The 65,150-nt window shown below is 48.8% G+C and overlaps 2 protein-coding genes across 3 annotated transcripts; both read right to left on the minus strand.

The window, feature by feature from the left end:
• Positions 1-5,519: 5,519 nt before the first annotated feature.
• On the minus strand, positions 5,520-30,125 carry FBXO32 (F-box protein 32). The gene is made up of 9 exons (XM_068672601.1): positions 29,849-30,125; positions 26,564-26,676; positions 24,801-24,850; positions 24,019-24,111; positions 17,128-17,221; positions 16,068-16,252; positions 12,643-12,825; positions 11,336-11,479; positions 5,520-10,648 (listed from the first exon to the last, which is right to left on the minus strand). Exons 1-9 carry the CDS (start codon positions 29,962-29,964, stop codon positions 10,559-10,561), a joined length of 1,068 nt encoding a protein of 355 aa, XP_068528702.1. The 5' UTR covers positions 29,965-30,125; the 3' UTR covers positions 5,520-10,558.
• Positions 30,126-56,564: 26,439 nt separating this feature from the next.
• KLHL38 (kelch like family member 38) lies at positions 56,565-63,722 on the minus strand. 2 transcript variants are annotated; one of them, XM_068672604.1, is made up of 4 exons: positions 62,888-63,722; positions 60,828-62,302; positions 59,269-59,374; positions 56,565-57,619 (listed from the first exon to the last, which is right to left on the minus strand). In XM_068672604.1, exons 2-4 carry the CDS (start codon positions 62,175-62,177, stop codon positions 57,333-57,335), a joined length of 1,743 nt encoding a protein of 580 aa, XP_068528705.1. In that variant the 5' UTR covers positions 62,178-62,302; positions 62,888-63,722; the 3' UTR covers positions 56,565-57,332. The 2 variants fall into 2 exon arrangements, with proteins under 2 accessions (XP_068528705.1, XP_068528704.1); XM_068672603.1 differs by having other exon boundaries at positions 62,858-63,721.
• Positions 63,723-65,150: the final 1,428 nt, after the last annotated feature.

The raw sequence follows: 65,150 nt of genomic DNA on the forward strand, positions 1-65,150 counted from the left end.
TTTCCAGCCCGTGTTTATAGCTCCTGTAATCAGTAAGGCTATTTATACTGTACTCATGCACTCATCACAGAGTGCTTTGCTGTATGAAATGGTCGTGGTTATATTTATCCCCGTGCAAAAACAAAGTCATCACAAACTCGGGCAGCAACGTTCGCCGTGTTTTGCCCTTGCTGTGTGCTGCTGTTTCTTCAGCAAACGGAGCGTCTACCAGCCCGAGCCACGCTCCTAGCACCAAAACCCCAGCCTGCTGTACGTCAGGAACCCCTCTGGCGTTTTTCTCTGCTTGTTTTTTTTTTGTCTCGTGTGAGGTAAACACAACTATTTAGTAAACTTTGCTCAGCTGCTACCTCGGTATACGAATACGAGGCGATGCCAGCAAAGTCCACAGGGTTCTATTAGTAGAGCTGAAAGCTGAGTTTGATCCGTTCTGCCAGAGGTACTAAAAATACCTTCTAATATGCTAAGGTATGTGTCTAGCCAGAAGATGTTTTCAAACGCCTTGTTCCAGGGAGCTGCTACGCAGTAAAGGGAGCCTGAGCAGCTCGGTGCTGAGGTGCAGAGGAAGAAGAGAAGAGGAAGGCCAAGTGCCTCCAGCCTGGCTCTAGACCAGGGGTAGCAGCACCGTGTTCGCCCCACGTTGGTCCCAGCTGCAGGGTGAGAAGAGGGGACCTGGAGGGGGTTGCAGTGCCCTACCTGCCATATGAACCAGTGGTGTTTTACTGGGAGGAATTAGATGCTTAATCCCTCATTTAGGGCTTTCTCCGTGGCCTCTGCACTGCTTGGCATGGCAGCTGGGAGAAATGGGCTGGGACTGCCTTCCTCCACCAGTGTCCTGCTCCGAGAGACTTTGAGGGTTTACACATACTCATGGAGAGGGACTAAAATGAAGGCCCTCAGAACACCTGTGTCCTTTTCTATTCAGATTTCCACCTTCTCTGGAAATCAAATGCCGTTTCTGGTTGCTTTAGACAGTCTGGCAGGGTGTACTTACCTCCAGCAGAATACATTTGTGAAAAAGACAAGTTCGTGATTAATGCAGAAAGATTTCTTCCCCACCACAGGATGAGCCACGTCTTAAAACCTTTCCTTCAAGAAAAGCTGCTGCTGACAAGAAATTACTGACCTCCATTACTCATGCTGCAGCGCCCAGCATCTAAAAGTCATCTATTAATTATTTGCACGTAATGTGTGTGCATGTGCCCTTATCGCTCCCATGGGCAGTTGGCACCTCCTGAGAAATGCTCACACCTTGGCTGCTGCTGCCTGGCAACATTTACGGGATTTTGGGCCAAAATTTGCAGCGCTGTTAGTCATTTTAACTCCCATTGTTACCCCATCACATAGCCCTCTGGAAACGTTTCAAGATTTTATTTTTATTTTTTTTTTCCATGCCAAAGCTTGGTTCCTTTAGGAAGACAACCTGGCAGTGGAAACACTGACAAAAGCACAGGCTAATGCTGTGTTGCTTAACATCCTTTCTTTAGACTGCTCCATCAGGGGGAGTTGCTTGTTTGGTGTTGGGTTTTGTTGTTGTTTTTGTTTTGGATGGCACTAAAGAAGCCATAAAATTAGCTACAGTACTGCTTCAGGGATTTGCACACTTCAGCCACATCTGCCTTCAAAATAAGAAGAGGATCACAGTAAAATGAAGGACAGGAATGGCGCTAACCCTGCTGCCACCAGTCGGGCAGGGCAGGCTGGTGGCAGGGCAAGGCCTCGCCACTGTGCCTTGGGGACAGGGGTTTCTGGCAGGCTGACAGCATGCACAGGGACATTTGGCTCAGGCAGAACATTTCAAACGAGGGGGATGAGGAGCATGAGATAAACGGGGTCCCATCCTGTATTGTAGCAGAGGCACTGCCCTGCTGCCCGCTGGGGCCAGCAAGGCCTTGGGCTTTCCTGAAGGTGCAAGCAAGGGAAATTTGCATTTTCAGGGTTTCTTTCTCAAATAAAGACGAACTGAACTCACAAATACTAAAAAACGTTGAGGCTCTAGCCTGAGGAGAAGGGGTTTAAGGTGCCCAGGTGTGTTACAGACTGTGAGGCCTAGCACTGAGCACGCAGAGGCCATGCTACCTGCAGCTCTACTCTGTGTGTGTGTGTGTGAAACCAGTTACCCAGCCTCTTTTCCTTCAAATGTTCACAAGAAGCAAGGAATAATAAAACACAGCTTTTCCCCAGAGAGCACAGGAAAAGAATTACTGCCTGGGTGTAGCTGGGGGCAGAGTCTGGCTCGTTATTTTCTGCGAAATAATTCTCACGGGGCCTTGTGGAAACCCAGTGTGTTTTTTTTTTTTTTTTTTTTTTTTTTTTTAATTTTTCCTTCATCTTCTACTTCCTTAAACTTTCACAATATAAAATACTTCACCCAGTCCCATGTTAGCTAGGAGAGAAAAGGTTAAACTCTCCTTTCATACCCTAATGTAATTCATTTCCTGTTTTTCACAACTGTCTAGACACAGATCTAACGAGCATTAACCCTGAGTCCCACCATTGGGTTAAAAATAGCGGGTTTAAATATAAAAGGGTGTAGTAAGGGAAAGATTGTAGGTTTCTACCTACTGCCATGAGCCAGCTATTTTAAACAAGAACCATTTAATTGGTTATAAGCAAGGGGAAAAAAAAAAAAAAAAACAACAACAAAAACACACCAACAAATAAAATGACTTCAGTTTCAGAGGTTTAAAAAGGCTCATGGTGGTGTTTACTTTACACACAGACAACGCAAGCGCTGAGGAGCAGTGGCACAGACAGCTCGATGCCCCTTCAGGAGTTACAGCCGTCTGGATTTACACCTCCAGCCACATCCAAAAAAAAATATAAATAAATTCCACTTAGGCGAGAGAGCTATAAAAAGACTGGAAGAAAGTAAGTTGAGAGATAGCCTGTGTTGAAAACCATGTTCAGGTTCTGGTGGGAAACCAAATTACACATGGTCATCCATGGGCAAAAGGCCCCGCAAGAGTGCGTGCCAAGCCCCAAGGACAAAAGCTGCAGTTACTGCAGTACCCAAGGCCTTTTGCCTTGGCAAGGCAAGGGCCAAAGTGCCAGTGCACCACAGTATTTAAACACTCACTCACTTGTCAATCGTATTCTCAACAAACTTAGGCTGAGCGTTGGCCCAGGAAAATCTCCCCTTGGACATGCCGCCTCCTCAGAGGCATCTCACACCACCTGGGCTGTGGTATCAGAGCAGGAGGCGGAAAGAAGATGTCTGAAGTGTAACACGGTCCAAAACCCTCTCAAAAGAGTGAGTTTTGCCTCAGGAGAAAAGGCAAAGAGAAAACAAGCAGCTGCTCCACGACCCAGAGCTCAGACCAGTGGGGAGCACACAGGGTTCAAGGCAGCCACAAGCAGCTCGGCACATGCACCACCCCGACAAAAACTTACCCACAGAGTCATCGTTTTTGATGTACTTGATGAATGAGCCTACTCTTGCTGACATTTTTAACTTGACGGCCAAAGCTCTTTTAAAATAAGTCAAAATTCATGGTGTGCCTCGAAGGGGAGGAAATCACATTTCCTGAGCTGATTGCATTTGTCCATCTATAAACACAAAATGCAGAGGGCTGTTTATTTGTTTTGTAGAGCTGGGGGTGGGTGTCCTTCCTGTTTAGCCACTCATTTTCAACAGTTGCATTTTGTAATTTCAGCAACAAACAACAGAGACCGCTGTGACAAAACACAGTCGAGCTGGAAACTCCGATGGAGGCATAAAGAGCAGCCAGCAGCTCTTGGTGTGAGGGGCTGGACGTGCCACCTCGGCTGCAGAAGTTGTGTTTGGTTCCTCCCCTTCTCTGCTATGAGTTCAAGGCCTGTTCTGACCAGGACCAACGTGATCCAAGAAAAACATATTAAAATGACATTAGTTTGTTTACTTTCTACTAAAAAGCACAATATAGTACGCATCAAGAAATGCGAGGGGTGAGCTGATGTCCTTCCAGCTTCGGAAAGGCCTTTGAACCTATGCGAGTTATTTATAGAGCCTTTTAGAAAACAGCTCTCTTCTAGTTTTGCAATTTAACAAAAGGACCAGCTCAGGTTTTGTCAAAAATAAAGCAACCCTCTAAAGGGTTCTCTGGAGCTCAGGCCATATCCCTTAGAAAAAAGAGAAGCGGGAAGTGATGGCTAATGAAAATTGGGGCAAATAAGAGTCATAACCCTAAATTCTGTTGTGCAAATAGTTTTCAGAATGCTTTTGCCCCATTTCTACTTCTTCACTGGGCTTTAAGGCAGGTGGTGAGGGCACTCCAAGGAGCTCCCTGAGTAATTGTTTCACTAGAACTAAGCAGGTGCCTATGTTTGACCAAGGCAGGGCTTCCTTCATGCTTCAGGCTGCTGGACCATCCATAGAATCACTGAATCATCTAGGTTGGAAGAAGCCTTCAAGGTCATCAAGTTGAGTCATCAACCTGACCTACCGAGTCCCATCCCCAAACCATGTCCCTTAGTGCCACATCCAAGCATCTCAGATACCTCCAGGCATGGAGACTCCACCAGGCCCCTGGACAGCCCATTCCAGGGCTTGCTTCTGCTCCAGTCCCTGTGAGCTCCTAGAAGGTTGGAGGTGTTACAGTGACAGCACCATGAAAACGGGAAAAAGCACAGCCAGACCTCTGTCACCTAAAGGGACTGTGGACTCACCTACCCACTCATTCCTAAAGAGACCAAGTATCACCTTTATAGGATTTAGTCTACTAAAATAAGTAGAATTGAGTACTTTTAAGAAGTTTAAGGGCATTTGAACAACTTTCTCACTGCCTTGCTTACGACTGGCAGGCTGTCCCACGTTCCAAAGACTGGGGATGCAACCCTCTAACTACAGTCCCGATACAGCATAAGCACAGAAAGACACATGCAACTGCTCGAACACTCTACCTGACAGTGAAAATGAACTGGAAAAATAACCATCTGCTTTTTAGTCTCATTTTCATAGCTGCTTTCCATGCAGCAAGTCATCCCGTTTTACCAAGATAACTTCTCCCATCCCAGCCCGAGACATATTTGCCTTTTCTATTATTATTTCTTCCCCAATTTACTGAGACTCCCTTCAGCGGGCTCCTCGCTTGCATTCCCTCTGGCCAGGAGCCTGGGTCTGAGCGTTGCAGTGCTGACTAACCAGATGCAGTAACTGGGACGAAAATAAAAATAAATCAAAGTCACTTGGATAACATGGCTAGAAAAACATTTCTGTAAGCCAGGAAGTGAAGCTATCAGATCAGTGCAAGCACTGGAGATCTCTTCTGGAACAATCACTCCTGTGCTTTGGTAGAGCACAAATTCAAGTGCATGAGCTGCAGGTGGGCGCTGGTTTTACTGGAAGCAAGTGCTCCATTCACCTCATTTTCCTTCGAGTTGCAGTGAAGTAGCAGCTCCATCCTGGACGTTCCCCATGTGCCTAGTGCCATGACAGCCCAAGTTCTGGATGTTCCTGCCGAAGAGTTTCTGCTTACAGTCACGAGAAGCTCAAGGCTGATAAGGTCAACAACTTGGAAGCAGTGAGACAACCAACTCTGTGGTTCACATTGTTTGAACATTTATTGCAATTCAGTGTCAAAAAATGTTTTACAAAAATACATTACTGTCTGCACAGAACAGCTGTAAAAATCAGGGCTGAACATGCAAGGGAAGAGGAAAAAGTGTGCAAATTTATAAGGAAGGATTTTAACCACACAGTAATATTAAACAGAAGTCGTATTATACAAGGGATGCCTTTCACTTCATATCATCTCTACTTACAACTGTAAAGAAAAACAAAACAGAACACACTCTCTTCCATATACAAGTATTTATAGTTACTGCAGATAGTTCCTAAAGATGAGCATATTTGCCATTTCAAATTAAAATGCTCCCTTGGTAGCAGACCTGTTCGTGCTCCGCACCGCTCGTAATAGCTAAGGAAATGCAAGGTCTGCCCTCGGTTGCCCTCCCAGGGGGAGGAAAGGCAATGCTTGGCCACTGGAGGGGGAATCTCTCTGGTGTTCACGATATTAATACAGCAGCCTACCTATGGCAAAGACAAGATTTATCCTCCCTAGGGCCAAATCCTGCAAGGCCTATTTGCTGCCAGTGAAATCACTGGAGGAAGATGGGGGATAGAAATCAGGCACTGGAAAAGCAGCTCATGTCCCAACAGCCACACGCTGCCAGCTACACGGAGACCTGGTTGCGTCTTCGGGGCCTTTAATGAGCATCATCACGAGCAACGAGCTGCAAACAGCAGCACGGGCAGAACATTGGAGTCCCCAACCTTGTAACTGGCAGTCTTCATCAACCTGAGCAGCCATCAGCTCCGCTGGGTCCCTGCTTCTGCTAACAGGCCAGCTAGGAAGAGTGGCATTTTAATTTAAAGCTAGTTCTTTTTTTTGGCAAGGTGCTGATCTGTGGGGAAGCTGTGCAACAGGTTTCTGAGAACAACCCCAGCACCTGGTTCGCTGCACTGAACAGCGCCTAAGCGTGAAACAGCACGTCTGATCGACTAGCTACATAACAGAACCTGAAATGTTCCTGCTCTAAATCAAATTTCAGTTACTAAAGGCCAAGGAGCTTTCCGGGCAGGAAAAGCTGGTGTAGTACCTGTGTGTGTTCTAGGAGGAGAGAGATTTGCAAGAGCAATCAAAGTCAAACAAACAGGAACACAGACAGCTCAAAACCTGGGGGGCAGAGAAAAATGATAGAAAAGATATTCTCATATACAGAAAGTGGCAGGGTGCAATTAAATGCTTACATAAAAAGCGATGTCTTCAGAGCAATAGAAGTTCTTCTAATCACTTCACAAAACAAAAGGACCTAGAAGCTTTCACAACTGGTAAAAGAAACCCAAATGATGTAAGAGGAGGTGCACACATTTTAGGATCAAACTTCACCATACCGTAGTTAATACAAATGGCTTAAGGTATGTACAGCTGAAACGGTGCCTCTTGAAGTGGCTATCACATGAAAGCAAACTCCAAACACCTGCCTCTTATAGAAAGCTGGAACAGGAAGATCTCTCCCTTTCTGAGCCTCCTCCCCTGCACGGATCTGTTTTTCCTCTCCACGGTGCCATGCTCCACACCACTGCACTGCTTAAAAACCTCTGAAGATAAAGACATTTCTTTGCATACACTGGCAGCAGAAAAAAGAGGAAAAACCTCCTTTCATAGTATACGAACCGATGCATTTTTAATGGGAACGCAGCCACCAACTTGAGGATGAGATGCTGTTTGAAAAGAACACTCGATTTCCAAAACACAAACAGTAAAAGCCTGTTTTCCATTCACAGTAGGCTTTGCCAGAGTTGTCCTAAAATCAAGGTCCTTTCTGCGAGAGAGCAGCCTTACACCATCCTGTCTGGGGTCCTGAGCTATCCTGGCTGGTTTCGCTCCTCTGCCACCCAAAAAGCCAAGCAGATGCACTTGCACTGCTAAATCCCAATCATTTTGTTTTCAAGTGGTTAGGCCGAGGTATTTGTATGCAACAGCATTTTGTTTTAAATGCACAAAACAGAACTGCATCTCACACAATACCTCCCTGTACCAGCCACTTGAGGAACAATGAGCATCCCAAAGAGGTCAGGGTCTGCTTTGACAGCTGCTGGAGCTGTAAGATGGTGACGGAGGCAGTAGCTGACTGAGGCCTATTCTGCTTTTTGTTCAGCCGGTTTTGTTCTCCAGCACAGTGGTTGCTTGGTTTTCTGCTACTTGGGACACCAACAGCAACATCCCAGGGCTCAGGACAAGCAACACACAAGTGCCTGGATTAGCAGATTGATCTTCAGCAATCTGACCCTTTAAGCTCTACCCAGTGCTACAAGAACACTAATTGAAATTAACTTTTGCAGATAGAAGCCTCAGTTGTACGTAAGTACAGCATCACCTGTGCTCTCTGGGCAGGGCACATGGCATAAACTCTGCTCAAAAGAAGTGAAGGACTCACAGAGGCAGCACTGAGAGCTGAGGGGTTCCTAGACCACAGCTAAATTCTGGGGTTTTGTCTTGTTGTGCAGACTGGATTTAAAGCCAAGCTTGAAATTCACCCAGAGCAACAACCTCATTGTTGGGGTAAGTGTCATCTGGCAAGCACAGCCTCAGCCTACACGGAAACCCCCAGCAGCTCAGGCCACCTCCATCACAAGAGGTTGACTCACTGCAGAGGGCAGGGGCAGAAGAACTACAAACCAAACCACTCCTGCGTCAGAGCTGGAAGCAGGAGATGGTGATGGTGAAGGTCATGCGAGTCCTCTCACTACCAGGAAAATTAACAGGAGTCTCCCAAGACAGTGGCAATACTTCATGCACTTGCAGGTTCCTGTCCTTAGCATCCTCTTTCGAGGAGGCGGATTTCAGCCTCATCTACCCGCTGACATCAGTGCGGGAATGAAAACAGAAACCCGCCTCCCTTACTTGTGAGCATCCCCCCAAAACAAGCACAAGATGATTTTCCCAAGGTATCAGCTTTTAAATCACTTTCAGTTGACATGAGCATAATCAACAGGCTTATTTTTACCAGCAAACTGACGGAGAGAGCATCAACACCAAAACAGAATTCCCTATCCCAGGTTTTCTCCTCGTCTCTGGATATCGCCAAGCTCTTGGCCATGGCTAAGGGCTGCGCTGGCTCACAGAGCTCTCTAAAAAAGCAAAAACTTGGGTTTGCTGTGGGAAGGCAGGAGAACAGCAGTCCTTGTCAGCTTTTTCCTGCCTTTCCCCTTCCCAGCCTTCTTCCCCACTGCTCCATCTAGAGGCAGCTTTTTTCCCCTTTTTGAGTTTCTCCCAGGGTATGCAAAGTGATTTAGTTTGCAAAAACGCAAATACTGTCCATTTTTAAAAATACAAACAGCTGCAGAAAAGTGTTGAAAGTCAGTTATAAAAACGTTAAAAAAAAGGAACAGAATATTTAACAATATTAACTCAAGTAGTTCTTCCTGAATTGTCCTGAGTACTCCTCTTCCTCAATTCTCTGTACATGGTCAGACACAACCCCCTAATTTTCCTCCTGAGGTATCCTGCTTCCACGGCGCACAACAGAGGAAGTGCTATACAGGAAATCTACTGGCAAATGGCAAAAATCTTCCAACGCAGGTTTTCAAATGGTTATATGTGAGCTGGAATCTTCTAGTTCTGCCATGGTGCACGTAAGGTTACACTTGAAAAGATTGAGAGCTAAATCACGGCCACAACGATGTCAGGAGTTTGGCCACTTGCTCCATAGGACTGGAAACTCTGCTCTAGGCTCGTCCTAAGAGATCCCATAAAGAAGGCCAGCACTGGAGGCAGAAGGGACTAGACTGGGTCTTTGTTTCCTTGGCACACAGATAATGTCAGAGGTTGAGTGCCACATTGGAAATCCCTCACTTTCTGCAGCCTCGAGTGCTGTTTTTAGCAAAATGCTGGCCACTTTCTTTATGGTCTCTCACCATCCTAAACCCCACTAGGCTGAGATTAAGCAGAATGCTGCCAGTCTTTCGAGAATTAAAACCGCGTCACTTCACTAGACTCAACAGCCCAAATCTCCCCACGAATTACCAGCTCCAAGATGATTTAATTCACTTGACAGCAGTGGGAATACAGAGTGGTGTGTGGATGTTGGAAAACCAGGAAGACACGGGCTTGAACCAGAGTCTAACCTCACTTGGGAATTCATCCAGTGCAATTAACCTAGCGGAGCTGATATGAATTTATGTTGCAAGATTAAACCCAGTCCTTTGTTTCCCTATAATAGAACTTCCTCCCTTTTAGATAATCTTCACCCTCGTGACTTCTCTTCCCTTTTACTTAGTCTTTCATAAAACCAACAAATTAAAAGAGGATGGAGTAAAGTCTTAGGTATTTATACAGTGCCTATCATCTAGGCATTCAAGCACTGAGTAGAGCAAGAAAACTAATGTAAAGAGGTAAGCATTAATGCAAGAAAAGATGCTTACTATCACAAACGTTTCCCTTTAAATCATTGTACAAAATACAAAAGTTCACATTGTACACTGGATTTGTTTGAAAGGTACTCAATCTGTTAGAGGTAGAAAGTGGTATGGTGCGATTCTTTTGTAAGTAGGCTAGAGTTCCATGCTAAGTATTTCAGAATGTCTCCTTTTTAAAAACAGAAGTATTATTAAACTTGTCACAGGGATATTTTTCATAAATACTTTTAAAAACATCATATTTATAAATATGTATGCTAAATAAAACCAGATGGAGAAACAGTTCAACAGTCCTAGCCTCATATTGCTTTCTCTCAATTATTAGAAACAAACCAGAAAAGTTCTCAAATGGTTGCGGGGCAAATTCAGTTTTAACTTCTAAAAACGAAAATGAAGGTTTTGCCCTGTATCTTGTACTCTGATCATAAAAAAGGGACTCTGTACAACATGCTGCATTTATACACCAGTCCTATGGAATTCTGTATTCCTTAAGTGCTGCACGTCAGCGAGCAATTTCACCTTTCATCTCCGAAATCCTCTTGTTCCTTGACTCAGGAGCTTCACACAAACATGAATATTTACACTATTTACAAACGGAGTGTCCAAGCTCAGTGGCATAAAGTGTCCTGTAAGAATCGCGTGAGCTGCGGTGAGCCAAGTTCAGAACCTGAACAAGTTGATAAAGTCTTGCGGGGACAGAGAGGTGGAGCACGTCTCTGGGTTGTTGGCTGTGCAAGGGTGATCGGTACCCTGGGAAAGGAGAAAACAACTCCATTTAGAGAGACTGCAGAAAGGGTGCCAGGGCACCTTAGTGCCAACTGAGTGCTGCCACTCTGCCAGACATCCTGCTTGCAAACAGAGCGGAGCCCAAAATATTTCCACTCTCGCCAAAGCAGACAGCTCAGAACTGGGCTTCATATTTTAGGGGTTACTGTGAAGTCTGGGGAAATGAAACCAGAAAAAATCCAACTCACTCTTTCATCCTATTCTCTGAGGCACCACAGGGCAGAGGCTACCATCAGCTACAGGAGCTTAAATCTAGAGATGTGCCGTGGATAGCAACACAGAGGCCAGCAGAATCGTGTTGTGGGCTGTTTTACAGCCATCAGCTCTCATTCTCACTAATCCCACTGCCAAGACCTTCACCTCCACATGATGGCTGGCAGGGGCTGCTGGCAGTGCTAATGCAATTTGCTGCGAGTATCCTGACAGCATGCCCATCTCACTCCCCTCTGGCTTTGACAGCAATAACTTGTTCAGTGTAGACAAAATCGGAACCCCTGAAGCATAATGAAAGGGTCTTAAGAGTTGAGGGAGGATTGGGATGTAGGAAAACACCCAATTATGCAAGGCAAAGGAACTGCAGCTTCTTTAGGGTGCTGCAATCAGAGGAAGCCCTGGGTGCCCAACCAATTTTACCCCCCCACCACCTCCTACCTTCCAGGAGAGGATGTGGCAGTGCCTGCACAGCTGCAGCGTGTCACCGTACTGCTCCTTCCGTGGGTAACACCTGATAAGCTTGAAGTACATCTTTTTCCAATCCAGCTGTCCCTTGTCAGATAAGATTAGCCGTTTACGAATCTGAAACAAATAACATGATGGTAACTGCGCTAGGACAAAAAAAATCATGGTTTGTTCTTTCCACCCATCTTGTTCTCTCCCTTGCTTTAAGTTTAAGTTAAGCACCATCCCTGCCCATCACGTAACAGTTTCTGCATAACACCAGGAAAATTCTTGCTTTGAATGCTCAGCTCTAACAGGCCTCCTGATAGCAACTGCCTCACCTGATACCATTAGCAGGGTCCAGCCTCATTTCACGATGACTACTCTATGAAAGCCTGAAACTCCGGGAGCTATTTCATACTACATTAGCCACTGTTTCAGGCTGGCAGGGAAGTGGAACTGCATTTAACAGTTTCTAAAGTTCAGGTCAGTTCTTTGTCACATTAGCTTGTGAGACCTCCATCTTTCTTTTTGGGTTCAGTAGCTGCAGAAATTGGATTTGAATGTACTCTTTAACAGAAATGACTTCCCCAGAGTCACTTCCAAAGTCAGATCCAGAGCGAGCAAACAAAGCAAGTCAGCAGGGGAATCTGGCACATGTTTCCTGAAGTGCAGAGATCTGATACAGACACCCCACACATAAACATCACCCATAAACAGAGAGGTGTTTGTTTCTTTCCATTTGTTTTTAATTTTAGAAGACCCTGGGCGATTACCAGCCTGCAAAAGGCCAAGGATCTTTACACAGGTACAACTTGGGTAGCAGCAGGGCTGCTTTCCACATACTGTCCTGTCACTCACAGAACAGCTCAGAGGGGATTTCTCGCTCTAAAGGGCAGGAGAGTTCAACACATTGCTCACAAACCACATCCACAGAGATTCTCCACGAGGGTGTCAGTCCTTAGGACACCGCAGTTAAGGCTGGAGCTCGGCCGCACGTTTTCCCTGCACACGTGGGGCGAGCAACCATGACTTGCAGTTGTTGCCACCTGGATTAGGGCTGCAGAAGTTCACCCTGTGACTAATTCCTGAGACTCCTATTTCAGGAATCGTTGCTGGGGCATGCAGAACCCTCTTCATAAATCATCTTTACAGCCATTCTCATACCAGCCGGCGTTATCAGCTTGCAGCACAGCCCACAGATCCAGAAGATAGTCAAGGAAGAGTGTCCTACTCATACAGATTCACTTGCTAACAGGTTACAACAGGCAACTGATAGCGATTTGCACCTCTCCTCGTACCTGTCTGTCTGTGAAGTGGTACTGGCAGAGCTTCTTCCACAGCAGCCGGTCTTCACTGAGCACTTGCAGGTCAGGAGCCACTTGACCGAGGCTAACCAGGTCTCTCCCATCGCTCAGCCGCTGCATGATGTTTAATTGTAAACAGAGTGGCAGGTCTGTCAAAGTGGTTCCTTTAAAGGCAGGCTGGGGAAAAAAAACAAAAAAAAAGCAAAATTGAGCTGGGAGGAAGCTGGAAAACCAGTACTTCTAACTTGCAGGTGAGTTACTGCTTTTTAAATATTACATTTCACACTCAAAATAAGCAGCAGTTCCTTCTTCTGAACAGAGACATTTGACCTTCCTCCACAGCAAAGAATTTGAGGTATCTTCAGTGTTGTTTCAGCTCAGATCATCACAAGATCTCACTGCAACCACAGTGGTGGCCGATGAACCAGGATTTTCCCTGCAGGGATTCCAGAGGCAGTGCTGGCAGGGCTACCCCTTCCTCCGAACGCTTGAAGAACCTGCCCCTTTCCCACCAGCCGCAGCTTCGCAGGCTGTTCAGCCACATCAAAGCACGCTCTGCAGAGCCAAAGCCACCTCTGCTCCCGTTCACCTTTGCCTGGTCTATAGAGGATTATTTTACGGGTCTGCACAGCTCCAGGACAAACCAACTGCAACGGATTCACAGATCCTGCACCTGGGGGCGATCCAAAGCATCAGCAAGGACCACAACCTGGGCTCGAGCCGCTCCCAAATCAGCCCCAGCCTTATTAAGGCAAACGGCAGCTTTGCGGATTGGGCCCCAAGGAAGAAACAATATCCAACAGATGTGCCAAGTTGCTCGTTTACCCTGCGCAGGGATGCTGCTATTTTTAAGCTGCAGAGTCACATCGCCCGCCTGGCAATTGGCAGGGCTGTTAACCGTTTCAAACAAGAAGCACGTGGGCCAGCAGCAGCAGGGGAACGCCGTGTGAGGCTGCTTTCAATCATACGGCCCCGTCTCCAGCCATGTGAAACCGCAGGGGCACGAGGAGAACTGCACACAAACAGCTCCCACCTTCCCCAGGGACCAGCCTGCGCTGCTGGTGGTCCACGCAGCCTGGCTGGTACCTGCAAGAACCCCTCTGCTGAAGCCAGGCATCATTTTTGGGTGGCTCCAAAGCAAGGCTGAGGTCTGCTTCAACCTCTCCAGAAGGGTTGAACCATCTCGGCCACCTCCAGAGGGTATTTGTTCCAACACCAACCTCAAACAATTGTTCTCCTGTTCCCATTTTGTGCTGAGGGTTAAGCTGGGAGCACACTGCCTGGCTACAACGCAGATGTTTGCTTGGTGCAATCCACTCGTGTACTTGGAAATGGAAAAGGAGGCAGAGAGCAGCACTCCATCAATTCCTGAAACCCATGAGTTGTGTCCTCGCTCGCCAGTGCAAGCTGAGGTCACTTTTAGGGGCAGGAGGAGCGCACCGCAGCCTTGGATCCCCTCCCGGTGATCTCCCCACCACGCTGGCTTTTGCCCTCTCCTGCAGACAGCCCACACAAGCTCCATCAGGGCAGAGCAGGCAAGACTGTGCTCAGAGGCTCTTGGTTCAGCAAGGGGGGGAAAAAAAGGCAAAATCAAGCAAGCACACGCTAATGTCTTATTTCTGAGGAAGCCAGTGTGACTAAAACAACTCCATACAGGTTTTCTGAGTCAGAGCCAAGGACTTATCTGCTACTTCTTTTCCCTCAGTACTCCTTTCCAGGACTTTTCAAACATTACTTTCTTTGGAGAAAGAACACAGATTAGATCAGAGCAGATCATTATGTTGTCACTTTCTGGACAGTTGTTTTTGTGCCTTTTTTTAATACAACTCTAGCACATACTCAGTGTTTTGCAATTTTTCTTTTAAAAACGGTCTGTCTTGGCTGTTGGGAAGCTTTTTACCCCCTCCAGAAATACCAGAAGCGCTCAGTGCTGTAAGCATCTGGCTGCACAGAACTGGGCTTGTTCTGCCTTCCTCTCACCTCAGGTTTTGTTTTAGTTTGACCTGAAGCCACCTTCAGAGGTGTGAATTTTTTTTTTGCATGCTCTCCACGTACTTTTATTATATTTTAGAGAAGTGACTGCAAACCTACGCTAAGTGTGCATAAAAGGCACACTTAGAAGTTCTCTTCACAAGCACATTTTGATGCGATTTTATCTGGGCAGGCAGAGCTTTGAAAAGCTTATGGGAGTTTTTGTAGTCGATAAAGATGAGGGGAACAAACCCATACTGTATTATGGAGTTGAGCAGGAGGACCAAACCTGTAGGGTAGCGGGGAAACAGATGCCCCAGAAGAGCTGATCCCAGCAGTGCCCAGGCACTGAGCAGCTCCCCAGAGCTGGGCACATCCCACAGCAGGGCAGAGACCACCACCACCTAAGGGAATGTGGATTTTGCAGTTCTTCAAACTCCCTGGGACCTCCCAGAGTTTATCTTCTCCCAAATCCTTCTGCCTGTATTGCTCTTTACAACCAAAGGATTGGAAACTGTTTCTTGATGTTCCCAGCAAACACAGTCCTGAAGAACAATGAAAGCAGGACTTCTACTCAACTCTTGTTAAGTACCTTTCTGGTTGACCCACCAAGGAAAAAAGCGCTTTTAAAATCCCCTCTGGCCATGCTTTGGTATGGCCAAGTGGGAATTTCACAGCTCAGCTCACTGTAGAAGACTCTTACAACAGACACATTGACAGAGGGGTCAGCAAGCAGGAAGGCTTTAGCATTTCTGGGGAGTGAGCACCCACTCAAGGTGAAGTGGAGCAAGTTCACATTCAATTCACACACAAAGCCAGGTTAGGAATTTATCAACTTCTTGTCTCTCCCAGCTCCACAGATGCTGCTGGAGGACCAGATGTTGTGAAAGCAGGACTTGTCTGGCTGGAACAGGCAGCTCCAGACTACTGGAAGAATCACTGATGTTTTCAGCCAGGAAGCATGAAGTTATGCAGCTATTTGGAAATTTGCATTTAATTTACAGATTAAACAAATCTAAAAACCTCAACTATCTGATAAACAAAGTTTTGAGGGCAATTTCTCAGATTTCGAAAAATTGAGTTGACTTTTCATACCAAGGCCTCATCTCTAAAGACTCTCAGGAGGAGGAGATGCTTCCTGCCCAGCTCTGTTCACACAGAGCCTCAAGACCAGAAAGGAGTCACGCCACCAGTAACGGTGAACATGATCCCACACTGCATGCACTGAACTGGCTGGGGACATGTAATGGCTCCTAGTGCTTTATTTTGAATTAAGGGACTGAAGTGATTCAAGGAATGCAGCCAGTTATTTTGGCAACTTCAGGTCCTTCTGCAGCACTCTGCCTGCATCGGGAGTACAGTGAGATAGTCACCCAGATGAAAGCTGCTACATGAGAAGGTTTCATGAAGGAGCCACATTATTTTTAGCCTTTGGGATTCGTGCTTACCCTGGTGATCTGAATGTTGTTCAGTTGCTGTTGCCAGTGGAGAATCGTCTCCATCCTGTGCACCCACATGTTGATGTTTCCAACCAGGACAGACTTGCCGACCCGTTGAACCAAAGTGCAGAGGGATGTGTAGAGGGTCTGCAGCAATTCCCGTATTAGCCTGATGTTCTGCTGGTCTTCAAGGACTTTGGGGTGGAACAGGAAAAGTTAAAAATGGAAGCTGCCCAAATCCTTTTCTGAATCTACATGATTCTCAGGGAAAAGTTACCTGCTGTAATCTCACAGGCCAAGAGAGCCAGACTGTGCTTTTCTTTTGACAGAAAAGCACTTAAATATGAGCCAAGCACAGCAGGTTAGAGAGCAGATGGAGATCTTCCCAGGATAAGCAGATGAGGTACCCATCCTTTCTAGAGCGCTTCCCATTTCCCTCGCTGGGAAACCAGCCAGCTTTCCCCTCTGCTACACGTGAGAGGTTGTGTGTGTGCCTCTCCCCCACCACCCCAGCTGAAATAATGCTCATCATCTCCAGCCTCATCATGCGTGCACACCCCAACAGGGTGCTCTCCATTCCCAGGCTTCAGTCAGAGCTGAAGCACCAGGAAGGGAAACCACCTCTCAGCTGCAATCCAGCCTCACCAGGAGCCCGAGGAGGTGAAGACAGCTCTCCAGTTTTACTTTCCCCTGGAGGAGAGGGAGCACTTGATATTGCAAACTGGAGACAAGGCAGCAGAGGCTGCCAATGTGTCAGGCTGGGGGGAAGGAGCCTCTTCTGCAGTCAGAAATAGGATTCAGAAGGATGCAGAAGGAGTGGTAGCGAGGGAAGTAGGAGAAGGAGGAATCGCCTCCCAGATACCTACCAAAATACAGAGATTTCCTCCCACTCTCCCCACTCTACATAGTCCTTCCCTGACAAAAAGGAAAGTGGAACTGAGCGACAGAAATAAACAGGGCTGGCCCCTCTTCACCCATCTTACACGGGGTATCCCTCAGGATGCCGCTCATGCTGAGCACACCGCATTAATTCCAACTCCTCCTCCCCCGCAGCGTTTCCATTTCTTACCTTTCTGCACCACTTTCTCCAAGATGTTCATGTAGTTTTTCTGGGCAATGCCACTCAGTGACGTCAGCTGAGACTTCGCTATCAGCTCCAGCAGCTGTGGATAAAAATAGAAGTGGCAAGCCTTAGAGAGCAGAGATACCTTTCTAATCTTAACTCCCGTCACATGACACAGCAAAACAGTCCGGGCACTTGTTTGCTGCATGAAAATAAAAGGTAGATGGAGCGACAGCAAACTAATGCACGGGGGGGAAAAAAAAAAAAGCAGAGGAGAAATAATTAAATCCACACAGAAAGGGGTGGGGAAAAAAAAAAGCCTTCTAATGATACTGGGGAGAAAAATTTGGTTTCATGGCTCAGAGATGCAGGGAAACCACAGAGCAGCGCTCAGGCTGACAGCATCTATTCACCCCGAGGAACAATGAGCGGAGACGTCACCGTCCCTCGCTGGGGTATAAACAAGCAGTGTCATGAGGGAACACGAGCGAGCGCTGGTTTGGATGGGGATGTTATTGATGGGGCAGTAATGAGAATCAGACCCTGCAATTTACGTCAAACGCCTTGGTTGCATGGGCTTTGTCAGAGCGCTGTCACCACGATGGAAAGGTTAAGGGCTGTATTAAAACCAAATAATTCCCCCCCCAGCTCTAACAACCCCTTAATCCCTCAACACTTCTCCCCTCTGTGCAGTTCCTGCAGCTGTAGCAGTCCCAAGCCATCCACCTCTCCCTGTTTGTCCTGTTTACTCCCCGTCGAACCAGGGAAATCTCACTTTTACTTTCGATTGCCATTTGCTTCCTGTCCCCGACTGCCTGACCGAATGCTGGATTTGGGCTGCAGTTGCTGAAGGAAGCATTTCCCCCGGGACAGATGCCCTCTCCTCCCTGGGCTCTCTGCTGGTGCAAGAAGAGTCGTGGAAGTTTCCTACGGGTCATGTTCTGCAGAACATGTGGCTTGTGATCTTCCAAGCCTTCCTCCCTTCCCCCAGCATTATATAAATACAGGCTGTCCACATGTCGTTCCATTTGTTTTGGATGTACATAGCCTTCTGTTTTAATTTAGAAGGGAAAGGAAAAACCTTTTATGCCACAAATCAATCAACACGTTACCACATGACTAGCTTATTAATCCTTTATCGTCTGGAGCTACGCTATCCCATGGCTGGCACCGCAGGGAGTACAGGGAAGGTGCAACTACTTGTGTCAAGTAACTAAGATGTTTTTTTGATAAGACTCGATAAGTCGTGAGCTGAACTGTTCGCCCCGTTTTAAGAATGACAGGAATGCATCCATAAAGTTACCGGCAGCCTGCCATGAAGCAGAGAGCTTGGGGAGAGGAATTAGTGCAGCCGTTTGCCCATTCTGCTCGTCTCAGGCATGTGACTGCCAGTTAGCAGCACTGAGGTCGCTGAGAGTGAAGTTGCCTTCTTCAGTTTAATTTCCAGGCCAACACCATCATCAGACAGCGTTGAGTTTACATTCTATGAATATCTTACACCTCGCGTGACTGAAAAAGTGAGGAAAAAGCATTGCACTAACTTCTGTGAAGGGCAGGCTGCCTGTTTTCTTGCCTCATTTTGTAGGGACAAGATACAGGAGAGCTGTATAGCGTTTGGTGCACAGAGCAAGATGGCCCACTGATGCCTCTCAGCAAAACAAAGACCCCAGGTACTCTTAAAAACAAGGCAATCTGCAAGGTGCTTGTGATGTCTTAAATCTTTTCCTAATTTCTGAAGATGCTGGAGGAAGTAGAAGAAACAGCATCCCAAAGTAACCTGCGATACTCTGCTTACATTAACCTATTTAGCCTCCAGACCTTTGATTATAATGACCAACTTGCCAGACTCCATCTGTACATTAGGCGCACACGCACACAGATCAGCTCTTGTGCACAAACAACTGCTGCCTCCAGATTGCACCGCTCAGGAGCTGGCACAGGGACAGCTTCCTCCAGGCTGGGTGTTAGCGATGTTGTGCCCATGGCTGAAAACACTGAAATATGCCCAGTGATAAGCATCACGTAATGCAGCACTGTAAGAGCTGGAAAAGCCAGAGCCATTCTTTACAAGGACCGAAGATAAAAATCTCAGTTCCTTGAAGAACACTAAATTGGTACAAAATTCAAACTAGACAAACAGACTCAGATTTGCCTTGCCCGTGTTTATCAAGGTTCAATTTATGTGCAGTGAACCAGCTCTGATGTCACGTGTCACCTCCCTTCCCCTGCAGCAATAAACACAGGATGAAATTCCATATGAAAACTATGTTGTGAGTACTTCTAGGACTACTCCACTCCCCAAAGGCATTTTTATTCCTCTGTCCTCATATAATGCATACAAAACAGGTAAGGGATATGGTTCAGCCAGGCTCTGACCCATCCACGCCCCATACACCGCAGTGAATCAAGGGTCTTTTAGCACTGGCACAGCCCCAGAGTACAGCCTCATTTAATGGACTGCCAAATTTGGGTCTACGGTGTGATACAAATCAATGTTGTCACTTGCATAATACAGACTAAAAGCAGACTGATGGGTTCAGATTAATGCTGAGTAGGGCAAAAAACAGCGGAGAGCTGCAAGCATGTTATGATGCTGTTGCATTAAGTCCAGCCCACGCTCAGCTGAGAGGGACAGATGGTGGGGAGAGCACAAAGGGAAAGGTTAAGAGCAATTTTAAAAGGCCTGCTTTTCAGAAACACTAAGTAATTGCATTCCAGCTGATTTTAATTGGAGCTGCAAGTCTGTAACCCCTCCTGGAAAGACGGCATTAGATCCCAATTCCCTCTTTCAGATCCTCAGAAGTTGAAAAAGGTGACTGGGTAGCTACCCCTAGCAAACCCTTCCTGTCACCTTGCCGCTATTTGGTTTGCTCTCGGGGGTCTGCACCAGCCAAGGAGGAAAGGCAAGAGGTGCAGTAGGTTATTCCAGAGCATCTGCAGAGCTGGCAGGAGACAGCAGCTTCCACAGCAGGGCAAGATCCTGCTCACCTCCCCACACCAAGGGGATGGGGCTCCTGCTCAAACCCCACTAGCTCAGGGAGCACAACAGGCCTTCCTCCCCACACGGAGAGAAAAAAATGAAACAAGTGACACACGGCAGGGAAGAAGGGCCCCGAAATTGTGTTGTTCTGTACTCATCGTTGTGCACATCACTTGCAGGCACCCCACAGCCAGCTGGTAACTTCTGCCATACTCCTGTGTAGGCAATCCAGCCCCATATGGCCCACAGGTCCTAAATGGCTTACAGCACCCAGAGACAGAAAGGCCTCTGCAGGCCTGTGCTGCACTGAGGAGGGCATAACTTGGCCTCAAACCCAGCAGTGGTTAAAAATCACAAGACTCAAGCTGAGAGAGTGTAAATCCCCACTAGAATACCCCAAACACCTGCCATAGGTAAGGAGGACTGGATCCTGTGGGATCCCCCAGCTCCTCAGGGCTGGGGCTCCTCACACCTGAGCTGCTTGGAGAAGCTTACTGCAATGAAAGTTTCCTCCTGTCACACCCCGTTCTCACAGCCCTTCACTTTTTGTGGCTGAAATGTCACGTTGGCTGTAAGCTGGGAGGTAGAACAACAGCAGGGCGAGTTATAATGATTTACAGTGCAGGTGCTGACAGATCTCCATGAGGCAGCATTGAGCTGATATTCTTTCAGCACAGCATAAATCCAGGACTCCTGGAGCTAAGGGCAATAAAAACTTAAGAAGAAACAAATTTAAGAGACTACTTTAGCAGGCTGCATGCTGTCTAGATCATGTTATTCCAAGAGCTGTGCCCATGCAGCTTAACCTGACCTAAGCTTTTATGATCAGAAACAGCACCTTCCCTTGAGACATTACTACACAACCATCATATGACAAATCTTTCTGAAGGAAACAGCCTGCAAAGTCTCACTGTCATCTGAACAGAGTGTTCCCAGAGGAGAACCAACAACTTCTGGGCTGCAGGCACTCGTCTCTGCTTATATTGTGTACACTCACAGGAATACTTCCAGTCTGTTAATTCTGCAAGAGCAGAGAAATCAGGACTGCTTCAATATGGAAAAGTTTGGGTCTTCTGGATCAATCAAGCACCTTCCTTATGAGCTCTAAAAGGGGAACATTTTCTTGTAATGGGTATGTACATGCTATAGTTCAAACAGCCAAGCAAGGACCAGGTCACAGCACTAATACCTGTGCTTGCACTTCCAGCACTGTATCAGCACTGTCAAGACAAGATTGATTTTGGAAGATTTCTCCTCCTTCAGTTACATGAGCTCACCAGCTGCAGTTGATGGTACCTGATCATGAAAAAAAGTCTGACAAGCTTTCCAGCGCTCACAAATCTACCTCACCTGGAAGAACCCGTAACAGATCAGTGCACTGTTAGGAACTAAGAACTTAATCTGGGAATACCTTAGACTTCTGTAAAACAAAATCAGTACTGAAAACACTACAACACTGATGTTCAGAGACATTCACAAGGGAAAGCTTTGAGAAAGGCCAGAGGAAGCTGATGGTCAGCCTGAAAGCCTGTGTTAACAGCAGTAATGTTATCTTCTTTCTCTACTGATAAAGTTTGGGTATAGCCAGCAGAGTTCCAGGTCTGTAGCCATTTCTCTCCCTTCTTTCCCTGTGGGCATCCTCACCCTCATTCCAACTCAGCTTACCTCCTTGGAAGGCATTTGCTTGATGAAGTAAATACTGTGACATTAATCAGATCCTCTGAGCAACGGGTGGAACCAGAGAGAACAAGGAGAGGGAGGGAAGGGAAAAAAAATCTGCCTGCCAATATTCGAGGCATTTTCCATGTGACAGATTGCTCATCTGTGTGCTCTAGGAGGCCTGCAGTTTGCAAAGACCCATAAACAAGATCCACATCTAGGCAGAGCTTTTCATGAGTGAATCTGGCACATCAGGCATTTTTTGAGCTACTATTCACCAGAGACTTGGCTGATACAACCTCTTCATTTAAGTAGTCAGTTTTATATTTGATCCATGGTACCAGGTTTAATATCTTTTTTTTCCTAAATCCACCAAACCACACGTCAGCCTCAATTAGAAAGCTTCATACTTCTCCATAATGCTGTATCCTTAGAACTACTTAGCCTTAAAAGCTCAGTTTGTAGAAACAAGGATAAATATTGACTTCCATACAGAATACTACTTGGGACACATGGCAGGTTGGGTATGCTTTTATGAAGTCCTCATAGGAAAAATGAAGAAAGAAGTCAGCCTGAGCATCCCACCAGGCCACAGCAACTACACTGAAACCTGAGTTTGCTCTTTAAGAAATTTCATGGGCCTCCTGCCCAGTCACTGCAGCCCTGTGAGATAACTGTCACATTGTGAGAGCAGCAGGAGCCCATCACATGGCAGAGCCTGACCTAAGGCTGTACTTACCACAAGTCTCCAGAGTTTTTCATGGTCATAAGGTAAAAAAATCTGCCAAGGTAATCCTTGGAGCACCAAATACATGTTTTATTTTTTCTTCTTTATCTTTAAAGGGTTATTGCCTTGGCACAAACTAACTGCCCTAAGGATGACGTAGTGGTGTAGACATCCACTATCAGAAAACAGTGAGTATCTGTCCTGGCAACCACCTTCTCTGTGCGAGCAGGAAAACAAGCTGTCCCAGAACTCACAGAGCTGGGGAAGCCTGAATTTCAATGGACCTGTATCCTGCTTTTCCTCTGGCATCATCCCTACTCCTCACCACCACTGTGGCACCTCACCCAAGCAATTACCATTTTCCTTTCTGCACTGTGGGTGGGTAATCACCCCTCACTGTCTGTGCCCTTCCCAGGGTGACAGGGTTTTCACAGGCTCCTGATCACCTAACCAACAGGTGAACTGAAGTGAACTTGCTCAGATCATTTCTTCCTGACTTCCCAGGACACTTGACTCAAAGGGAAAGCAACACCACTGCTGCTTGCTTCAGAACCTAAAACCTAAACAGCTGGTGCCTCATCAGTGATTAACAGCTGACAAAATGTGAAAAGGAGCTGTTTATAAACAGCCCCAAGCTAATAACAGGGTTTTTTTAAGCTTATTAAATTCCAAGACTTGATAAGCATTCTGAAATGTGAGATCAATTTGCAGATCACATGTACATAAACACACAACCACCTGCAGCCCTTAGGATAGGGGATACCCCAGAACACCACCATTTCTTGGTAACCCAGAGGGAAATGAGAAGCCCTGATCTGTTACGAGAAGTCAGATTATGAGGAACCTCGGCAGAAACCTGGGGCTGACAACTCCCTCCGACTGAAAGCATCAGGGCTAACAGAACGCTTCACCCACTGAAACTGCTGCCGCTCAAGATTAAGAACAACCATGATCCTCAAGTCCTTCATTCCAGCTTCTATGAGGTTCAGCCCATCTTCTTATTCCCAAAACATGAGGTCTCTCCTTTATCACTTCACAGGACACCACCCCCCTCAGCACTGATGCTGACAGGTATCTCAGCCTCCTGTGCACAAAGAGGCCCCCACAGCTCTGTGGCCTCTGCGGAGCCCATGCTCCTCCTGGGACTACAGGAACTGCATTTGGAAGCAGGACTTAAGATACAGTAATTAGAAACAACTTTTCTTCTCCAACATGAGTTTTATGCATAACTGAAATTATGTATTACCTGAAACTATCAACAGTTCACTATAACTTAAAATATTAGGATTGCTGGAATAAGGACAGCATAACCATCTTTTACATCACCACCACATCCCTCTCTCCCCATCTCAACAGATCTGAGCATTGGCTTTGGGTCTATCCACACATTTTCCATCAAGAACTTGGCATAGCAAGGCCCAACATCCCCACGTGCACCTCTTCTTTGCTGGTGCTTCCCATCACCCGACGGATGCTCAGTTCAGAACCCTCCCCACCACCACAGCAAGATAAGCCCTGGCCTTTCACTCACCCTCACGACATAGTTGAATCTCCTGGAGTCCAGGATAGCACTGGAGAAGTCAAGCCTGTTGAAGGCTTCTCCCAAGGTGCAGTAACCATGGCGCTAAGAAAAAAAAAAAACAGTCTGGGTCATGTTTTGGCAGACAAAAGTCCAGACAGCATCAGGAAGACGTGACCCAGGGGAACTCAATTTAGCAAGCTCATGGGTACAAAGCATGGGACTCGCTCACAGCCCGAGGAGGCAGTCCCATCTCCCATGGAGCCGCACTCACTGACGTCAAGAGTGGGCACGGTTCAATGTGGGTTATGGTATTTTCCCAAAAGTGACACGAGCTCTATTCATGACCCTTAGATAGCTCGGATCCATCCCTCCAGAATTTACGAGGGAGAAGGAGCCTGACATTCCTGGGGCTCAACATACAGCCCAAGTTCACAGAGGGTGGTTTCATGCAGCCGCTTCCCTCCACGAGCCCAAGCGAGCCGTTGTGATGAATTCCAACGATTTTCCATGTTAGGACTGTGCTGGGTGAAGGCCAAGAACAGTATTATGGCTTGGTCCGCAAATGGCTTTTTTTTTTTTAAACCAAGGGAAGCAAACAAGTCATATTTTAAACACATGTATAGAGCCTTGCGCAGCAAGCCCTGGCTCCCTGATTAGGGCTTAAAATCATTACTGCAATTCCAACCACAAGCCAGATCTTCCACTTATCTCTTAAGAGCTTCTGCTGATTTATATCAGCTCGCTATCTTCCACCGGGTGGAAAAACAAAAGGGAACAGACAACCTACTCACCTCTTTTGTGCTCCCCTTATGAACATAGATCCACTTCTCTTGGTGGAAATCTGTTTAAAAAACACATTTTGCTCAGTTAATTTTACTCTGCAGAGGGCCAGATCTCTGTTCTGCTTACAATGCTCGCTGCCCTTTTATCACAAAGGGAGTTTTTTTTGTTTACACTGCTGAACTTGAAACCAAAACTAGCAACTTGCTGAGCTGCTTTGTTTCCATACTCCTTCATTTGAGACGACAGCCCTGAGCCTTAAAAAGGGTTTATGTTTCAGCGACAGAGCTCAAGACTGTAAATGTTTAATCTGCCAGCTACAGATATACCATAGCACCTCCTCTTCTTTGGTACCAAACAGAAAGCGTGGCTGACAGCCAGGTTCTGTTGTTATTGATTTTATTAACTATTCATTACCTTGGATACAGGCTTGGGATTGAATGTCAAAATTGAAGTTGAGCAAAAATGTCATGAGACATCAGGCATGTGGGAGAGAGCTTTTAGCAGTGAGGTCAGGCTCTGAGGAGCATGCTTATGCTTGCAGCTAACTTGCTAAAAAAGAAAAACCTATTTGGGACCCAAATTTTCCTATTTCTAATTGCCCCTCCCTTCCCTCAGAAATAGGAGTTGTCCCATCTGTCCCCCAAAATAGCCTCCCTGTACCCACCACATGCTGCTCCCTCAGTCTGCAGCAGTAACAGCAGTTGCATGGCTCAGCCCTTTTCCCTCCCCACTTTCACATGGGCTCTTGACCCTTCTTTCACCACACACTGGCAATTCAACGGGTAATATGAATAAGAAAACCCCATCCTACAAGACTCCTTGCTTTGAAGGACATGCTGTGCTCCTGGAACCCTTTTCCACCTAAGGACACAGTGATGTATGTCTGCCTGGTACTGAGAGCCCAAGGACAAACCCAGCCTCAGCTGCAGGCATGCAGATCCTGCATCAAGCCCTTTCAAACAAGGAGGTCACAGCAAAACCCAGCCAAAAACTGTCATGGTAACATTTGTTTGTTCACACAGAGAGCCGAATGCACAGAGGGGCCAGCTTTTGGCATCTGCTTCCAAAATCCTGGGGGATCCACAGTGAGCTAATACTAGTGTGGGAATGGTAACTCATTTCCTCTGTGTATGTTTACATTTGGAGCCTTTACCAGCTCCAGTACCTATCTCGCAATCGGACCAGGACTTGCAGTCCCCGCAGGATCCCCACGTTATCCCCCAGGGTGCCATCTGAGACCCCAGCCGCTCGCTGTGCACAAAAAGATCTCAAAGCTCCCATTGTTTTGAGCAAGCTGAAGAAGTCTCGGTTCATTTTTCACGCGCTCTGCACGCAGAGATACAATCAAAGCTCACGTTCAGGCTTGTAGCCTCCAGTAACGTCGATTAGTGCTCCGCATGCATATGGAAGGGAAAATAAATTTAGCCTGTTGTGCACGAGGAAGTCTACAGGGGGAAAAAAAACTGGAACTGGTTCATTTGAATGTACCATAGGAAAAAATTACCCTCCTCCTGACAAATACAAATGACAAAAAAGTTGAACACAACAAGTACAACTCCTCAGAGCAGGGATTACTAACAGGGGCATAAATCTTCACATTAAGCTGTATCCAAGTTCCCTACTTAAGTCAAACATGGGCGCAAAGCCCTTTGAGATAGTTTGGAAGACTTCTCAAGCACCATCCAAAAAACCCATAGATCTGAAGCATTTTCCATTCTCCCCCTGCAACAACTTAGTTGAAAAAAAAAAAATGCCCAAGCAGACATCTTACACTGAATCTTGGCTTTGTTATTCAGCAGGTCCTTTTTCCTCTTCTTGGCAGCAACATCATAGTTGAGGCTGTTGAAGAGATTCTCCTTGTTGTGATCTTCCTTTTTACAAAAGCTGTGAATGATACAAAGCAAGGATTCTAGTTATTTCTGCAGCCTGCTGAATATATCTCCTATATCTCCTGCAAGGAGAGAAAACACAGGTTTTCATCACAAATCCTGAAGCTACCTCGCTGCAGACCATTCTAGAGGCTGCACGCAGGTTTTGCATCCAATAACGTTATTTTTCAATGAACCTCCAGTGCCCCATCTCTGTGCTGGAGAAAGCACACGTAACAGACAGGAGCAGGCAGAGCTTTTTTTTTCCTCCCTTTAACTCCCTGTTTCTGTGCTTAAGTAACACCACTTCCTCCTACTGTAGGTGGTAGATCCCTGAGACAGATTTCTATGCCAGGACATATTTAGGCATCTGACGACACAGATGCACACAAAGTATTAACAGAGTCCCTCCAAAACATTCTGCTTTCAAGCAGACAGGAAAAGCTCAGCTGAGGTTCAGACTTAACCGGTGGTTTCCCGAGCCCCAGAGAGCAGTGACTGTACAAATTAACAGCTAGGATCTCTCATCTAAGGCTTCATCTTCTGTATTTGCTGGAGCTTTGCTTTCTCATTAGCGGGGGGAGCTGTAACCACTTATTTTGAGGGCAATGAAAGGCTAAACGAGCGCCTCGAGATCGCCGTGTTCTGCAGGCCTGCAGATCAGCAGGATGCGAGCAGCAACGTGAAACTGAGAAGTCCTTGGGCAGCTGCAGTGCAGAGCCCGGGGTGGGCAGGGGAAGGCAGCACCGTCCTGGAGCTCTTGGCTCCAGCTCTGGTCCCCCACCAGAGCCCCCACACGCTGGGTGAGCAGGGATGCCCCACAGGTGCCCCAAAGGCAAGCGATGTATCTGGGAGATGAAAAAGAGCTCTAGCAGCTCGCAAAGGATGGGAAACAGCTGCCTACAGACCCAAACCCTAAAAAAGAAGGGTCTCAGGCACCTCACCCATGGCAACACTGACCCGGGACACCCCTGGAGCTCTGGCTGCTGCTGCACCCCGCTGCTGCTCGCGGCGCTGAGCTTCCTGTGCTGCAGCCACAAGGACCCCACGCAGCCAGGCTGCTTCCTCCGCAGCCCTCTTGTTTCTTTTGAGGCTAAAGAGCGTAAACACGAGCACCCCGCAGCCGTGCTCACACCTGACAGCTGATCAGCACACGAAACCTGCAGGAGAAGGCTCCTCACTTCTCCCCGCTGCTCAAGCGGATTGCCAGCCCAAGCCTGCAACCAGGGGAGGGAGGTTGGTGGCTGTCAGCAGGGTCACAGCACTGCTATGGGCAGGGAAACAAATGCAGGTGGACAACACTCACAGCACAGGGACACTTCCACCAGCTCAACTGGGCAGTCCCCAGGGTCAGAAGCTAGATGTGAGACCAAAACTTCTCGGCTGCTCGCTTCCCCTGCCTGCGCTGCTTCATGCTGGGGGACCAAACCCAAACAGCACACGGCAGTCAAAACCATTTGTGAGCAGTCCAAGCTCCTGCTTTATCAAAGCCGCACAAAAATCGGGAGTGGGCCAGGCGAACATGCCCAGAATCCAAGCCCAAGAGCACGAGAGATCTGCTTTAAATCTGACATGTCAGCAGCACACCCCGGGCTGTTGACTTCCTACTGAATGACTCCGTAACCCGAAGCCTTCATAACAGCAGCGGTGGACGGATTCCAGCATGGGAGGCAGATTGTTCCCCTGTCTGTGTACTGACAGATCTCCGAATTGCTCTCCAAGGAGCCTGGACAGGTTGAAGGGTCAGGCACCGGGACCTCACACCGCACAGACCTCGGTCCAGGACTCTCCTCTCTTTTGACCGAGGAAGATGCCTAAACCCAGGCCAAACCTCAGTGTTCCCAACGCGCTGACTCCTGCCAGCCAGACATTTTTCTACCTATTTACAAAATAGCTGTTTCGCATTCTGAGCTTGATTTAGAGCTTGCACAAAGGAGGGGAAGATAAAGAGCCACCGCGTAAGCCTCCTTGCACAACAGGATCTCACCCGTGGCTCACAGCAAATCCCCCGTTTGCTCCGAGCCGCTGTCACGTACATTCCTGTCCCCTCGCAGCCAGACCTCACTGGGCAGAGCTGAAAACAAGGCACAGCTCTGCAGGAAAAGGGTGTTTTTGACAGGGGCGATCTGGCCAGGACCCATCGCACCCGTACCGCTGCTTCCTGCCCTCAACCACGCAGTTTCACAGCGCTTAAACCATCCCGGGGGGTTAGTCCCTCTGCAGTCAGATTAATCAAGCCGCACATAAGGCGAGCTTCCCATAATCTGGGGGGAAGATTTATGGCTTCAGACACATCATACTCCTCCAGCTCGGGAAGCAGGAAGCCTAAGGAAGGGTTTGCTGCTGGAGAAGGAAGGAGGGAGGGCAGGTTACCTCCAGAGCTCCCCCGTGAAGGTAGTAGGTAACAAGGAGATTTTCAGTGGCACTCCTTACGGGCAAAACCCCACAGCCAAGGGGACAGCAAGTGTGACATTTCCTTCAAGGAGGCTGAGGAATAAAAGGCTGCCGTTGCCCAGCCTATTTCCAAATTACAGCACACCCCAGAGTGGGGTTACAGGGGGCTCTGCAGCTCTATTTCTGCAGGAGACAAGCCTCGGGTGGCAGCATAGCCCCTGCCCCAGCCCAGCAGGTACAGCCCCAAGGGACCCGGGGCTGCTTTGCCCCCCTGTCCCCAGCAGCAGGGGAGCCGGGCTGCGGTTTGGGGCCGTGTTTATTCCCCGTGCTGCAGAACCAGAACGCTGCCTGGTGACTCAGGGCTGACTCCCAGCATGTGACGGAGCCGGGAGCCTGCGCGGCTCCGGCAGGGTTTTAGGAGAAGGGGAAGCGCTGAGAACCCCAAACGGGGCTCAGCACCTCCCTGAGCGGCGCCAGGATCAAACCCAACCCCAAACACCCCAAAAATCAACATCCCCTAAGTCTGCAGTGCCCTATACAAGCCCCTCAGGCAGCCGAGGGGGGCTTTTCCCCGAAGGGCGACGGGTCCAGCCCGCGACTCCCCACCCCATACCCATCCCCTATAACCCCCCAGACCCTGGTGACCCTCAAACCAGCGCCCCCATCCATTTTGGGGTGTCCCCCCGGGGACCATAACGGCGGCTCCCCACACCCTGCGCCCTCTGGCGGCGGCTGGGGCCGGGACCCAAAAAGGGATCGGGACCCCAAAAGGGGGGCACCATCGGGGCCGGTACCTGCTGATGTCGCCGACGAAGCCGCCGCTCTTCTCGTCGAGGAAGCGCGTCCAGCCGTCGGCCGTCTTCACCCAGCTCTGCCCGGGGGAGCGCCAGTCCTGCCCCAGGAACGGCATGGCGGCTGGGATCGGGATTAGGACCGGGGCTGGGATCGGGGCTGGGATCGGTGCCGCGGGGTCTCGGTGCCGCCGGGTGCCGGCTGCGGGCGCGGCGTTGCCGGGCGCTGCTTTATGGGCGGCGCGCCCCGTGTTGCCGGAAGCGCGGCCCCGGCCCGGCCCCGCCGCCGCCGCACGTGGCCGTGTTTATGGGGGCGGGGCCGGAGCCCGGCAGGGACGCGCCCACCCGGCTCGGAGCCGCGCCCCCTTCGTGCCGTGTGCAGTGATAGGGCTGTGGGGGCGGGGGGAGCTCACCTGGCCCAGCCACCCCCTGCCACCAATGTCACCACTGAGCCGTGTCGCCAAGCACCACGTCCAGCCTCTGCCCAAACACCCCCAGGGACAGGGACTCCACCACCTCCCTGGGCAACCCGTCCCAGTGCCTGACTGCTCTTTCTGAGCAGAAATGTCTCCTCATTGCCAACATGAATCTCCCCTGGCACAACTTGAGGCCATTCCCTCTGGTCCTATCACTGGTTACCTGTGAGCAGAGACCGACCCCCAGCTCCCCACAGCTTCCTTTCAGGCAGTTGCAGAGAGCAATGAGGCCTCCCCTGAGCCTCCTCTTCCCTCCACCAACCACCCCCAGCTCCCTCAGCCGCTCCTCACAGGACTTGTGCCCCAGGCCCTTCCCCAGCTTCGTAGCCCTGCTCTGGGCACGCTCCAGGGCCTCGATGTCCTTATGGGACTCAGGGGCCCAAAGCTGAGCACAGCACTCAAGAGGCGGCCTCACAGAGAGAATTATATACAGAAAGTTTTCTAACTGTATGTTCCTTACGTTTGCATTGTGTATCACCACATTTTATTTTATGTATGTATGTTTTATGTATGTATGTTTTATGCATGTATGCTTTATATATGCATGTTTGCAAAGCACTATGTTTATACATATACACATACAGCTATTCATATAATACTACAGAGGTGAATACCCATAGCACAAATATTTAAAACCCAAGATTATACATGACAATATGTATGGACATCTGTAAGCATAACTCATTGGGTACTTGTTAGCAGAGGCGTTGCAGAACATTAACGATTGCCACCTTGCAGTCCAGCCCAGGCTGTGGTGCACTGACAGCCACCGCAGCTCATTTTGCAGACACAGGGCACTTTGTGCAGGTATTGCAATGGAGCTGCCCAGTGCTGTGCTGAGCCCGTCTCCACACAGGGAATTTGTGGCGGAGGGGACAGAGCTGCTGCTCTGCTCCTCAGGCTGAGGGAAGGAGTGAGCAACAGGCGCGTGGGCTGGGGAGGATCAGCTGCCCTAATCCAGCCTGCACCACCCACGCTCCCTGGCTGTGCTGCTCACTGCCATGGGCATCTGGCGCTTGCTAGCGCTAGTGCTGTGCGTTCACCCTCGATGACAATGCAGGTAACAGCATTGAAGCCCTGGGGAGGCTGTGCAGGTCGGGAGTGGTGCTGGATGCCTGCAGCTCCTGCATGCTGCTCGCACCTGCATGGCAGGGCAGAAAGTGGTCGAGAGCTGCGGCGAGCCTGAGCACAGGCAGAAACTAAAAGTCAAGTGCAAGGGCACCAGAGTGAGCTCTCTGGGGCAGCAAAACCCTTTCCTTATGGGCCAGCTATTTTTTGTGTGAAAGGGGATAGCGTTTAAGCCGCAAGAGTGCTTGGAGCTGCAAAACAAATTGTGAGTGTGTTTCTTGTGTGATTGAAGCATCCTGTGCCTTCGACAATTGAGCACAGCTGCAATAGCAGCGCTGCAAGTGGTGCTGCCCTCCATCTGCAAGGTGTCCCCGGGGGATAAGGGCTGCAGGGGCTGAGCCCACTTGGGACGAGGACAGCTCCTAACAGTGGGACCATGTCCGTGTGCCCCAGCGCCTGCAGTGTCTGCGTCCTGCCCGGATGAGTTCAGGCGGTTTGGATCCATGCCACTGGAAATACCATCATCCTTTTAATGAGGGTCATTTGGCATCTGCACTGTAGGTCGGGTTCAGTCTGCAGGAAGGGACAGAGAGAGCAATGGGTGCTAGGGAAAGCAGCCACAGACTGATTTGTGCTGTCTCTTTTAAAAGCCATTGTGGGCTGGGGTGATAACCCACAACAGGTAGCTCAGGCTCTGCAGCTCTGCCTTTGGTCCTTTGGACATTGGTGTGCAAGGGTTAGGTTTTGTCTAGAGCTTGTACATCTATAGCTGATGATGGCTCCGTGCTTACAGATCTGAGAAATGGCATTAGGGGCTGGAAACGGGGATGTCCAGCCTTGAAAGGAGAGCGTCCTCCTCCTGGCCCCAGTGCACAGAAGTGCTGCCTGGTGTTCACAGGGAGCCTCCTGTGTGCTGGTTTGTGCCCATTGCCTCTTGTCCTGGCACTGGGCACTGCTGAAAAGCACCTGGCTCTTCTCTTTGCACCCTCCCTTCAGCTATTTGTACACATCGATGGGATCCCCCCTGAGCCTCCTCTGCTCCAGGCTGAACGGTCCCAGCTCCTTCTCTCAGCATCTCTTCGTAGGAGAGGTGCTCCAAAAGCAGCCTATCCAAAAGCATCGAAGCAGCCTCTTATGCTTCCTCCTAGGGGTCACACACCCCAAAAACCTCTAACTTACACCTTTAACTGCACAGCCTGGGGGCACCTGGTAAGGACTTCCCCACAGTGGCACCCCGACTTGTACCTGTGGGTACACAGCCAGCACCCACAGACACCGCGGGGCCAAGCTAACACTGGAGTTCAGCTCCGAGAGAGGAGGTTGGCACCAAGGCAGAGCATGAGGATGTTACGTGAGGGCAGTGTGTGACAAAACCCAGCAGCGTTGTTTCGCAGAAGTGCAGCAGGCACTTGGCTGCTGGCTGTGAGTCACTCGAGTGCCTGCAGGTGAGTGGGCTTTGGGGGAATCGCCGATGTGGCAATCCTGTCACGAGCAGGGAAATCATGTCTAAACTGGAACCAGGAACCCTCTTTCAGAGCAGACTCTGGGCAGCAAACCCTACTGAAAGGTGAAGAGCCCCCAGGAAAAGTGAGGGGTTCACGGTGGCATATAGGTGAGGGCCTGGTGTGTGTTAGGGGACCCTGCCCACACCACCCGATGGAGAGAGGTGAAGAACTCGTGCTTGGCTGCACGGGCACCTCAGGACTGCCTGGAAAACACTCCACGTGCAGGTCCTGGTAGATATTTCTCCAGAGGAACCACCCTGGGGGCCACCCAAGGCTGAGTCATGGCAGGAGTTTGTCTCACGGAGTCACAGCCACAGGATGGCCGAGGTTGGCAGGGCCCTCTGCATTTCGTCTGGTCCAACCCCACTGCCGAGCAGGATCACCTGGAGCACTTTGTGCAGGATGGCATCCAGGCAGGTTTTGGATATCTCCAGAGGAAACCCCAAAACCTCTCTGGGCGGCCTGTCCCAGCACTCTGTCACCTCACAGTACAGAAGTGCCTCCACATATTCAGCCCCAACCTCCTGTGCTGCAGTTTGTGCCCACTGCCTCTTGTCCTGTCACTGGGCACAGTTGAAAGGAGACTGGCTCCATCCTCTTGACACCATCCCTTCAGATATTTATACACATTGAGGAGATCTCCCCTCAGTCTTCTCTTTTCCAGGCTAAACAGCCCCAGCTCTCTCAGCCTGTCCTCACGTGCCAGGTGCTCCCATCCCCTAAAATTATCTTAGTATCTCACAGGGATGCTCCACAGGAGCCAGTTTTCTGCTGTGAGCCAGGAACAGCCACCTCACCAAGGGCTGAGGCAGCTTTGGTTGCTTCCTGAGGGCTGGGACAAGCCTCGGCAGCTCCACAAACCCTCCTCCCCGCGGGGCACCGAGTCCTGCCTGCGAGGTGGGCAGAGCACTTCTCATCTTCCACGCATTACCTGGTGGGGATGAATCCTCACACCAGGCACGGGTCTCGTGACGCCTGGCAAAGAGAAAGAGTTAACGAGGTGGTGAAGGCCCGTCAAAGGGTGAGCGAGGCCACAGCAGGGATGAAGTCACTGCAGTTCCTGCCTGGCTGTCCCGTGACCCTCAGACCTTGCGTACTCATCAGCTTGGCAGCCGGCGGTGCAGGATCCAGCCTCCCTGGTGGCAGCAGGCAGGCAGCCCGGGAGGAGGTGCTGGGCATTGCTCACCCTCGGCAGCTGGGATCAGCGCTGGTTTTCCCCAGCGAGTCACTGGGTGCGTCCTGTGGTGCTGGGGATGCTGAAAGGCTGAGGGAATTGGCTCCCAGTGGGATTTGGGTGCCAAATGTTATCCGTCACCTGAAAATTTTCACCTTCTGAATGGGGTCTTGATGGTGGATTTCGGGGCGAAAGGGCTGTCGGTGTGTATCTTTAGAGAGGACTGAAGGGCAAGGATCTCCATCTCCTCGGGAGAAGCCCACCCTGCTGTGGCTCTTTAGGAACCAGAGGGCAGCGAACAGCACCGCGTCCTGGGCAAACACCTGCAAGCAGCTTTGGGGAGAAAACTCCCAAGTAAGCAGCCTTCAGGAAAAAAAAAAAAAAAAAAAAAAAAAAAAGGAAAAAAACACAACTAAAACAACGCCCTTGATTTACCTCAGCTGGAAGAAACGCACCCTGCAACACGGAGTGAAGTGGCTAGGACAGATAACACGGAGGAGAAAGCCGCAGAAGTACTGGCAGTTCCCCACGCAGGCAGGACAAGCAGCAGGGTGCTGTCTGAAACCGGCCAGCAGCAAAACTATGTCAGCAAACTGGCTGGGAAGAGGCAGAGCCCCAGGGGCACGTGCCGTGGAGAGGGAATTAGAAGGGTATCCGGGAATTCTTGCTTGCTGGTCGCAAGCTGGGCACGACGCAGCTAATGGCAGGGGTGGTTTGGTTTCACAGAAAATACACCTCTGCCATCTCAGAGGGTGTCTTTGCCTCCTGCCCGCTGGGTTCAGGTCGAGGTTTTGTAGCCAGGAGCTTGACATCCACTCCCACAAGGGAGAAGAGGAGAAGTGGAGCGCTGGGGTGGCAAACAGCCAGCAGTGCCTGCACTGAGCCTCGGTGATGCTCCTGAAGCTCCCAGGGTGCTGCACCCCTCACAGCTGGGAAAATCGAGTCAGGAGCGGGGTCGGTTTGGGCTGGCTTTGTAGTGTGGGTCGTGGCTGACTTCCTAGCATAACCAATAACCTCCTGTCATTACCCTGGGGGCATCACACAGTGGCCATGCCCTTCGTCCCTCCTGCCCTTGTGGCACATCACAGTGTGGCTCTGCAATGGGGCTGAGGGCTGTTATTGGCACGCTGCGGTGTTTGCTGTGGCTTTTGGGGTTGATGTTATGTGGCCCTGCAGTCTCAGGGGGCCCAGCCTGGTGACCCAGATTCTCCTCTATTTGCCCACTGCTCTTTTTCTCGGGCTTCAGTTTTGGAGGTTCCTTGTGTTTTCCTTTTCCTGCCTCCTAAAACTTTTGGAGGCGGCAGGATGGCACTGTTCAAGGGCAAAGCCTGCTGCCTCGTACAGTCTTACAAGGAAGGTGAGGGCACAGACGGAGGGAACAGAGTGTGAAATTTCCACCCTCCTGCCTGCCTCGCAGCCTGGAGAAGGCAGCTGTTTCCATTGCGTGGAGGCAGGGCACTTTCCGAAGGTGGACCCAGACAAGGGCTGGGAAGGTGCCAGGGGGCTGCAGCCCTGCCCATCGGGCACGCTGCCCGCTCCGAGCCTCCCTTCGACACCATGGGGGGGCTACCTGAGGGAAAGCCCTTCCTGCTGGACCACAGAGCACATCTCCCCCGTCCCACAGGCTCAGGAAGGAGTTGTTTTTCTCACCAGCATTAAGCAAAATGCAGATTTCATGGTTGTGCTATAAAAGCCACGCAGGGGAAGCGGATCGGGAAGTCGCTCCTGGCTGGATTTGGCCATATCCCTTTGCTGATCGTCCTGCCTCGTGTGTGTTTCTAACACAGAGGCTAGCCCAGAACTACCCGTTTTACAAGACACCTCATTTTTCCATGTACAAGACAGCTCTGCTCTGCATCAGCAGCTGCTTTCCACAAAAGCCTTGACCGCTTGATCTCCATCAAGAACCCACAACATTTTCTCAGGATGCTCTCCTCCACGTCTGCAGCAGGCTCCAGCCTGGGTCACTCTGTATTCTGCTTACCTAAACATGACCCCGACAGCATCAGTGGGATGCAAGGAGCAGCGCTGGCTGGCGGGGAGCATGGCACCAAGCTCCCGGGCTCTGCTGGGTGGCCAGCGAGTGACACAGCCAGACTGCAAAGGGCAGTGGGACAATTTGCCACATGAAAGCTCCCGGGAGTGGGGGAGCCTTGTTATTAGAGATTTCCGATTCTGCCTGTTGGTAGGACGCACGGCTTTTCCTAAACACAGCCTGTCCAGCTGCATTCCTGAAGCACGCATTCTTTGCCTGCATAGCTCGACCAGAGGGTGGCCAGGAATAGCGCTGCGGCTTCGCGTGGGACCTCTCCCAAACACATCTCCAACCGAACAGGGCCGCTTGGCCCGCGTGCTTGAACTTGGACCGAGCAAGAAGAAGAATTGTAATTACCATTGTTTGGGCCATTTTTTACCCATCACCACCTATTCTTTATTCTTCACATCTAAGACTTACACTTCCAGTCTTTCAGCCTCATTTTCTGTTTCTTGAGCATCCGATGGGTGCTGTGCAGGAACTGCTGCTCCCTGTGGTGCTGGTGAGGGACAGCAGAGCAGCTTTCTTGGGTTTATACGGTTAAGGCCTGCTGCTGTGCAATAGGAGGCACTGATTTCCCTAAAGCCACATAGCTGGGATTCAGCTGGCTACTTGTAGCCACAAAGAATGCTTGGCTGGGAGGGCGACTGCCTGCTCTCTGATTGTTATCGTAAGTCTTGTGATAGCTGGCTGGCTTTTTTGACAGCCCCACTTTCTGGAGCATAGTTTCGGGGTGAGAAGCTCAGCTTTTGGTTCAAACCAGACTGCATATGAGCAGCCCTGACAGTTTCAGGGAGATGCTGCAAGGGTTGTCCCGTGTGTTCAGCCATGGCTCAAAATGCAAAAGGCAAATGCAAACCACTCAGTGCTTTGGCCAAGAAGCCAATAATATAGATATATGTTTATTTAAGACTAAGCTGTGTTTTTTGAGTACTTGGCACTGGCAGTCCCGGGGAGAGATGTTACTGTGCCAGGCCTTTTTGTTATGGAGAGGCTGCCCATAATTTGGAGATCCAGGGCTGCAGGGATCTAAGTGCCCTGGCACAGGCAACAAGTTCTCCCCTTCGCTCCAGGAGGTGCTGAGCAGGGCAGAGCCACCACTCCTGCCCAGCACCTTGAAGACCTTCAGTTTTCCGATCTTCTGCTGAAGACCACGGAGCCTCTGAGCTTGTCCCAGCCGATAACATGAGGATATCTCTCAAGGGCTTTGGCTTCACCCCATCAGGCTTGCTGTAGCTCCAGCAGAGGCGACGAGTTTGTAGCTCAGCAACCACAGCTTTTAATTCTCCTTCTGTGCTTCTCTTTGCTGTGTGCAGATGTAATCACAGCGGTCAGCCCTTCCCTTCAGCTTCCCCCTTGCTGCCTTGTGATGTTTACGTGGTGCGTAGCGTTCTGCAAGCCTCAGATAAACAGAAATAAAAATCAGTGTTGGTTTGCTTTATAGGAATAACCCCCCGAGTCAGCAGCCACTCACTGCTTGTAACCTTTAGCTCTCTCACCAAGAAGTGACTTTATAGAGGAAACAAACAGTATCGGCTTCGGGTTCCCATGTGTCACACTGTTTTCACATGAAAGCATGAACAAACTGAAGGCAGCACGGGAGTGAAGCAATAAAGCATCTGGGCTTTCTTGGCCAGGAATGGAATAAAGCGTGCCTGATTTTTCCAGGAAGCAAGTGCATTTGCAGAGCAAGTGCCAAGGAGTCACAGCAGCATCTTCGCTATTACGAGGATGGGATTTTCGGCACACACTGTGCCGAAATGATGACGGGCAGCTGCTACACTTGTAGGCTCTCATGGTTTTTCTACCAGGCAGTGGGAGCCCAGCCCCTGGAAGATGCTGTAAGAAGGGAAGCAGCTCAGAGGCAGCCCAAGAGCACCTCTCCAAGCTGTTTTCCATCAGTCCAGAGCTGGTAGCTGCAAGGACGAGGGACAATGCTGGTACCTGCAACAGGACGAATGAAATCAGGAGTTTGAGTCCATTTTTCTTTGGTTGTAATTTCCTCTTTTATTTATTTATTTATTTTTTTTATTTTATTTTTTTCAGTTTTAGTTGGGAAAGAGGCAGTCTTCTTCTTGTAAAACAGAAGGGAGATCTAAGCAATATCAAACCCATCTTTATAAATATCTCTCCAGTGGCTTGATCCATATTTTAAACTAAAAACTGTGCAGTAAAAAATGCAACTTGCTGCCCTGAGGGTTTTCCTTTCCAAAAGGCAAGCCACTTCTCTTGATCAGGGTTAAAAACGTAACCACGCACCCTTGTGCTGAGTTGCTCATCTCACCTCTTGGCAATGGGCAGAAGCATGTTTTGGAGAGCATCACTGGTTCCTTTCCCAAAGATAGAGGTACAAGCTGTACCAATCCCTTGAAGTCACAAAAGGGCCCCTTTAGACTTTGGCAGGGGTCCAGGCGCTTGGAGCTGATGGAAAAATAATGAATCCCTGCCATAGTAAAACCGAGATACGGGGCCGCGTAACTCAGCACACTCAGCAGGATCATAATTCAGGAGCCCAAGCAGGCCACCTGCATGGCTGGAACATATGTATATATCTGTTTATGTATATATTTGGCAAGAGCTCATGCGGATTAAGAGTCCTTGAGCTCTGCAAAAACAGTTAGGTGCTCTACTCAGCCACCACACATCCATCCTAAAGGGAAAAAACAGTTACCTGTCAGCCCACTTTGGCACGTGGTAAGATATGTGAGCTGTTGTGTTAGGTCTAAAGGCCAGTTCAGGAGAAAATTCTGTCCCCTGATCCAAAACGCATCACCTGGCCCAGGACAGACCCTTTCTCTGGCTTTTTGGCAGCTGAGCTGAGTTTAACAAGTCCCTGCGCACAACGAGAGCTGCAGCAACGCGATGGATCCACTCTCTTCATGTGCACCGGCTGCAGGGTGATGCAATCTGCCTTAAACTCCTTAAAATAGGTCAAATTGCCTTGTCTTTCACTGGGGTCAGAAGTGTGCTCAGGGAGGGTCACCTGGGCTCCGCTCACAGGCAGGAAATTGTTAAACTTCCATGCACTGGAAGGAGCCTGTCGGTGAGCCTGTCCAGCCTGGTCTTTGGACTGCAAAAAGCAGGACTTGCCTTTTTTTTTTTCAGACCTGAACTCTCCAGTGTGATTTCCCACCTGTATCGCATCAAGAAAGCGAGTCTCCCTAAGTTTGCATTTAATTTTAAGCTTCTTCTACTCTAACACACCGCAGGTTTTTCCCAGCCCAGGTGGGACGCAGCAGAAGGATCTGAGCGTGCAGACCAGACCTTGCTGCTGCCAGAACGGCTAACGCGGCCTCTGCAGCTGCTGCTGGCGACTTTCCCAACTGGTATTAGCAGAGCAGGTTTTGTTCTTTAAATTTGCAGCCCGTGTCCCTGAGGAATACCCTAACTGCTTGCTCGGTAAGCTGCTTGCTCGGTAGTTGCCTTCCTCCAGCCCTCTTGTTGGGAGGCAGATCTGGTGGCCAAGCACGAAGTGCTTCCCAGCAGATCCCGTGCTATTTATCGTCGAGTGCTGTGCAGGGTGTGCCGGCTTCTCAAGGGTGGCCACTGTAAGTGCACCAGCTGGAGCACAGGGGAAGGGAAACGCTTCTAGGTCCAGGCTGAGCCATCAGCTATTCCACTGAACTGGTGCGAGAGCTCACCACGTTCGTGTGTCTGTTCAATGTCCAACGAGTGCTGCAGCAAAATGAATTTTTGTCTAAGGTAGTGTGTGTAGCACAGGAGAATTAGGAAGCCTTGAACAGGTGGCAGCTGTCTGAACAGACAAGTTTTTAGGCCTCTAAGCTCTAAAAATACATGAGAAGGCAACTGCTTGCCTTAAACTACGTCAGCCCAGCCTTTCCCTCCAGTTTCCAGGTGCTGCAGCTCACCTGGGACAAAGCAGCTATCGCTGACCCTCTGTAGAAGCAGGCTGTGCTGTCATACCCAGGTGTAACTCTTCCAGTTCAGTTAGGGCATTGTAATGGTGTACACAATATACAACCCTGCAATTCAGAAAGTCAATTTATAACTTTTCCCATAAACCTGATTTCACAATATTTTTGGAACGGGCCTTCCCGCTGTCTTTTGAAGAAAATATTTGAGCTGGAGGGAGAAAGAGAAGGTAAATTCAACTTAAAATCTCCAGACCTGAGATCAGCCCTGAATCTTTAATATCACCAGTCGGAAGGCACTTTATCTTCTGGTGTGGTTTCAGTGTAGCTGCAAGCTTGTGGGAATAGCTGAAACCATGAGAACAGTTGATCCCATTTATCCCATTTCCACCCATCCCGATGCTGGGGTTTGTGTGGGATTACACTCAGACATGTTTCTCAAGAAAAGCCAACTGGGGATATACCACTCAACTCCCTTATCTTGATGGATCTTCAAAGCCATCCCCACCCCAGATCCCCAGCCTTATCTGGATATAAACAGAGATGCTCAGTGCATCTCCGGGACATCTTTCCTACATGTTCAGGCCGAACAATAATCAGCTGTTTTGGCAGCGGAAGTTGGTGTAAAAATGGAAATGCTGAAAGATTTGTAGGCTGTGGAGAGGGGACAGAATGGAAAGCACAGATGGAAGCGATTCCCAGAGAGAGGGGACATGGGGGGTCAGTCATGCTCCCTGTTCATCCTCCTTCACTGGGGTGCATGGGGTCTGCAGGGGGCATTGGTGAAGACTTTGGGGTTTAGATGTCAGTTGTACCACAGATTGTGTGCCACCGCGGTTCCCTCTAGAAAGAGGAACCCATTTTCTCTCCCCCAGGGGCTGAGCTACGGAGAGCAGAGCATTACGGTGCTGATCTGACTAAGCTGACATAATAGGCTTCAAATAAATAAGTCGTAGGCAGGCAGTAATTGCAGGAACACGGGCTTAGTGGTGAAAACACAGATCGCCACAGGTATGCCCCGGGTGCGGAGGGCATTGTCCCTTCCTTTCCTCCTCGCCATGTAGAAGTCCGTTTTATAATTTACAGTTACAGCTTGACTGGCACTGCAGACCTGAACCAACAGATGAAACGAAACCTGATAGCCCCTCCCTGTTATTTAAAATAATATTCCAAAAATATCCCCCTGTTCCCCAGGCATGGAAAGCACAAAGGGCAGAAGAGGACACGGCCTCCCAAATGCAGTGACGCCGCCTCTTTTTCCCCCAGCTGTAGCTTGGCCATGTTCTGACTGTCCATACAACGTACAAACGTTTCTATCTTTAACTGAAGAAAGGAAAAAGAAAAAAGGGACATCCCCTATTGGCAGGCAAGAGGGCTGTCTGCAACGCTTCCAGCAGGAAAAGGTTAAAATCGACTTTATGGCATTTTTGTTGTTCTGCTTTTCTGTCCTTTTCTATGGTTTGTCTTCTCGGCCACAGAAGGTCTCCTGTGGTTCACCAGCATTAAGGACTCTCCTTATACACATTTTTTCCATCTCCAGGGGGGTTTTGGTCTTTACCAGTGAAATGTCTCAAAGAGTTGGCAGTATAAATGCATTAACTACAGGTTCTATAATGTTTAACACATATGCAAAAAAGTCAGTTCTGGACTTATGCCCCTTTAAATGTAAACCTAATTTTCTGACTAACTGTATTCATGGATTGAATTTACTTTATTCTATAAAATCTAGCAGCAGCAGCCAGTCTGTTAGAAAGATTTTTATTTTTTTTTCTTTTGTACCCCCTAGGAAATGCAACATGGAGCTGATGTGTAGCATCATGGCCTGGACGAATTAACCTGGTGTAAAGGACATTTAAAACAGCATAAAATGAGGCTGCGCTTAAAAGCTGGTGCAGCATTATTCCTGCAGTTAAGCTGACACAGTGTCACTGAGACCATCGATCCGGTTTGCTGGATTACCAGAGCAGGATAAAAACTCCAATTGGCAGAAACCAGAATTTCAACCCATGATTTATTTCTTGGAGTAACTTCCAAGACTGAAACCCAATTCTGAGTACAGGAGCCCACCCAGTCAGTGGTTTATTCCCTCTGCTGGGAAGCGATAAAAGATGTCTCTTTTACCAGCGAACCCGATGGACATCTCTTCTCAGAAAACTTAATTGTGAACATCAGAGACATCGTGATATGTAGTGTTCATCTCCCCGGCATGTTGGACAAAAACAGCCAATCCATAATAATAAGGTAATTGGCTGTAATTTATCATGTTGAGCAATCTGGCCCCAGAAATCATCAGACAATGCACAGGAGAAGTCAGCCCCTAGCACATGCAGCCACAGCTTGTGTTAGTGCTGCAGGTGGTACCAGAACTGCCCCTGGCTCAGGCAGATTAAAACATTATCCTGAGCACACAAATGTCGTGGATCCACCCAGACCAGGATTTGGAGCGTGGAGGAATCCTGCTGGTCTCCTCTTTAGTGCTCCAGCCAACTTTCTCTTTCCCCCAGATAAATGCCCCGCAGATCTAATGGCAGAATTTGGCTCTCGAGGCTAGAAATCTTCTACTGTAGCACAAGCAGTATCCTAAAATAGAAAGAAAAATGAGAAACCAGAAATGTTTTCTTCTTTCAAAAGTTTCTGCAGGAAGCTAACAGCGAGAAACCGCCGAAATGGCTCACTCCCAGTTACCTCTCCTGATCTCAGAAGCTCAAAAGATCTCTCGTCCTGAGGTCCAGAGGGACCTTGATCTTATGCCTGTGGCTCTGTATCACTAGAAACCACCTTAAGGTAACTGAGCTCAGGATCCGGTCTTTCTGTATGAATCAGTTTTAGGGAAGCTGACAGCTACAAATCCCCGTGTTTTTGTTCTGATGAAAACAGCCTGAAGATCTAAATTTAACAGTCGATTTCACAATACTCATTTTGGACTGTAAGTAAAATCACCCTTGAAAAATAGCATATAATAGGAAGAAATATATTCTCTGGATGCTTGAAAAGCAAACCAAGAAAGCAAACAGGACAAATTTATCCTCATTCACAGCTTAAATTGCTTCTGATGGAATAGCTTTCTGCTCTCTGCTCGGGATCTCGGCATGAATACTGTGAATAAAAATGTCAGTTATAGAAGAGATTCATAATTCCTGACCCCATTTCAGAGGGAGATACAGCACATATCTGCACAGTGTTCTGGTCAAGGGAAACAAAGCCTGCAGATCAGATCTGAGATGGGAATTTTTAAAAATTTATTTATTTTTTCACATTAACAAGACAAAATATTTTTCCAAGATAAAAAAGACTCCTCATGCGCAGAGTTATTCTGATGAATTTCCCCATGTGGACAAGTAATCACTATCACTTGCCCCACAGTCACATTACTACCCTTTGACAGTGTGAGGAGACCATAAAGTGGATGTAAATATAATTTATACTTTGAGAACGGCATATATCACCCCCACATTATGAGGGTGGGTAAGCGAGTGTGGGGCCTCTCCAGTGAAAATCTGCTCTGAAGGGTGACAAATGGCATCTTACATTTGCTGCTTCCTGACTGCATTTGAAGCAAGATCTGCTCTCACATAAGTCGACGTGGACAGAGAATGCCCTGCCTCCTGCTCCTCCTCGTGCCTTATCAGCAGCTCTCCAGGCGCCACAGACACAGACGCGCAAGTTTGCTGGAGAGAGTAAGATGCTCATGTGTCCTCTTGGAAGCATGATTTTTATTTGGGAACATCTAGGAAAGGGCTGGAATTTAGCCTGAGCCTCGGGTGCCAGCGGAGTTTGTCAGCCCAGTATTTGGGAAAAAAGTCATCATGCTTATAAACTGGACACAGCAGAGAAGAGACACCGAGAGAAATTGCACAGAGGCTTTTTATAAATGGCCATCCAGGGCAGAGGTATGGCCCAGGCCACCCTCCTGGGCCTGATCTCAACCTCCCCCATCTTAGGGTCCTTGGGGTGCCATCCAGGCCGTGAAGGAGACTCTTCTCAGGTCGGTAGGACACTTAAGCCTGCAGGGAGACCAAGGCATCCTCTTCTTGCACATCCTTCAAGGTGGTCATCTCCAAAGCTGCCTGCCCACTGGTGGTTGGTGACACCTGCGTCCCACCACCTCTACACACATCTTCTCTCCTAGGAGAGCTCCTGCTGGCAGGAGGGTTGGCTCTGCAGCACTTGGGGTGGCCGTGGCAGGCAGCTAGGTGTGGTTGGATGAGCAACACTAATGGCAGAGGAATGCAACATGCCCCCGGGCCTACGGGGCGGCCTGCACGGCTGGGGCATTGCTCCCTCTGCCGCGTGATGGGTGAGCAGGTGGAGTGGCATGCTGCTGCTCTTCTCCTGCTGTCAGGGCTCGTCTTGAGAGGTGGTGTGCTGGTGCAGAGCATGATGTGTCCTCAGGTGTCCCGCTGGAAGGTCCATCAGGCTCTGCCTGGGTGATCAGCTCTGCTCCTTGACCACCCCTAGCTCCTTGGGAGAGGAAGGGCTTGGTAAACTTCACCAGGAGGAGATGAAATAGGGCTGACAGTCTGTTCTGTGGTCATGTCTGTGTGGTGATCCCACCCCATGTAGCTGTGCTTCATCCTGCCTCCCTACATCCCACTTCTGCCTCAGATAGCAGCCTGCTCCTCAGGACACAGATGGTAATGACAGCACCTCTGCACATTGGACCTCAACCTCACCAGTCACCTGGACCTCTGGAAAATTTGGGGCTTGACTCTGCCTTGTCATATTCACACTTACCTAAGACAAGGAGACCTTTCTCACTTGAGTTCTGTTTCTTTCCTGAGGACAAATACTCCCCACTACAATAGATTTGGCATCTGCTTTGGAAAACCTGTGGGCTCAGGTCGGAGCTTCAGCCACTGGTAGCCCCAGGCTGCCTCTGTAAGACCTGTGAGCCTGGAGAAATTTGCCTACTCCTTGTGCTAAAACTAGAGTTAAATTCTTCAGAACAGTTCAAGGTGAGGCTGTTAATGAAAATTAAGAAACATCATATGTCACGAGAGTTGTCATTTTGTTGACAAAAGCAAGCTCATCGGATGGAGTTAGTCCGTTTAACCTCAGTTTAGCATCAATGAGGCTTTGTTGATTTGCACATGCAGAGGATTTGGCCTCGGCACCCAGTCCATATCATTTTGTAGCAGATAATGAATGCAGAATGTCATGCTTGCTTTCCCTGCTCTTCTCTGAAGCTGCAATGCTACTGACCTGAAAACATTTTCCCACTATTAAACTTTCCATCAGGACACGAGTCCTTTTTAAGATGATGAACAACACACGCTGCCTTCTCTCTGTGTGGGAACAGCTTTACTGTACCAAGAGGAGGTGTGATCTTGACTTCATGTCGCTAGAAGGAAGGCGGGATAGTGATTTCTTGTGGCACTGACTCATACATGGTACGTTTGCACTCCTTTTCACATCTTCCTCCTGATCCCGTTTTAGGCTGCATTTCCATTACTCCTCCACCCTGGGGGAGGAATCCTCAGCCAACATAGCTCTAACCCGGAAACCACAGAGGATGAAAAGACCTTTCATAGCAGTAATGATGCCACGTTCCTCTCCTCTGCAGCTGCATTTTGAAAACAAAAGACTAGGAGGCAAAGTCGCCGCCCACAAGCAGAACTTGCAGCTCCGCAGCCATCGGGGACTGGTGCAAATGGGCCTAATGCAGATGCCGGAGAACATAATTCCTATTGACACGGGGGAACAACAAAAACCAAAGCTGTAACCTAATCTAGGGTGAGAACAATGTCCATTTTTGTATATTTAGCCAGGACAGGCTCGGGCCATGCGTTGAGAATTTAGCTTGGCCCTAAAATCTTCACATATTTGCAAACTGTTTTTTGGGTCAATCAATTGTAAAGACTGGGGAATGTCTGCAAAATTTGTGGGGGATGCACTTCTAATTGGTTGCACCTTGTTAGACACACGTACCTAGGTACATATTCCACCTCTATTAAATATTTCACCTCCTCATCAAAAAGATACGAAGACCTGTGGAAACACATGCAGTAGGTAGGTGTTATTTCAAACAAAGTGTAAAAGAACAGGTAGAAGTCTATGCTCTGATGACTTCTTTTTATGACGATGTTTTGCTAAGCCAGATTTACCCGTGTGCCTGAGGGCTAAGTGCTCCTTGGGTCTTGCTTCTCCAGTTTTTGAACTGGCAAAGGGTGGGTGATTGACATCAGACAGAAGGCCTGATTTCATCAAGGCTTTGGTATGCCACTTGCTGGAAAATCTATTCTGATAAGTGCCACCCAGTGTTATTAAACATGGCACTGAAAGATAAACTACATCCCTGCCAAGGAGCTGCCGTTGTGGACTTGTTTGCTCTCTGCTCGTACAGACAGGCCTGATGTTAGTCATTGATGGGAAAAGGTCAGTGGGACTAGGAAGGGCCTGGCTGCATCTGGCCTTAGCTGCTGAAAGCCCCAGCCGCATAGCTGCAGTGTAACTAAGTAAGCCTGGTATGTAAAAATCCCTCTCTTCCTTCTCTTGGACAGGCTCAAGAGCACAAACTGGAAGTAAAATATGACCTAGAGCTGCGTGGTATTTTGCGTGCACTTGATGTCTCAGTGCCCATGTGAGGGGAAGGATGGTGCAGAATCAAGTCAGTGTCCATGAGATGCCTCTGGGCTCCTGACACCCCTTTCCTCTACCTAAAGCTGCCTGAAATGTCTGTGGAAAGCCTTTCTTAGCATTCCTAGGGACTGTGTTTCAGACCTTGTGCTATTTGTTTTCTTCTTCACCTGCTAGGAGTTCACTCCCATAGCTGCCTAGGGGTTGATAATCTCCTCTGGACAGCAGTGCTCTGCTTGGGTTTCTGTCACTGCCTCTGTGTGACTTGTCCTCTGCTGGCCAGGCGCTTGCAGGGTCATGTGGGGCACCCACGCTGGGATGGAAACACGGGAATGGGTCGTTTCTTCTGAGTTGAGCAGGCTCACAGCTGTACCACCCAAAAATAAGGGCATCATTTCAGACAGCATTGGCACTCCTGAATGTGTTTGTCTTCTCCAACGTGCGAGGTAGGGAAGATATATTTTCCCCCCGGCATGGAAAGGAAACAGGAGAACTGAGACACCAACGCCCACATCTACAAAGGTATTTAAGCACTCGCTGGGATCTGGGCACCATTTCCAAATGGTTTGTTGATAGTCACACAGTCTGGGACAGCAGGTGCCTAAACCCATGTTTCCAAAGTCCTAAGCTCCAGCCCTTATCGCAGGATCGGGTTTCTCCAAAACTCCTTGCAGGACCAATCCTAGGAAAGGGCTGATGTTGCTGGTGCCAGTTCCTCTGGTTACTTTCCCCGGTGCCCCATGTCCCCAGGCACTGACCCACCTCGTGCCGTGCGGGCTCCTTGGAAGGGGAGCACTCAGCGCCCCGCGGCGCCCAGCTCCTCTTGTCCCCCGTGGGTGCCATGGGGAACCACCTGTTGCTGTAGATCTGGTGGCGTTTCCTCATCTCCTCCGCATCCCCTTTCAACTGCTGTAACTACATCTGTGTGACCTGTTCCCCCTTGCTATGCAGAAACTTGGGCAGTCACACGGGGACATGTGGGGTCGCGTGTACTCCCCTGACCTCGTAAATATAGCACAGTCAGTTTATTCCAAGAAAGTGTGGTTTGCATATGGTTTCCCTTTCGTTATTTTGGATGTAGCAACCTGTCAGCTAGAAGGGCTCCGCTTGCTCCCTTAAGCAACAGCAAGTCAGTACCCGACCTGTTTGGAAAAACATAAAGGAAACAACAGGGATCTGGGGAAATCTTCTGATGCAAGATGCTCGCTGAACTGCATGTGACCCTCTGAAGAGACACATTAGCTTAAAATATTACTACATGTTATTTAGTGAAGATAAAAGAATATTAGAGAAAATATACAAGGCTTGAGGTCAAAGATCCCAGTGCAGTCCATTTCCCATTGAAATCGAATGGCCAAAATGAAGAGGTCAGCAAAAGTTTGCTTGAATTTGGACTGAGAGAAAACAAGGGAAGCTCTTTGCTCACTCCAGGGAGTGCTGTTATCAAGAGGATCTCAGCATAACAGACCGAGGCCAGGATTTTCATACGGAGTTAATTGGTTTGCTTGCCTCTCTTGAAGCACGCTGAGCAGAGCTGCTTTTGGGAAGGTGTGAGAAGCCACGAAGCACCCTGGAGACCCACGTTGGTTCTGGAAATTTTAACCAGCACCCTGAGGCTGATTTGCAATATCTGCTGTCAGATTGAACTCCAGGAGATAGATGAAGAATTTTTGACGTGGGCAAATGTGGATGAAGTGAATGCTGTTGAACCTTTTCAGTGCCCTCTTGGGCATCCCCACTCAGTGTCCCTTTTTTTGCCAAGACAGGCACACAAAGCCCAAAGAATGGAGATGCCTCCTGCTAGTTTTAAGATTTTGGGATGCGCTGAGCTTACCAAGGCAGGTGGTGAGACCTCAGGAGTGGTGCTTGGAAGACAAAAAGGTTGAAGGACTCCTGCAGTTCCCAAATGCTACTTTGGAACTGGAGAGTCAAGTACTGCCAGTTCCTAGAATCAGCTTAAAGTTAACAGAGCGATGGCAGGTGCCCAAACATCCTCGCAATCCTCCATTTGCAGGCAGATTTCATCACAGAACAGACAAAATAAAATGGTTTTTAAAAACAACACATCCTGCAGGTCTCTGTCCTTGCCACTGACGATATGAAATGAAAACTACCAAAAAAGAAAGGGGGGGAGAGATGAATTCTTATAAATAATGTAATTGGATAACCTTGAAAGTGTCAAGAATGTGTGAGACTTTGATGCATTTTTATCCTTTTAAAATAAAACAGATGCTGAGGGGAGGTTATAGGAAGGCGTCTCAGGAAGGCTGGTGCAAAATATTGAAAGAACTGAAAAACTTTTTTTTTTTTTTTTTTTTTTTCAAGAATAAAGGAAAGGTCTGGTCCTGTGTACGTGGATGTAGTAATGTATGCTATGGAAATAGGGTGTTTTGGCACGACCTGCAATTGCAGACTTGGAAATGAAATAGGTTTATGGAGGTTTATGAATGAAATAGGTTTATGGTTTATATGCGTATTACTCTGAATTTTTAATAAAGATTTCAGATGACCTCAAAGGGATGATTCTCAGGTACCTGGTGGGAGACTTTCATGAGAGACAGCATTTTTCAGACTTTATGGACTCCTTCATGATGCCTCTGTGGGGTTGGTAGCATCCTTATTTGAGACACAAAAGAAGTGATATGTTTTGTCCATGATCACCCAGCAAGTCCCATTCCTTCTCATTTGACTGATGATGCCACCTAACTCTGCTGCTGATGTACACTGACAAATTAAATCTCACATCCACTAGTAGTGATAATAGTGGCAAAATATTAAATAAGTTAAGAAATGGATGTCAGGGGAGTCCCACTGGTGTACCAGGCGTTGGGATTAACGTCTGGCTCCAGAGGGATGCTTTGTACTGCCCTGAAAGCATAATCTAGTCCCATGGGTGGATAAAAAGCAGGAAAGTGAGAATAATGCTCTTGAGTTTCTGCCTCCTTTGTCTCCATCCCTGTCTTGGGCAAACCTCTTCCGCTCTCTGAGCAGTTAACTGAGCACAGATCTCACTATTCTCCTCCCTATGGTTTATTATGAATTTATTAAGAAGAAAAACCCAATCCCTTCAGCAATGAAAATTACCCTCATTTGTCTATAAATAGGCTTAACCTCTTAAACTGTTTCAGATGCTGCTGATTCACCAATCTGATCTAGATCTTCAGATGTGCTCTGCTCCTACGGCTCCTGGGCAAGTGACTCAAGCTGTCTGCAAGTGCAATATCCCGCTGAGCCTCTGCTGGCCGTGTCTGCACGTTTCTGCTGAAACCTGGGCAAGGGATTTTCTCCTGATCAAGGTGAGCTCACCAACCTCCTGCAGCCCCAAGTGCTCTGCTGTATTTGCATGAAAATCCGTGTATTCGCACTAGTCCAGCCACAGATCAGCAGAGGAAAAACATGTTCTAGAACCAAGGAAATATGATAAAGGCAAAACACTATGGATTTGTGTGATCCCTTTCACAGCTGTATTTCCCTTCCCTGCCTGCCAAGCCTAGGAACATCTGCACTACCTGTCACCTTACCTTTGAATTTGCCTTGGAAATACAAAAGGGAAATGTCCAAGTTATTTCCAGACAACCTATACGGCTTTTATAGCTTGTTCCTGGAAATCAGAGAGCCCTGGGCTGTCTGAGTGTTCCTCCCTCCTCATGCACTGTAAAACATGGGTTTTCAAAAACAGAAAAGATTTACATTCCCTTTTTTAAAAATTATTTTTTATATATTTTTTTCGCCAGTTCCAGGAATTGTCCCAACCCTTTCTTGTCTCTTGTCTGATCCTGTTTTTGGGCTGATCTGTGGGAAGGGCTGTGGGTCAGGGAGCCACTGGGAAGAGCTGGGTTTTGGCTTCAGTGTACTTCAGTTATCCAGGTTAAGGTGTAAAGTGTTGCTCTTGCCTAATGCATGAGCTGGATGCTCTCAAACTCCAGCTGATGATGCTCTGAGGATCATCTGTGTTCTCTGCTCTGAGTCTGTTGCAAGGTTTTTGGGGTAAGAACTGGTGTATTTTATGTTGCCATCATGAAAAAATGGACTCTCAGCTTGAAGTCCGTGATTAACTGTACATATTTCCTGCCTTTAAAAACATAAGATCAAGCTTGGAAGGGCAAACACACTTTTTGCTTCTCTGTCAGCTGCATTTCACTCTGCAAGCACCCCTTCTTTCACTGGGCGTTTTTCTCCTGAAAACACTTCCAGAGCCCTGTATGACTGGAGAAGGAACAGACCGCTTTGACTGGCATTTCTTCGAAGTTTCAGCGAGTAAAAAGACAACTCTTGTAGGCTCTAAACAGGGCATCTCGGTTGTGCAAGACCTCTCTGTTTTTGTAGAATCATTCAATCATTTAGGTTGGACAAGATCTTCAAGATCATCAAGACCAACCACCCACCTGACCTACTGACTCCCAGCACTAAACCATGTCCTGGTTCAAGGCTTGAGCTGGTGCCCAGTGTAGCTGCTGGGATTTTTCTCCTCAGGATGCCCTGCCCATGCGTGTTCTCCTTGCACGAGCATGAGTTTGTTCATCCCACACGGGGAACTGTGGGATGCCATTAATCCAGCCGCAAGCTCCTCTGAAGGGATGACCCAAGGCTGAAGCGTGGCCTGAAGCCCAGAGCTGGAGGCACCACAGGCACAGCCTGGGTGACAAAGAGACCTTCCAGCCTTCTGCCCAGAATGATCCCTGGGAAAACACCTGGCAACGGCAGAAGAAGGAGTTGTTCTCTGCCACTGGCATCCTATCTGTGAACCTGAGTGTGCAGCAGTGGCTCAGCACTTTGTGGGTCTCTGCCAGGTGGCACTGGGCAATGGCCACACACGCCCCGACCCCCGGGGCTGGCTTCCCGTGTCACACTTGCTAATGCTCCTCGTGCTAAAGGCAGAATTTTCCTGCCAGGGGCCATGCTCTGCAGTGCTCAGGCTGTCTCTAAGAGTAAGAGCCCTACCCAGGGAACAGATAAACAGAACAATGTTTGAGCCTCTGGTACTCTTTAATGTCATTTGGGGGGAAATATATGTGTCATAACAACATAAAGCAGGCGTATTTCCCTTGCTTTTCGACCCGCCTAATGCCAGGGTCCACGTCATTTCGGCATCAAAACAGATCCAGCAAGTGCATGGTGCCTTTGCTCACCCGGGCGCTGCCCGTTTTGCCCCCTTGGTACAAATTTACCTCTTGCCTTCCAGCTTTCCTTGCCCCTGCCAGCTGATGTCACATCTGTTGTGGTTAACGTCTTCGTTTTCATTGGAAACCCTTGGGAATCAGGCCCTTATCTCCACATACCATGCACATCAGAACTGTTTAATCAACCCTATTAATTCCAGAGCTGGCTGTTGAGCTGGATAAAACCTCCCGCTCTCCCAGCACTGAAGGTTTGTGGCCAAGCAAACAAGCAAACGTTGCAGCAGCCTCCACACAGTTTGCTCGCTGCTCCTCTTCACTGGACACGTCCCTCTGCTGTCCCCCTGCTCCTGCAGAAAGGCATCAGGACTCTGCATGAAAGCTCAGGTTGGTTTCAGCTGTTTTGTGGACCAGGAGCATCCCACCAGCTTGAGAACAGCTTTAAAAGTTGAGTCCTTGGTGCTGTTCCTGCTGTCCTGGGCAGTCGTTGCCATCTCAGGGCACCAGCAGAGCACATCTGCCACAAATTTTGGCCTAAGAAGGTGCCCAGGAGCAGGGAGAAACCTCAGCAAGGAGCCAAGACCAGGGCAAAACTGGTCCTTATGGCTGTGGTGGAGCTGAGCAAAGTGATGTGCCTCTGCCTTGACCCCACGTGTCCACCTTAGGGAGGTGTGGTGGGACAGGGCCTGTTCATCAGGTCCAAGAAACAAGCACAAGAAGATTAGATATGGGAGGATGGGATATGAGAGGATGGGTTATAGATAACCCATCACAGGGTTATCCTGAACAGGTGAAGAAGTGGAGCAGATTCTTTCTTCACCTTCAGCTGTGTTTTACCCCATGGCTTGCCCCCAGCAGCTGTGGGGATGCCTTGCATTGGCAGGCACCACGAGGGATGAACCGCGAGGCCCAGGCCCGCTTGAGACGTGCTGCTCCTTGCTCTTCTCGGAAGCAGGTCTTGCAACACGACAGCAGCGCAGGCAAACAAAGAGGCATCCAGCAAAGTGACAAGCGGCAGCTGGAGCACGGGGGGTGCCTCGCGGAGTGACAGGGCACTCGGGCTCCGCGCCGCCCTGCTGCTGTTTTGGAAATCTCAACAAACAGAAGAGGCCGGATCAATCTCAGTGCCCTGGCACCAGCCCTCAGCAGTCCTGCTGACTTCAGTGGCAAAGGCAACCTGAGATACCTGTTCCCCCCAATGCACCAGGCTTCGTTTGTACCCTGGGCAAGCTAGCCCGAAATAGCTGACGAAAACATCATTAGCAGCCCGCTAATTAGCAGGCCTCAGCTCCTTTGCTGGTGCAAGCTTGCACCTAGGAATTTGTGCTCGTTTGTGCCGTGGAGAATAAGGCTGTTTAATTTCCGTGGGGAGCTTTCAAGCAGCTGGAAAAAAAAAAAAAAGAAAGAAAAAAAAAAGTATGGATGTTTATATTTTGAAACAGGGATTGTTTTTGCCGCTGTCAATTATTAATGGCTCTCAGGTCAGGCTGAGGAACAATGCCAGGGATAAGTTACCCTGTAGGCTGCTCAGATGTGCTCTGCCCAATTGTTTCCTTCTCAGCTACAGGATTCACCTCGCGGTGAACTCCTCGACGGCTGGAAAAAAAGGGCTGATGAGGGGCTGAACTCGATGTGCCCGTTTATTTATGCAGCAACAGCTTTCCTACTTTGTCAGGTGTGTTTAATCAAGAAGGAGCAGGAAATGCGTTATAATTATAAACACATATTAGCGCGCAAGGAAAAGGCTGCCCTCGGAAAGGATTGTGTTGTTTGAGAAATGGTTGCAGTGAGAAAACACAGGCTTAACCTACGAGGCTCTTTGCTAAGATCAAAGCAAAGCTGCCTACCGCCGCAAGCTGCCTGTGCGGCGGGGTCCAGCGTTGAGAGCGCAGCAAGGGAAGGGGAAGAAAGCTAAAAAGCAAATGCTATCATCTCCTTTCTTCTTCTTCTTCTTCTTCTTCTTCTTCTTCTTTTTTTAATATATTTTTTTTTCCTGAAACTTTCCCCCTAGCATAAAAAATGACTCAAACGCTAAATATTTGCTATAAAAAATTAATAGAATTAGTGAAGAATCCAGCTGAGAACACAATAATTAGGGCCCGATCCAAAGCCCGTGGAGAAATTCATTGTTTTCAGCAGGATCTGGCTCGGGGCCCCGGCGAGCCGAAGCAGAGATGGAGTTAAGGCACAGCGCTGGGACAGCCTGCGTCTCCCGCAGTCTTTCCATGTCACCCTGCCCGAACTTGAGCACGTTGCTCAGTGCTGAGGCCAGAGGACGACTCAACCCAAGCTTGCAATCTGGCAAAAAGCAAATATCCTGCTGGGCGGGCGGTAGGTAAGATGCAGGAGGGCTTCGCTGCTCTGCTCAGCCCCGCCAGGCTGAGGCAGGGCGCTGTGCTTAAGTTAAAAGAAGCAAAACAAAACAAAACAAAAAAAATGACAAACTGGAAATTGTCCAGGGGAGAGCAACAGAAATGATCGGAGGTCTACAAACATGACTTATGAGGAAAGATTGAAAGGGCTGGGTTTGTTTAGTCTACAGAACTTGGAAGTGCTAATAAACTTTAAAGATGTAAAAAAGTATATGATACTACAAAGGGTAATCAATTGCCCTCTCCCTGGGTGGGGATAGCTGAATGTATAGCAAAGAGGATTTAGAATAGCTACTATTAAAAGCTAAGAGGTTAATAAAACTCTCCCGATATGTTAGGGAGTGAGCAGAGAGTCTGTCACGGGAGATTTTCAACGTGTTAGATATGTACCTGCCACGAGGGGCTGGGAACTCGCTGTCCCAGAGAGCAGCCTGCTTTCAGCCTCTTCACCCTACAGTTTCCATGATCTGGAGACTGTCTTGGGACACCCAGTCATGAGACCTTGGAGGTGCTGAGCCTTCACAGCCCTCCCTGATTTGGAAAAAGGCAACAGCTGCTCAGCCCTTCCAAAAGCTGTCCCCCAAATCAAGGGTCCTTTCTGAAGACATTTTTTATTTTATTAAATACCTGCTTCCATGTGGGGCCGTGGTCATATTTGTGGAGCAGGTTGCTTCTCTCTCATGGGGGTTTCCCATCTAAGTGGGCTCTCAAATGCTCAAATGTTAGGACAATGAGACCTCTGGAAAAGCATCTGGTGGCTCCAGCGGCTGCCTGCCCTCACCCAGATGCCTGCCTCCGTAACGCGCAGCGTGGTGCTCTCATTTCAACCCTTTCCACAAAGCCCTTGGTCAGAGTTTGCATCAAAGCCACAGGACAGAAGGCTCTCAGAAACCACGCTTTTTATTTACTGCCCAGGGAACACAAATTCATTGAGTTATGTGCATGAGGAGAGGAGCCTGTGAAGGGAAGGAGCAGGGTTCCCAGCTGGAGCAGAGCCCTTTGCAGCACAGGGGACATGGGGGTGACAGGAGGCTCCCTGAGGGCTGGGGGAATGATGCTGTGCTCATCGCTGCTGCGACTTTGCCTCCTTTTTGCACTCCCAGTTCCCTGCCCAGCTTCAGCTGTGCAAGGCACTGTTTGGCCCCCGCATGTACACCGAGAAAATTGGTGGTTATACGATACGGGAATTAAACAAAACCGCTCTGCTTCCAAGTGAAAGCCAATGGCTGTGGCAATGGTTTGCAAACACGGGGTTATGACCCCAAATCGGCTTTTTTTTTCTTGGTTCTGGGTACAGTCACGAGCCTGGCAGGGATCTGTGTCAGCTAAAATGCATGGCAGCGACTGGCGTCTCCCGGAGCCTTGGAGCTGAGTGGGGTCACAACAGGAAGGGCTTTGGGAAGGCGGTACCGAGGGGTTAGGAATAAACATCTCCCCTGGGCAGGCTTTCCATAATTGGCCATGACAAGGCTTCTTTCTCCAGGGAGCTGGAGCTGGCCTGTGAGGAAGCAGAATGAATCATTGCTCTGGTCCAATTTGGCAAGTGCTGTGATTTAGCCCTGCTTTGCACGGGAGGAGATGATGATACAGGCTGAAAGGCAGGAGAAGCCTAGCCAAAGACTTCCGAGCTGGGGGATGAGTTTGGGTTCCCACTCATTTTTTGCAGGTTTACTCAGATCCTTAGAAGGAAACCCTGGCAAAAACTGCTGGTACAAAAACAATTCCCTCTATCAACAATGCAGAGGGAACAATGGGGACTCCTCAACGCAAAGCTCGCACAAACAATTATAACCATTTTATTTTGCATTGTTAAAACAGCAGTGGATATCCAAGTCCTCCTTCCAGTCCCCTGCTTCGTTAACTATTTCTGTTAACCTCCTGCTCCCAGACACAGATTTACAGGAGGCGATCACAGTGGTTGGAGTTGGTGTCCTGCAAGGTGGTGATGACCACATGCATGGTCGTGCAGCCTTCCGCAACGAGGAAGGTATTGTGGTTTCCTTGAGCCACCTTATGCCCTCAAAAAAGTCCTACCTTCTTCCAAGCACAAGGCAAACAGGGTGCAGTTTATGCCATTCCTTTCTGGATGTTGGTCACCAATGTGATCTTAAAAGCTCCTTACTATTTCAGCAGTCTTACCAAGCTTGCTAACCTGATGGTAGTTCACAGCCTGTTCAGTATCTGATGATTAATCCCCTCCCATTGAAAATATGCAGTTAGTGGCAGAACCCCACAAAAATACTGGTGGAGCCAGAGCTGCTTTGCCAAGTGGCAGACTTAGATTTGCTCTTCTTGGAAAGCCGGTTTCCTGTCACTGGCGTTTTCTCATCACTGCCTTCCAGTGGTTTGGAGAGAGGAGAAAGGGAAAAAAAGAGCTCCTCCCAAATACCGCTGCTCTTTTACATCCCCTCCCTCCATGTGCTCCCTCTGCTATTCCAGATTTCAGGAATGACATCACCTGAAGAGCTTCCTAACCAACCCCACATGCAAAGGGAGAAGCAAGCTTCCAGGAAAACAAGAGCCCTCCAAAAAGAAGTCACAGACAATCTTTATTTCCATTATCCCTTCTCCTGCTCCTTTGGAGTGCAGGCAAACGAAACACAACTCTTTACTGCACCATGAAACAGAGGTAGCTCAAGAAAATCAAATGTGCATCTTGTAATATGAACATTCAGACCAAAGCATCAGCCTTTTTCTAATTTCTCATTTGATGTCATTAAAATTCTATGTCTTACAAGACGATTGCTGTAGCTAATGCAGATAGATGCTACTGGGCTGGCTACACAACCAGGGCTTGGGGCTTCCTATTCCAAATGCTCCTGCCATTGGACATGGAAAGCTTGGTCAGCACTGAGCAGCAAAGGGCCGTGCCATGCAGCTGGGAAGTTCTGCTTCTTCACATGCTAACATAAATGCAGGTTACCCAGATCTCATGTTCTCTGGAGGTGTCAGCACTCCTATTCACCTTTCATTTCAAAGTCTTCACAAGACCAAATCCTGCTCTGGGTTCTTGCCCAGTATTTTTTTGGTTTTCTGCTGAGCTGCTGGGTAAGGCCTCGGGGCTGGACTTCAGCAGCACCACACACAATACCGGTCAGATGGCTATGGTACAAACACAAAGCTCGTGACCTTTGTGGCAGGGCACTTGGGGAATGACCAGCCCCACTGCTACCTTCAAGAACAGGAGTCTGTGGGACTCCATAAGGATTCCCCACGTGCTCTGTGCAGAGCAAGGTGGGTCCTTTCTGGGAAGGAAAACACCAGGAATGTCCTGGGATGCACCAAAAGTCATTCAGAGAAGGTTAGAACAAGGGACGCACTGGAGTGTAAGGCACCCATGGTCAAAGAGTTTGTGTGGCAGTTTTCCCTTCGTTGTCCATGTGTCCGTCTCTGGGTCGTAGCAGTCCAAGGAATCTGAGTCTTCGATGGTGTTGTCCACAGTGAGACACCGTCCTCCCGTGACATACAGCTTGTTCTTGATGACAGTGGCCCCGTGATGCATGCGCCTGTCCTTCATGTCTGCACATTTAATGAACTTGTTGCCTTTTGTATCGTAAGCAATTATTCTCCGGGTGTACCCTAAATGCAAAACCAGAGGTGGAAGAGACAGATGGGAATTAGGGTTTATGTCTCAGTTTATACTGGTGCATAATTTGGCAGAATTAAGCTATTTAAGCCGGGAAGTGATGATGTGTCACAAGACTGCCTGCTTGTCTATCTTCCCTTGTTTGTCCTCACCCTGTCTCCTATCACCTTGGCAGCTAAGGCTTGATGAGCACAACAAAACCTATCAGATCAGGCTTCTCAAATACAGCTGGAGCCTGCAGTTTTCTGCATGCACCTTCAGAAGTCACAGAGCAATTCTTTTTACCCAAAAGGCTCCTAGAGCCTCACTCAGAAATACAGAAACCAATGATGTGGGAAGCCAGAAAGGACAGAGGGAGTGACAATGCCTGGTTGGATTGGAGTTAGCTCTGTACCCCATGGAGCTGGGTACTTGACAGCGCAGTCCCACCACTGCTCGCTCCACTCCCTTACCCTCCATGCCACTTCTGTGCTGGTCACCATGCCAGCAGCACAGTGGATGGGGTGGTTTAACCTCACATTGCTGAGAGGTCCACTGTTATCCAGAAGTAGCTTCTCTATGTACCCGTGCAGATAATCAGGACTGCCCATGGCAAGCAAATTGCTTTGGGCTTTGTTGTGCAGGCCTTGAAGCCACTTCCCCTAACCTGAAACCATCACTTGGGTCAGTAGAGGCCCTTCACATAAAAGTATTTGAAGATACAAGAGTTGAAAATACTGTATTTTGGGCACTTTGATCTGAGATCAGGGTCATCTGCCACACAGGATGGTCTGGGACCTTTTGATCCATCTCTCCCCGGCTCTCATCGCACAGGGTAGCAGCGGCCTCGTGCAGGGGGAACATACTGCATTCAGGCCCTGTGTGATGTGGGTTCGCTCCTCTGCTCTGCTAAAGCTTCCCTATGCCTCATTCTCCCTTAAATAATCTAACACGTGCTTCCTCTTGCCAGCCTGCGGTCAGGGAAGCTGCATGAAGGACTATGGAGTGCCAAAGTACCAAGATCTGATCTCTCCAAGTGCCACGGGCAGAGGCTGATCTCTGAGTTGAATAAGACACTGAGAAGTTTCTCCTTTCCAGGTGTTTCATGCCCCTTTTGGGCCATTTCACCATCGCCCTCAGGAGAAGCCCTATATCCCCCTGCACCCCAACAAGCCATCCTTGGCCTTGTGGTGGCCGTAACCTCCACCCTTCCAAGAAGAGCCGTCAGGAAGGGCCAGGCTGTGAGTCAGCAGGGGAGGAGCAGGGCCCCCGTGGCTTTTTGTTTCTTCCTTTCTCTGCAGAAAGTTTTCCCCAGTTTCCTCCTCCCAGTTTTCCCCACTGAGATTTTTCTACCCAGAGTGAGCAGGTGTTCTGTGGAGAGCTTTTCCCCACTGCCACAGCCTTGAGATCCCTTGAGAGGTGCATATTTCTTTTCTCTTTCCCATGCTTTACAAGCTGTTACAGACAGGACAGCCCTCACATGATGTTCACCCCTGCAGTGTGATAGCCATGCTTGGCATCAACACTTCTCACTGCCAGCATGGCTGGCTGCAGCTCTGACCATCCCTGGCCAGAGCAGGGGGCATCCTAAAGAGGAAAGGAGTGAAATCTTGCAGAATCTGGGCATGGGCTGGCAGCAGGGAGGGTGAAACTGTGCCCTTACCTCCTACGATGATAATCTGGTCTCCAATCGCAGCAGCTGGTGCACAGACGTTCTTCACCACTCTGGTCTCCATCCGAAACCATGTATTCCTGGAGACATGGTAAACCTGACAAATAAATAAAGATACACACAGCTGTTTATGTTGTTTTTTTGACTGGCAATTGTAATTACAGAGGAACTTATGGTTTTTATTGTGTCTTAATGAATACAATCCACTGGCTCAAACTGCTGGAAATTTGAGAATTTACCCACTCTTTTTTTTTTTTTTTTTTTTCTAGTACATCCCCTTGGAAAGCGTTCTGGTTCTCTAGGCTTGTTTGCTCAGGGGATGCTAGCACACACACTAAGGCAGAGAGTTTCTGCCAGAAGCAAGCTTCTTCTGGCCATTAAATTGCTGTAACTCCTGGCTAACACTCTCCCAAAATGCAGGTCACTTCGTTTCATTTTCCAGTTACTCTGTGTAGTCCTGCCTTAGCTTTCCCCATTTCCTGGGCAAACCAACCACAACGTCACCCAGCTCTGCTGGTGGCCCCCGTGTTTGCTCTGCAGCTGTATTTTTGTTGGTGGCTGGTATGTGATCAGATTAGCAAAGAGACTTGCTGATAGGACTTAGAAGGATATCAAAGTCATCAATTTATGTGAGAAAAAGAGCTGCTGCCAGATGACAATCACTCAGTCATCTGTACGTGGGTGACACCAACTTCTGTGTCATGCCATATACATGTAGAGATGAATATAGCAAATATCTCCAGGACATCTCCCCACGTTGAAAAACACATTTCCTTTCCCCTGATAATTAAGTAGGATTATCATCGTAAATAAGTATTGCTCGTGTGCTGGTTGCCATCTTGGCTGCTAATGATGCTTCTTAGTTAAATTACCTAAACCACTGAAAAACACTCAAGGAGAAAGTAACATTGCGTCGCTAAAGCTTCAGATCAGATAAGGAAGGATTTCATGTCTTTTTTCCTCCTAATATACTTTAACCACTGAAAGCAGGCAGAGATCCAGCAACATGTGGCAGGACCCACGCTTTTAACACAACTGTTTATGTGAAATAACTGTCAGTTTAAGCTCTGGCCCTTTGATGAGTGAGAGGCTAATTGCTCTAATGATCTCAAACTGGCATCTTTGCTGTCATTGCGAGGGAGCAGGTGTGCAGCTGAGACCCCGGCTCAGCTGCAGGCTGGCCAAACAGCAAGCACTGATTTTGGTGAGATGATTACAAGCATGGAGATAGGCACAGAGCTCAGTTGTAGCCTGCCGTAGCATCACCCACGGGAACTCCCAGGACCTCTGTGGGAAGCAATTTGCCTGCACAGAGCTGGCACCTGTGGAAGGGTCTCAGGGCTTGTGCCTGAGAAACATTCAAGGGGGAGAATGAAAGAATTACAACTCTTCTTATAGACAAGGCTTCCCTGAAGCAGTGTGTCAACTCATCTTGCCTGTTGCTGCAACTCACAATAAGTTTTTTTGGAGGGCTTGATTCCCTCATCAAGGTGATGAACCACTGAATATTTTAGATGAAACTGCCTCTGACAAGCAAGACTGACTGTTACCTGGATAAGCCGAACGGGGTTTTGCATAATGTCTTCTCCCCCAAAGAGGTAGACCCTCTGGTCTTTAGCAGCAACAGCAGGGTGAAGGACAGCAACAGGCATGTTTGCCATGATCTCACAGGTGTTGTAGATGCTGTCATATCTTTCCACAGAATTCAGGATTTCTTGGTTTTCACCAATTCCGCCAAACGATAAAATATAATTTTTATATGCCAAGCTTCTGTGGGAGTAACGTGGAACTAACATGGGCTCAACCAACCTCCACTGATTGAGTTTGAGGGAGTAAATGTAAATATTATCGCTGACCGGGCTTTTCTTATTGCTAACAGGCATCCCTCCAAGCACATAAATACTGCTGTGTAAGCTCACTGCAGAGGGTTTGTAGAGGCGCACAGGAAGTTTGGCCAGGCTTAGCCATTGGTTGGTCTTGTCATCGTAGAGCAGGACATCCCTCGTGGTCTGCTTGTTGTCCTTCCTGCCACCAATGATGATGAGGAACTCTTGGTTGGAGTACCTGCGAGGAACATGCACCATGGGCTTGATGTCGGGTGTGTTGGTGCTGTACAAGGAAAACATCTGTCTCCAGGCCGATTCGAGAATGCTCCTGCAAGTGGGTGAAGACTGAACAAGGGAGTCATTGGCGATGAAATGGAAGAGGAAAGTTGGGTGGACGTACTGAAGCCGGACCTTCTTGAACAACTCTTGGATGTAGCCTTGTCTTGCCTGCAGGTCATGCCGGATCCACACCATCAGTGTCTCAAAGACCTGCTCCTCCTCCCCACAGAGGTCATCGTCCCCAAGGTAATCAAGGAGCTCCAAAGGACAGAGGTCCTTCAGGTCCTCAGAAGAGGCCACCTCAGGAAAGCATTTCAAAGCCATAGCCTTGGCTTTCTTATTCAGGCTCTGGCAGTTCAAGATTTTTGACAGTCTGACCATGCTCAGACAGTTGTCAGGAGTCAGCTTGTCTTGGAGGTAGGCAGAGCAGGCCTCAAACAGCTTGGCGTACTGCAACATGGACGCCGTCTCCAAGAGGCACAAGACATTCTCGGCGGATATGAGAATCTCCCCGGTGTAAACGTAAAGGATAATCTGGTCCAAAATCTCAGCATCAATGCCCTTCAGGATGACTTTAGCCTGGTGACTCTCTTTGAAGTTGTTACAGAACATTGCCTTGAAGTACGGGCTGCTGGAAGCCAGCACATTTCGGTGGCAGGGGACTTCAAAACCCCCAGAGCAGAGAGTAACATCAGTCAGCATCCCGCTCTGCCGCAGAGCATTCAGCTGCCTCAGCAGTTCGGAAGAGAAGTCCTGGTCTTTGAAGAGGAGCTCCTCAGCAGATCCCTCCTCCATAGCAAAGTAAGAGAGAGATGACTTCTGGACTTGGCAGAAAAAACGAATTCTTAGCAGCTTTTATTGAAATATCCAGCTCTGAGGGAACAAATCAGGACTTTGATGTTGCTCGAAATATTCGTTTGCTGTTATGCATAAAAATGGAACATGGGTTAGGCACAGTGGGAAAATAATAAAGAGGCTATAAGGTCACAAAGACCCTTTAAAATTTTTATAAATTTGTCAGATAGGTTGCAACTATGGGGTCAGCATCGCCTGCATCCCTGGCAAGAAGCAAAAGCACTGAAGTTATCTTGCTGATTTGAGATGAAAGCTGAACTGCTGAAGCAACTGGGTTGTTCATTTTAATCACATTGAATAAATGTGCTTAGACATTTATTCACTGTTTTAAAGTATTAGCAGTTTAGTAACTTGCGCCTCTTTTGCCTAGAGTTAGTCATTCCCAAAGAATGTAAATCTGGCAGAGCTGAACTCTGCAGCAGGGCAAACTAAACCCTAGAGACTGGGAATCTGCATTAAAACAGTTATTTGTTAACTCTGCTTAGCTGTGTTGATTTTTTTTTTTTTCATGTTAATCAGACACACAATGACTAAATTAACTGCCAGGCAGAACAATCTGATGAGTATTTCATGACTAAACTGCTCAATCTGCAGTGAAATCGTACGGTAGAAACGTTTACCTTCTGTTGTCCTTCCCTGCATGCACTTACTCTCTGTCGCTTATTCTCTGCTGAGATTTTCCATAGCTAGAGCCTGGGTAAAAACTATAAACCCACAGGACGTTTCTTTCAGTAGGTAAGTGATTCATAGAGGGTGATTTCTGGACGTGTTTATTCTGAAGTCACTTTTGCCGCTTTCGGGAGCTTTGTGCAGGAGCGCAAGGCGGTGGGGCATTGTATACATTCCAGGGCTAAGAATAGGCACATATGGGCTTCTCACTGTTATCACATGTGACGCCGCCGTTGCCTTTTGCAATGACCTGGCCGGTACTGAGCATGCCCAAGTGGTGTTTTTCTGGCAAATGTTTACATATAATAAATAGACACGGAGAGGAAAGTTCACTTATAAAAGTCCTGGCTGTCCGTTTGGAAACAGCAACAGGACCCTGTCCTAAAGTGCCTGGGAACTCGAGAAGCCTGTAAACAGTCTGCAATGCCTTGCGCTAGGTGATGCACTGTCACGTATTTTCGTGGAGAAAGAAGGGCCTCCAGGGATCCTGCTGTGGCGGATCGTGTCTCCACCTTATGGACAGGCCTGGGGAGCACCTGCCTGTTGTGGTCTGTGCTGGTGGACGGGTGGGAGATGGTGAACAGGGACTCCATGCCCAGGGCAGTTTGTTGAAGTGAGGGCAGCAAGCTAGAAAATCACCTGAGACGGCCAGTCCCAGGGTGGCACATGGCTCCCCATTGCAGATACCTCATTCGGGTCTAAGCACAGATATCTGCAAGCGAACAAGGTGTTTGAGCTCCCCTTGCAGCTCCTGAGGCCTGGTCAATACAGCTACGGAGTTATCCAGGTGACCAACAAGCACCACCTGTGTTTGGGTGGGTGAATCGTCCTCCAGGCACCTCTGACTAAATCTCCACAGGCTGTAAGCGCTCACCTGCCTTGGCCGTGTGTAGGTGTTTGTGTGACACTCCCATGCAGGTGTCTGTGATGATGAGCCTAAATCCATTCCTAGGGATCAGTTGAACCCCTTGTGCAACCAGAGGATCCTCCGCATCCCCGACTGGCCCCACAGAAGGGCCAGGATCTCCAGCAGGTCCTGTGTGATGTGTCCCAGGTCCCTGACGATATTCTGGGCATTTCAGGAAAAATAGCATGGGATGCCCCATGGGTGACTGACCCAGACCCCTTGTCAGTGCTGTAGTTCCTGCCTTTGTTTTGGGACAGGACTGGCTCTAAAACACCGCTCCTAAACGCTGCAGTTAGAGGGAAATAGGAGGTTAAAGCACAACTCCTTCTCATGTCCTCAAAGCCAAGGCTCACTGGTGAGTCATGTCTGCGTCTGGTCACCGCGAGGCAGATGAAGGAAAATCGCTGGGAGCTGCTGTGCCCTCATGTCAACCCCCGCGTGGCGTTTGCCTCCGCAGCCCTCCGTGGGCTCCTGCCTCCACACCGCATCCCGTGGGGATGGGGACGGCCCTGTCCTCTCAAAACAGCAGCTTTGCACGACGGGCCATGCCATACGTGGCCTTTCCCAGGGACTTTGTCACCCAGCCTAGCAACATGGTAATGTGCCTGAGCCCTGACGGCCCAGCCCTGTGTCAGGGATGGGCTGGGGTGGGCCTGGCATCCCTTCCTGCAGGCTGCGGCATCTCCCCTCCCTGCACAGCCTGCGTCTATGCCCGGTGAAGCGATGGAGGCAAAGGGAAGGAGCACGGGAAGGGTTTTCCTAGATGGGTCGCTGTCAGGGTGCACATGGCAACGTGCAGCCGCTTCCCTCTCCTCAACCAGGGCATGGGCTGGAGGACAGTGCTGGGGAGAACGAGCCCTCCCCTCCATCGCTGCCTCACCAGCTGGCCAGGATCTCGCTGTAAATATTTAGAGTGGCATTAAGAACCCGAGGGAGAATTTCTCTCTCCTCGTCCAGGGAACATTAGCTACCCAAACAAAACGCCCTCTCGCTTTCTTTCTTGCTCTGTATGTATACGCTCTCCTCGCGGCCCGTTTTGATGATTGATGTAGCTTTACGTCTCTGTCTGGCTTGGACTCTTTGCTGCCTGTTTAGTTCTGTCTCTGCTTGGCAGTGGCTGTGGATTATTTTTTTTAACCCTTAAAGAAACAAATGACGCTCCCTGACTTCACTGATGACACTGCTTTATGGGGTCGGGGAAGGGTAGGTGGCATGTTCTGCTTTAGGTACTGATAAATGTGGCATTTATTTAGAAGATCCCAGGCTTGGAGGTTTTGCACGGTTATCCAAACTCCTGCTAGCACAGAGTACAGCGTGTGCTGTTTGAAAAGCTTATT

Source organism: Anas acuta, chromosome 2 (assembly GCF_963932015.1).
Source record: "Anas acuta chromosome 2, bAnaAcu1.1, whole genome shotgun sequence".
NCBI lineage: Eukaryota > Metazoa > Chordata > Aves > Anseriformes > Anatidae > Anas > Anas acuta.

Coding starts and splice junctions, on each gene's coding strand:
- KLHL38 (XM_068672604.1), bottom strand. CDS start 62,177: ATGGAGGAGGGATCTGCTGAGGAGCTCCTCTTCAAAGACCAGGACTTC. Junction 59,375..60,827: donor ACCCCGTTCGGCTTATCCAG/GTAACAGTCAGT, acceptor TTTATTTGTCAG/GTTTACCATGTCTCCAGGAA. Junction 57,620..59,268: donor CCAGATTATCATCGTAGGAG/GTAAGGGCACAG, acceptor TTTTGCATTTAG/GGTACACCCGGAGAATAATT.
- FBXO32 (XM_068672601.1), bottom strand. CDS start 29,964: ATGCCGTTCCTGGGGCAGGACTGGCGCTCCCCCGGGCAGAGCTGGGTG. Junction 17,222..24,018: donor GATTCAACTATGTCGTGAGG/GTGAGTGAAAGG, acceptor TTTTATCCACAG/CTGCTGGAGCTGATAGCGAA. Junction 11,480..12,642: donor ACCACTTCACAGACAGACAG/GTACGAGGAGAG, acceptor TATTTGTTTCAG/ATTCGTAAACGGCTAATCTT.